At 36.3% G+C, this 71,930-nt stretch overlaps 4 protein-coding genes and 1 non-coding gene across 17 annotated transcripts; 3 read left to right on the top strand and 2 right to left on the bottom strand.

Annotated features, from left to right (window-relative positions):
* Nucleotides 1-12,544: 12,544 nt before the first annotated feature.
* Nucleotides 12,545-13,625, bottom strand: LOC112763618 (phosphomevalonate kinase, peroxisomal-like). 2 transcript variants are annotated; one of them, XM_072222172.1, is made up of 3 exons: nucleotides 13,519-13,625; nucleotides 12,983-13,228; nucleotides 12,545-12,865 (listed from the first exon to the last, which is right to left on the bottom strand). In XM_072222172.1, the coding sequence occupies exons 2-3, from the start codon at nucleotides 13,127-13,129 to the stop codon at nucleotides 12,599-12,601; spliced, it is 414 nt and encodes a 137-aa protein (XP_072078273.1). In that variant the 5' UTR covers nucleotides 13,130-13,228; nucleotides 13,519-13,625; the 3' UTR covers nucleotides 12,545-12,598. The 2 variants fall into 2 exon arrangements, with proteins under 2 accessions (XP_072078273.1, XP_025665029.2); XM_025809244.2 differs by having other exon boundaries at nucleotides 12,983-13,105; nucleotides 13,519-13,621.
* Nucleotides 13,626-20,738: 7,113 nt separating this feature from the next.
* Nucleotides 20,739-26,272, top strand: LOC140180998 (uncharacterized). Of its 12 annotated transcripts, none has more exons than XR_011875480.1 (11): nucleotides 20,739-21,087; nucleotides 21,309-21,352; nucleotides 22,965-23,018; nucleotides 23,419-23,702; nucleotides 24,185-24,282; nucleotides 24,354-24,428; nucleotides 24,520-24,630; nucleotides 24,952-25,039; nucleotides 25,150-25,252; nucleotides 25,333-25,808; nucleotides 25,890-26,272. XR_011875480.1 is itself a non-coding variant. In XM_072223121.1 (10 exons), exons 4-7 carry the CDS (start codon nucleotides 23,655-23,657, stop codon nucleotides 24,955-24,957), a joined length of 240 nt encoding a protein of 79 aa, XP_072079222.1. In that variant the 5' UTR covers nucleotides 20,739-21,087; nucleotides 21,309-21,352; nucleotides 22,965-23,018; nucleotides 23,419-23,654; the 3' UTR covers nucleotides 24,958-25,020; nucleotides 25,150-25,252; nucleotides 25,333-25,808; nucleotides 25,890-26,272. The 12 variants fall into 12 exon arrangements, 7 of the variants coding, with proteins under 7 accessions (XP_072079222.1, XP_072079221.1, XP_072079220.1 ...); XR_011875477.1 differs by having other exon boundaries at nucleotides 22,910-23,018; nucleotides 24,952-25,020; XR_011875476.1 differs by having other exon boundaries at nucleotides 22,910-23,018.
* A 2,926-nt stretch (nucleotides 26,273-29,198) lies between these two features.
* On the top strand, nucleotides 29,199-33,682 carry LOC112764783 (probable nucleoredoxin 2). The gene is made up of 3 exons (XM_072223114.1): nucleotides 29,199-31,207; nucleotides 31,670-32,167; nucleotides 32,767-33,682. Exons 1-3 carry the CDS (start codon nucleotides 30,962-30,964, stop codon nucleotides 33,403-33,405), a joined length of 1,383 nt encoding a protein of 460 aa, XP_072079215.1. The 5' UTR covers nucleotides 29,199-30,961; the 3' UTR covers nucleotides 33,406-33,682.
* Nucleotides 33,683-50,057: 16,375 nt separating this feature from the next.
* Nucleotides 50,058-52,954, bottom strand: LOC140180672 (uncharacterized). The gene is made up of 4 exons (XM_072221941.1): nucleotides 52,652-52,954; nucleotides 50,624-51,068; nucleotides 50,287-50,497; nucleotides 50,058-50,172 (listed from the first exon to the last, which is right to left on the bottom strand). The coding sequence occupies exons 1-4, from the start codon at nucleotides 52,952-52,954 to the stop codon at nucleotides 50,058-50,060; spliced, it is 1,074 nt and encodes a 357-aa protein (XP_072078042.1).
* Nucleotides 52,955-66,060: 13,106 nt separating this feature from the next.
* Nucleotides 66,061-66,168, top strand: LOC112768391 (small nucleolar RNA R71). The gene has a single exon (XR_003185827.1). It is a non-coding gene; the product is annotated as a small nucleolar RNA R71 (small nucleolar RNA).
* Nucleotides 66,169-71,930: the final 5,762 nt, after the last annotated feature.

The raw sequence follows: 71,930 nt of genomic DNA, 5'->3' as shown, positions 1-71,930 counted from the left end.
TTTTGACACCAAATTTTGAATGATCATAACTTCCTCTACAAAAATCCAAATTTTACAAAATTTATATAAATTTGAAGACTTTTCAATGAACTTTATTTCTAAACAAGTTTCAACCAATTCTAAAAACTGAGGCACAAGTTATGACCCATCAAAGTTCACCAAAAACCAGTTTTTACCAAAATCCACAAATTTCTCAATTCCTTGCAATACATAACCAAAACCAAATCAAACCATTCCAAACTCCAATTTACATCATAACTCACCCTTTATATCACTTTCCACCATTCATACCAAACTTTCCTTCACATTTCAATATTCTCAACCATCAAACATCAATTTATAACATTTTAATCAAACCTCCACCAACACATTAATCAATCATGATTCTAGTAATACCAAGCATAATAATCAATCTCATTTTATCTCAAATTATATGTTTCATACCATCTTTATCATTTCAACATCATAATTCATCAACATCCTCAAAAATCATCAACTCATCACAATTCATCACAATTCATCATTCAACAATTCAACAATTATTCCAATTCAAACCTACCCTATGGGTCACTAGCCTAAGTGTCCAGAAATATTATATACTACATAGAGGAAACCAAAACCATACCTTGGCCGATTCCCAATATGTTCCAAAACTCAAATTGAGTGCAAAACGAGCTTCCAATCACAATCCAAGTCACCAAGAATCTCCAACAAGCATCAACACTCACCAACAAGTTCCAATATTCAAGCTAATACCACACATTTTATATATATCAAAACCTAATACTCACAATTAATCATTTTACTAGGGTTCTTGAGAATCTTATCTCATCCACTAAAATTTGGGCTAGAACCCAACATTTCCTCACTAAGGAGTAGCACCTAAGCAACCAAAACACAAGGTTTTCTTAAAATCATCACTCATCAAACTCGAATTTCTTAGGGCAGAAAGAAGGAAGAGAAATTTCGAGAAACTTACTACAAAGCTTAGATAGAAGTAACGGGCTTGGCGAGAGCTTCGCGTAGCTATTGACGGCACGCGAATCGGAGTACCGTAGCTCAAGATATCACAGATTGAAGTGAGAAGTAAATAGTGTTTTCCCTTCTTCTTTCTCTCTTCTCATGCAGCTGGTGTGTTTGTGTTTGAGTGGGTTAATGGCTGAATGGGTTCACTTAAAGGACTTATATATGTTGGGCTTGGGCCCAACTTGAGCCCGGTCTAACCCGTTAGCGTTGTTAGCCCGTATGGCCCAACTTTAGGCCAAACCTTTAAAATTAACGCCCAGTTTTTCATTTCTAATATTTTATAAGGTTTTTGACTATTTTTACTTTTTCTCGCGCAGTATCAGACAGACTTAAACTGGTTCGACTGGTTCAACTACCGATTCGCGGTTTTTCTCAATTTTTCGTAGAAAATACATTTTCTGACTTAGAAAAACCCACTGAGTCCAAAAATCATACTTAAATCTTCAAATTCTCATTCTAAATTCTCGGATCCTATTTTGGACAATTTAATTATCTAATTAGGTAGTTAATTAGTCGCGATTCTTACAGTGAGACTTATGATTATGGTTAATTTCCTCCTAAACAAGTTAATTACATGGGTAATTTCTCTAGACCCCCAAATAATGATCTTTTTTCTAAGACTTGTAATTCAGAGTGGAGGAATCATCCTAATTTTGGTTGGAAAAATCAAGCACAGAGGCAACAAAATTTTGGCAATAATTCTCAGGGCAATTTCAATCAGAACAACTTCAACAACCGTCAGTTCCAGCCCTCTCAACCATAACAAGCACCTTTTTCAGTCTCAGAAATCATATGACTTGGAGTCTATTGTTGCAGAACTCTCTAAGAGTACTCTTAGTTTCATGCAAGAAACTAGAGCTTCGCTTAGGAACTTGAAGGTTCAGATGGATCAAATCGCCACAAAGGTTGCTGAGATTGATCAGAGGTCTACCAATACCCTTCCTAGTAACACAATTTCTAATCTAAGAGAGGAGTGCAAGGTTATCACATTAGTGAGTAGACTAGTGACAGGTGAGGAAACACAAGTTACTGAGGAACCGGTTGAAAAAAAAAGCTCCAGAAAATACTGTGGATGCTGTAACACACACCCCTCCAAGGCATCCAGGTAATCCCTTTTCAGTTGATCTTGAGAAATATTCAGCATTGCCGAAAGCACCTGAGTACAAGTCTAAAATGCCATATCCTCATAGGCTTCAAAAGGAACCCAAGGATAAGCAGTTTTCAAAGTTCTTGGAAGTCTTCAAAAAGTTGCAAATCAATATTCCTTTTCCTAAGGTTTTAGAGCAAATGCCTTTCTATGTCAAGTTTATGAAGGATTTACTTTCCAAGAAGAAGATTTTAAAGGGAGATCAGAAGTGGTCCTGACCAAGGAATGTAGTGCCATAATTCAGAGTAATTTGTCAAGGAAGATGCCATATCCAGGGAGCTTTCAGATTCCATGTATCATTGGGAGCACAACCTTTGACAAAGCGTTATATGATCTAGGTGAAAGTATCAATTTAATGCCCTTGTCTATGATGAAGAAGCTAGCTACAAATCAAAGAGGCACAACTAACAAGGATAGCATTACAAATGGCAGACAAGTCTCTGAAACATGCACATGGAATAGTGGAGAATTTCTTGGTCAAAGTGGAGAAGTTATTCCTCCCAGTAGATTTTGTAATCTTTGACATGGGGGAGGATGAAAATGCCTCCATAATCTTAGGAAGACCATTCTTAGCCATAGGGATAACTCTGATTGATGTGGAAGAAGGTGAATTGGTGTTGAGGGTTCATAAGGATCGATTGATCTTTAAGGTTTCTAAACCCATAGATCATTTAGATGAAGAAGGAAATTGCATGAAGACTGAGTTCACTAATCCAAATCTCCAAGAACCCCCTGATAATTCAAAACAGAGTTTGCAGCTCAAGCCTCCTTTAGTGAGAATCAATACAGTTCCTCTTGACATCAAATCTAAGTTTGGTGTTGGGGTGTGTCATCAACCAAGAAGGAGGTTTCCAAGAAGAAAGTGCCCAGGGGATGGAGAAACAAGAAGATCCCCACTGAAGATTTCTCACCAGGGTTGAAAGTAGTGTTGACTTGAAATCTAGTGTTGCCTTATACAGTGAACAAAATCCTCTCTCTTGAGCACATTAAGATAATCCATGAGGACACAGGGATACAATTCACATTGAGAGGTGAGAAGTTGAAGCACTACGATCAATCCCCACCTTAACAAGAAATCAACCGTCAAGCTAGTGACGTTAAAGAAGCGCTTGCTGGGAGGCAACCCAATCTTTAATATCCTTTAATTTTATATTCATTTTGGTTGCATTTAGGTTATTATGGTCTTTTATAGTTTTTCTTTGTTTTACATGTGTTTTGGTCATGCAAAGTGTTTATAATAGGAACAGGTGCAATTAGAAGAGTATTCAGAACACTCTGGAGGGAATTCAATTCGGGTGCCTCGGCGCTAAATGCCATGAGCTAGCGTTTGGCGATATGAAGCATGTATTTCGAGGATAGTTCACTGTGGAGGTGGCGTTAAATGCCGATCCTGGTGTTTAGCACCAAGGTACATTCATTTCAAGAATTTGCCACTATGATGGTGGCTCTAAACGCGAATACATGGCGTTTAATGCCAAGGGATTTATTACCCATTGTGCATACACACGGATCTATGTGCGTACGTATAAGCGTAAGAAAAAATTCTTTCCCTTATATCACTCCTATATTCTCTTGCATTATTTTTGTTTTTACTCATCCGTACGCTTTTATGTCCCCCCCCCAACCGTTTTTAGTTTTTCTTTGCTCGGGGACAAGCAAACATTTAAGTGTGGTGTTGTCGAGTGAGCTCTTTGTTTATCTTATTATCAATGGCACCAAAGGGAGGTGAATCATCTTCATGGAGGAGACGACCACCACCACGACTGAGGTGGTTGAGTTCTTTTTATGCTATTTCCTTACTTCTGCTCTTATTTTATTATTTCCTGTTTTCTATTATTTGTTTTCAATCCTTTGCATGATTTTTAGCATTTTTAGCTTTTCCAGTTTTAGTTAATTATTTTAGGGTTTTAATTTTAGTTTGAAAAAGATACCTCATGTACCGCTCACTGAGCTTGAAATTAAAAAGAGAAAAAGAAAAGAGATGATGTATTGCATGACAAATTGGGTTTATATTCTAAATTTTCTTATTTATTTTGATGTGGTGGTATTTATCTGTGGTTTTGAATGCATGAAATGAATAGTAGTATTTGATTTTGGAGCTAAGGTTGTTTATTCATGAGATACAGGAATTTAGAGAAGTATTATGGGTTCTCTAAATTAAATACGAAATTAATCCTTGAAGTAAGAGAAACAGAAAAAAAAAAAGAAAAAGAAAAAATAAGATCCAAGTCTCTGAGCATCAATGGCTAGGAAGGTTAAATATGATCAAAAGAGCTCAAAAGAGTTGTTTTTCTAACCATATGTTTGTGGTGTGAATGTATCTAGGAATTCTTGAGACAGAACACTTAGAGTCGAGACCAAGTGCTAATAAAGAGTATGCTAAAGGATCTAAGCACCACTGACTGGATAAAAATTTAAAAGATAAATCAGAGCTCAAAGAGTTTTCCAGTTAAGTGCTTGTGGTATTTTTGTGTCAAGTAAATCTTGAGACAACATTTAGAGTCACGGTTAGACTCAAGGTGCAAAGCACCAAAGAAAAGAACAAAAGAAAAAATAGTGCTCAAGGATTAATCAGAGGTTAAAAAGAAGGAAAATTCATAATATTATCCGGATTCTAGTTCCAAAGGATAGTGAAATGCCAAAACTATTCAGGATCATAGTGTCGCAAACCCCACTCAGAGAATAAGTAAGAGCTTAATTGAAAACTCAATTCTTGGGCAATTCCACTTCTCAATTTTATATTGTTTTTAGTTGCTTGAGGATAAGTAACAATTCAAGTTTGGTGTTGTGATGCGTGAGTATCTTTTCTTTATTTTCTTTTTATTTTATATATGAATTTATTGAGTTTTATTTAGATTTTAGTGTTTGAAGCCTCTTTAGATGTTACTTTGAGGTGCATTGTGGTTTTAATTATTTTAGGAAAAATCCGGGTAAGTTTGACAGAGTTCGTGCTGAAGAAAAAGGAGGAAAATCAAAGCTGCCAAGCTGGTGCCAAACACTGAGTCAGGCGTTTGGCGCCAGGCATCTCGTGCTGCGTGCAAGGCATCTGACTGGTTTGTGCTAAACGCCCTGACTAGGCGTTTAGCACCAGAAGCTTTGCAATTTGTGCAACAATCACACGCTAGTGGCGCTAAACGCCGATCCTGGCGTTTAGCGCCAAGAAGACAATAATGCCCACAAGCTCTTCTGCCTTATCGACGCTAAATGCCGAGCCTGGCATTTAGTGCCAGCACCGTGATAAATCCCGATTTTGTGGTTTATCTTGTGCTTAATTTGGGGGATTTTATCAACTTTTCTCACATTTATTCAATGAAATAGCATGGTTTTGCAATTCTCCCTTGATTTGTGCTTAAATGTGAAAACATGCTTTTTAGGCCCTAAAATTAGTAATTTTAATTCACTTTAATTCCATTCGATGCCTTGATGTATTTTTTGAGTGATTTAAGGTTCATAGGGCAAGTATTGGATGGAAGAAGTGGGGAGAAAAGCATGCAAAGTGGGAGAACTCACGAAGAAATGAAAGAACCGTAAAGCTGTCAAGCCTGACCTCTTCGTACTCAATCGATCATAACTTGAGCTACAGAGGTCCAAATGAGGCGGTTCTAGTTGCGTTGGAAAGATAACATCCGGGGCTTCGAAATTATATAAAATTTGCCATATGTTGCTTCACGTTAAGGGGCGCGCACGTGCCATGTACGCGTGCGCGCCGATTGAGCACGTGGCCCACTAATGTGAAATCGCTCCCAGCGATTTCTGAAGCACTTTGGGCCCAACCCAACTCATTTCTAATGCTATTTCATGAAGAATTCAAGCTTGGGTAAAGGGGGAGCAATTCGTTTAGCCAACATGAGCCTTTAGTTAGTTTTCTAGAGAGAGAAGCTCCATCTTCTCTCTAGAATTAGGTTAGGTTAATCTCTCTTAGATTTAGGTTCAATTACATGTTTTTATCTTATTTTCTTTATGAATTCTTGCTTCTATTCTTTTACTCTCATGGGATGTAGTGTTAATTTTCTTTTTATGCTCTCTTTTATGTTCATGCACTCATGATGGATTTGGTTTACATTTAATGCAAATTTGATGTTGATGTTCTTTTAATTGTTGATTTAAGTTGTGAATTTACTTTTCTTGCAATTGGTAGTTGTTAGATTTTATCATTCTTGCATATTTACCATGCTTTCCTTTAGTACCCACCAAGTGTTTGACAAAATGCTTGGTTGGATCTTAGAGTAGATTTTGAGCATTCTTGGCTTGGAGAGAGTAATTAGGCAATCTTGAGTCATGAAAACCCAACTCATGTTGGTGATCTAGAGTTGTTAGCTAATATTGTTTCCATTGACGCTAATCTTTTGCTAATTTAATTAGTAAGTTGATTAGGACTTTTGGATTGAGATTAGCTAGTCTTATCAGACTTTCTCTTATGAAAGATAATATGATACCTTCTTCCAATGTTAGAGATGACGTAATAAGATAAATTCTTGTTTATATTTGTGACATGATTAATTAGTCTTGTTTGACTTTCTCCCTATGTGAAGATGACATGATACCTTCTTCCATTTGTTGGAGTTGACTAAATAAGATGAATTAATCAATGTATGACTAGGATAGAAAGCCTATGATCTCAATCCTTGCCATGAATGTCTCTCTTTATTACTTGCTTTCTTTAGTTATTTTGCTTGATTTACTTCCCTTGTCATTTACTTTCTTGTCCCTATATAAAATCAAAACCCCCTTGTCCCCTCATAGCCAATAAGCATTCATTTCATTGCAATTCCTCGTGAGACGACCCGGAGTCCAAATACTCCGGTTATTTCTTAATTGGGGATTGTTCTTTGTGACAACCTAAAATTTAATTTGATGCGAGAGTTGTTTGTTGGTTTGGAGCTATACTTACAACATAAATATTTTGTGAAATTCCTCACCGACAACGATTTTTGCCGTCACACCGCATTTTTGAACTTCAAGGAAAGGGCTTCGGTAGTGTTTTAGGATTTATATTTATTTTATTTTGATATCTTTTGATTATTATTACGAGAAGATACAATCTTCTAGGGTTTTAGATATTATTTTATTTTATTAGTTTATTTTATTTTCAAATCAATTTGGTTAGATATAAAAGGAAAACAGATTTAACCCTTCGGCCTCTCTTCTCTCTGCTATCTCATTCCGCACCTTACACACTTTTGAAACCCTAGCTTTTCTCTAAGTCATGAGCAACTAAACCTCTCTTGTTAAGGTTAGGAGCTCTGTTTATTCTATAGATTAATGCTATTGTCACTCTATTTTAATTAATGTACTGATTTATATTTAAGGATTACTTTCGTTCTTCATCTTATGAATTTGAGTTTATTAGAAGATAGCTCGTTTTCTACATGAATTCTTGTTGATTCTTGGAAAAGTTAACTCACTTGAATAATAGCTTTAAAGCAATTCCTCCTAAATTACTAATTACCTGGACTTAACGGGATGTGTGATATGTAATCCTCTTATATTTGGATAATTAGGGTTTTGTGGCTAATAAACTAGAATTGGACTTAACCCTTTAATCTACATTAAGTGACCAAGGAATTGGCAGTTGATTAGGTTGGAGGAGACTAAATTACTAAGGAATTAGGGCTTAGTCAATTAGGGTTTGCCATGAATTGGATCTTGCATGATTAAAATAGTTAGTAAGAAATATTAATTCGGAAAAATAAATACCTCTGAAACCTTAACTATTTTCTCACACCAAATTTACCACTTGTTTTCTAAATTCCTGATTCATTGTTTAATGCAATTTGAACCCCAAAATACTATTTTCTACTTGCCTGACTAAGTAAATCATTCACTTATTGTTGCTTGATCCATCAATTCTCATGAGATCGACCCTCACTCACCTGAGGTATTACTTGGTACAACCCGGTGCACTTGTTATTTAGTTTGTGGTATTCTAGATCCGCACCAGTCCCCTTTCTAGACTTAGTGTTCCTCGTAAGATGGATAATTTTCTGTGCAACAATGATGTTCTCCGTAGTTCCTCTTTCTAGGATAAAACCACCCTGGAGTGGGCCGATGATCTCCAAAAGAAATGGTTTGACCCTGTTCTCCAGTACTTTTGTATTAATTTTGTAAAGAACATTACATAAACTAATGGGATGAAAATCTCTTAACGAAGAAGGAGCTTCCACTTTAAGAATTAGAACAATGAAGGTATAAAAAATAATGGGATTTAAAATCTCGTCCTCAAAAGCTCTCTTGACTAACTCGCACACATCATAACTAAGAGAGTCCCAAAATTTTTTATAAAACAGAGCTTGAAAACCATCTGGTCCCAGAGCTTTGGAAGAATTCGTGGTCATTACAGCTTTTTTCACCCCTTCTAACGCTACCGGTTCAACAAATTTTTGCCAGACCTCATTGTTAAGAGAGGGACAGGAAAAATCTGCTATAGCATTCAGCTCAATATTCTCCCTTGTAAAAAACAATTTTAAAAGAAAGAATTTGTTTCCTGCTCAAGCACCTATGTCTTAGTGGCCCAGGTTCCATCATCTAACAACAATCTATGAATCTTATTCCTATTTCTCTTAATAACCGATTGTAGGTAAAAAAACTTAGTATTTTTATCACCACATCGAACCCACTACTCTCTAGATTTTTGGTACCACAGAAGCTCTTCCTGAAGAAGGATAGAATTTAGCTCCTCCTGAATACCTTGCTCTTTTATCCTCAACTCCAAATCTTCTCCACTCTCAAGAGAAATCTGAACATCATTCAGCTGCCTTTCCAACTCCCACTTTTTAACAAAAACATTTCCAAAAGTGTCTTTATTAAAAGTAAGCGCATCCCTCTAAACCTCTAGCAAACTCCTGACAACGTTGAGGGCTCGTTTATTCCAAAATGTATGAACAACAATTCCAAAAAGCGGATGAGTCATCCAAGCAGCTTGAAATCTAAAGGGACGGGGATCCTTCTTATTTAACCCAACCTTTGTACATCTGATGAGCAAGGGATAGTGATCAAAATGAATACGCGCCAAAACCTCATTATAAAGCCTCAGGAAATAGCAAACACCACTCCTAATCAATGACAGCTCTGTCTAATTTTTTTTGCAACCTGTAACCCCGCTCTAACCTTCTTATACCAAGTAAAATTTCTCCCAATAGCTCCCATATCAAATAGTCGACAATTTACTAGAGTATCTGCAAAAAGCTCAGCTCTAACATTACTGAACGTTCCTCTTTTAACCTCATTCTGCAATAAAATCTCATTAAAATCTCCTAACACAATCCACGGACTTTGTATTATATTATATATCCTGATTAAATCATTCCATAGATCCATTTGCCAATGTACATAGGGATTAGCATACACTACACTACAAAAACTAGAAACATTTTTTACAGAGATTTTAAAACTGATACATTGATCAGACACATCAACCATTCTCACAGTTATCATAGAATTCGAACAAAGAACCCAGATACTCAACATCTTGATAACCAAGCTTATTCCAAAAGGATCTCATTCTCTCAAAAGGAATATGAGTTTCAATAAGAATAAAAATTGTTGAATAAAATTTACTAATTAATTCTTTACAATGAATCTGGGTTATTTTCTTAGAAGCTCCTTTAGTATTCCAAGATAAAATACTTATATCTGCACAATCCATAAAAACAAAATGGACATAAACAAAAATCAACCTCAGCAAAGGTCCCTTAATGAAGCAACGACGGACCTCCAACATTCCCACCACTTTCTTGCATTTTCCTAACTCGTGGTTACTCGGAAACGCTCCCCACCACAACGGTAGCCACCACCAACGGGTTTTGATTTTGCTGGTTTGGCGTATCATCATTGGCTTTAAACACTGGTGAGTTTTGCAACAAGGCAAGGCACAGCTTCTTGTGGCCATTTTTAAGAGTAAGGGTAATCAATGGCGCAACCGAGCGGCGCTCTTGATCTTCACTCCATCCTTCGTTGATGCTTGACGCACTTGAGAGGAGTCAGACTCACTATCCGACCCAGCATGTCTTGAAGGTCCCTTAACTTCCTTCTTTGGGCCATTCCCATTCTGGCCCATCTGTTGCCCAAAAATGAGAGGTTTCTTACCTTTAGTAGCAGATTGGGCCTTCCCTGTTTAGCCCACTTTTCCTCTTCTCTTGCCACAAACCTTAGTCCAGCCCTCTTCTTCTCCCAACATAACTATCCCTTCCTTCCTCCCATGCAGCATGCTTACCTTCATCTTCTCCACGGAATCTACAACTAGGGTGAAATTAATGGGTATAGATCCAAATTTAAAAACTTGTTGAACCTGGTCTGACAGATGTTTCTCATGATCCATTGCCGTGTCAACTGCCCCAACCTAGTCATCCACAGATGCCGAGGTAACCACGGTCACGCTATATTCACCTGCGGCATGCCTAAAGCAATTGCACCTCTCACATATCAATTGTAAACATTCATATGCTATGCCATATTCATAGTCATCCACAACTACTCTCCGAACAACCGGTAGCCCCAAATTTCCTTGAACACAAGCCCAAGCAAATTTGCCTCTCTCTATCGACTTGGTTGCAAGGTCTACCTTGACTGGTTTACCTACAGCGGAGACAATATGCATCATGGCTTTCTCATGGTAATACCATATACTAAATCCCGCAGTTCTTCTCCAAACCATGGTGTCCCCAACGGAGGCTTCACATGGTTTAAAATCCGAAGACCATGGCTTAACCGCGATGTAATGACCTAACATCATCGATGGACCCCTAATAAAACCTTCTCCCTATGTTCCCTGAGATCAAATTTAACGAGGAAGTAATTAAACCCAACATCCAAAATTTCATAGCCACCTTTAATTAAGCCTCCATACCTCTTTCAGTTTATGCACCAAGGCCATATAACTAAAGTATTTTCCAAGAATTTTAATCACTATGGCCTCCTTGTAAGGTTATGATAGAGTGTTTCGAGCTTCTTCAGTAAAGCTAACCTTCGAAAGTATTAGATTACTTTGTTTCCATGTGACTACTGCCATCGTATCACCATCCAAGACATCAACCCTGCCAAACCCTAAAGTTTCAGAAGACCTGATTACTTTATCACGGAATGAAACCTTATGAGTCACCCTAACTCTAACCTTACGTAATCCCTCCTTGTTACCTGAAGTAACCTTTCTCGCACTCTCTCCCATAATCTCCTTAATTAGTAAAGTTTCATCCTATTCTTTCCTCATACACTTCACTCAACTCTCATAAGTCACTCTTCTGTTACTTATGTTGTACTTTTTTTCTAAATCTATGTGAAGAAAGTACGTACTCCTAAAACCTGGTTATTGTCTATTTGGTTTCCACGCATACATACTCCTAAAACCTAAAAGCTGGTTATTGTCTATTTGGTTTCTAGGCAAACATAATTTTAAGTATCTTGACTTAATTTATACAATAATGGCCTTTCTTTGGCGCTTATTTTCTTTTTCATTTAAAAATATTTTCAAGGCATCTAAAAAAATTGTAGAGAAGAAAAAGTGACGGGTTGGTTTTTCATTTGTTTTTTAACCTGTCCAATCAAGTAGTAATGTGTGAATTGTATACACAAACAAACAAACCCTCTAAATACATTTCCTTAACAATTATTTGTCACTTCATGTCCAAAAAAAAATTATTTGTCACTTCATGTCCAAAAAAAAATTATTTGTCACTATAAGTCACTTCAATTATGATTTTTGGGGCTCAATTAAAATATAATGTAAAGTAGTATTTAATTATTTGAAATAATTCAGACACAACTAGAAAATGGATAAATACAGACAGATTTACAGATAGATTTAGTCTTTATTACAGACGGATTTTTGGTTACCGACGAAATTACCGACGGATTTTGTCCCTCTGTAAAAGCCCCGTCGAAAATTATTTACCGACGGATTTTTTCCGTCGGAAAATTACCGACGGATTTTTACTATTTACCGATGGATTTTCCCTCTGTAAATTCTCCCTCCATTTCCTGAAGGCGACAAACTTACAGACGGATTTTCCGTTTGTAATTACAGACGAATTTTCAGACGAATTTTTCGTCTGTAATTACAGGCAGATTTTCAGACGGATTTTCCGTCTGTAATTACAAACAGATTTTCAGATGGATTTTCTGTCTGTAATTACAGACAGATTTTCAGGCGGATTTTCCGTCTGTAATTACAGACGGATTTTCTGACAGATTTTCCGTCTGTAATTTAAACTTTGGAAAATCATGATTACAGACAGAAAATCCGTCTGTAAATCCGTCTGTAAGGTAAAATAGAATTTTTTTTACTTTTTCTAATTACAAAATAAACTTGTTTTCATACAAAATAAATATAAATTTAATACAAATTCTTATCTAATTTATATTCGAATATTTACAATATTTCAAAAAATAAACAAATTCATCGTATTAAAAATAAACAATATTTACAATAAATTATTCAATATGAATTGAAGATACAGCTGAAGTGATTTCATTTGTTCTAGGGTCAGCACTTTCTAAAGAAACGCCACAAGGATCTTCTTTAACCAGAAGGGCAAGAACATTGAGTGAGCTCCTTGTTTTTGTCACATTGCTGCTTGAATCTCCCAAAGTAATAGCAAAGACAGCATCAAATCCTCCTGCTCCTAGAACTCCAGCCAACAACACTCCTTCCAAGTTTAGTGTAGCATCTAAAAGTTTTGTTTGTGATTCTGGTTCAATCTGCATGAATTGCAAGGAAAGAGTAGTGATATTCTACCAGCAGATATAATTTATAATCAACATCATTCAAACAAAAGAAGCCTAATAATAAGTGCCAAATCAATGAAAGGAACTTACAGGAACACCTGCAGCCTCACCCATTAGGCGCATATGATATCTAATCCCAAGCATAACTTCTTTTGCACCTAGCAATGCTTTAATAACTGCTTCCTTGTTGGGTTCAGAAGCTTGCTCTATCCACTGTGAGAATTGCATTTTCAACATCAACACAAGAAGAAAAGCAAGAACATGAGAGCCTGAAGTGTAGTCTCAAGAACATGATATCACATATGTGCATTAGAAATTCAGTCACACCACTTGAAACTGAAAACCAGGCAAACAGTAAAGTTGGATATATAATCTCTTTCAAACCCATCAAAAGTCAACTTAATTGTATAAGTCTAATAGTAAAGATGTCCTATCTCATTAAAATAACTAATAAACAAGAATGTAGAAATTTAATCTAATGCAAGGCATACCATAAGGCCAAAATGTTCTAGTTATTTAACAGTGAGCATTATCAATCAGTTTACTCTACATCCACAGGAGTAAAAATTCTAATTTTGATGTTACTTCCATTAATTAAACAACCATATATGATTTGAAAGAAATACCTTTTCTGATCTGAGCTTGCTGCAGCTATCAATCACAGATTTATATGCATCCCATTGTTCCTTTGCTAATTTACTCAAAAAGTTCAGTTGAATTTCTAACTGCGAATTCACCTCTGACTGTCCTCTTCAAACTTTCTTCGCGTTGTCTTGCTTCAGTTAAAGCAGATTTAGTCATGGCTGAATCATGTTTATGCATTAACTCAGAAGACTCAGCCAAGGTCTTAACTTGCTCTTACTTGGAAGCCAATTCCCTTCTCTCCATTATGAGAAGGCCCATGTGATGCTGGTGATCATATATCTACATCAAAGTTGCAGGTTAGATAAAAAGTAAAAGTAAGAAATGAATAATGAGTTTTCTAGGAAATTGTATAAGGCCTCAAACCATACATTTCTCACTGAAATGAAATACACCATACACCATTCAGAGTTTTCACTTGAAAATGCAATTCAATAGATAATTAAGTGAGGGGCAGAAGTTGATTTGGTGTAAGCAGTAACAAAACTATTCAACTCAGAGCTCTGTGATCTAACTTCCTAGAACTCTTAGGCTAAGAAGCTAAATATTCAAATTTGAACCGCTTTAGTTACATGGTCCCTATATCAAAATCCAAACTTCAAAGCATTCTATAAAAAGACATATGGCCATTAATCCTCAGGTTCCAAAATCCCACTAATAATCCAAAAAACTACATTCTTTTAAACAACCATAACATCAACATTTCTAGTTATTTAGCTATTTACCAATATAGAACATGGCATTATTAATTAAGAAATTCTATATTGGTAAAGAAACCATATAAAGGCAAAGAAGGGAAAAAGGTTGACTTACCAACCAGTGATCCAAGAAGCAAAGGGTGCCCATGATGGACCAGCAACCTGAGGAAGCTCAATTGACGAACAGGAACGAGTGGCGAAAGCAATTGATTCTCCGCTTGCATTTGAAAAGCATTATTATTTGACGCTCCTATCAGTCATCAGTTCCAGCCAAACAGGAAAGAAACAAACATTTAGAATAGAGACATACCACTTGCAAAATATCATAAAAAATTGCACCAGAAAACAAAATAGATTCAATTACTCCTCTATGCAAATTGCACCATAAAACAAAATACCGTAATGTTTTCAAGAATGGCATTGATGAAGTCGTGTCAGTGAGGGAGCGAGTGTGTAAGAGAGAAGTTCATGCTATATAATGAAGAGTAAACTGTAGTTCAACACTTACAGGCAAGGCTTTTATATATTCCAATATAAGCTTAAAACTTTTCAAATCCTGTTTCGTTTCAGCATTTACTTCGACAGGCTTCTGAAACAATAATGAATATAAAATGAGCAATGGTTGAAAATATTGCCTACTTTGAAACAACAAAAATTAACATGGGGAAAAGACAGACCCAGAATAAAATAGAATTAAAAAAGAAAGGAGGGAAAGGTAGAAGCAATGGTACTCTAACCTGGCACATAAATAAATATAGTAAACAAAAGCTATAACTTTACCTATTATGACTTAGAATTAAAACAGGTTAATAAAAAAATGTAGAATCAATGGACCATAACTTCATTAGAAGGCAATGATTGTTACCCTACAAAATCTCACTTTTGTACTAATTCTTGCAAAATATAACTTCCTAGTACACTTTCATAACAGGCAAGTTCATTGTCAATTCTTTGAGGACTCAAATCAGTTTATTTGTGAATTTGGTTAAGAATATAAGGACTTGCTAACCAGGCATTTGAGATAGATGCATTAAGAATTCCATTTGGAGCTGTTCCTAACATAGTTTCTTCCAATTCTTCCACGGAAGGCCGTTAGAAATAGGCACTTAACATGCACTAATGACATTGCGTTTAGATTCTCTTTTTAAGATAGTAAACACATTAATTCGTTTATTTCATTTACATAAACAAAATTCTTGACAAAGTTATGCTTAACCCCAAAAAAAAAAGAAAAAAGAAAGAAAGGAGCATGATAAGGCCCTCAGAGACATTGCATTGAACACATGATAGACGTGAATATATTATAACATTATCTCCAACATAAACATGAAAGTTAACACCATCAAAATAAGTAGAAGCCATGCAGGTGCACACATTACAACTAACAAGTATTTATTTGAAGGAATGATATATCGATCACAAACAGTAAACAGGAAAAGATGGAGATTTTGAAGCACAATGAAGCAGAACCACCACAAAAGTACAAATTTCATCATCTACCGTTTATACACCACAATGAAATCTAACCAAAGAAGATTCTAATCGCTGCACTTTCTGAAGACAAAAATCATTCAAAATTAAATTGAAACAGGGAGTGAATAAATAAATAAATACATAAGTCGTCTTGAAAGAAAAGCTAGGGTTCGAAGAGACAGACAACTTTACAAAGTGAGAGTAAGATTGATAATGTTGTTGCTAGGGTTTGTTGGTTTGTTAGTGTGTAATGGTTTCGATTCCTGAAGCCATACCTGAACAGCACAGGAACTATGATTTCAAATGAGAAGAATTCGAAAATTGAAAGCCATGCAAAACCATACCTGAACCGGTGGATGAGGATGACCAGCGAATGGCAGTTGCTGTCAGTGATGAGATCGTGGACGGAGTGATGGAGAGAGCGGCAGCGGTGAAAGAAGCTCCTGTGATGGAGAGAACGTGGACGGAGAGAGGAAGAAGCTCTGAGAGGATAGGATCTGAGAGGATGGGTTCTGAGAGGATAGGAAGAAGCTCCTATGAAGGAGAGTGTGGAGTGTGAATGCATCGCGAGAGGATAGGATGTGAGTTAGGTTAACTTAATATTTTCAAGGGAAAATTTTAAATTACAGACGGATTTTCCGTCTGTAATAATTTAATAAAACGCGCGTTTTGTCTACTTAGTTACAGACGGACCATTCCACGGAAAAAAAAATTAATTTTTCTGACGGAATTATAGACGGATTCTCTTTTCTGTCTGTAATTTATGCTAATCTATTTTTTTTGTTTTTCGACAAAAAAATTCCTCTGAAATTCCGTCTGTATTTTAGTGGGATAAAATCCGTCGAAAATATCTGTCTGTAATAACTAATTTTCTAGTAGTGAGATCAAAATTTAATATTGTAAAATATATTTGTATTAAAATCGTTTATTTTAACTTAAAAATACATAAAAGTTTAATTTCTTAAATATAGAGAAATAATTTTTAGTTAACTAATATTAATTAATTTCAGAGTTTAAATTTATAATTAGAATTTAAGATTAAAAATTTATGATTTAAAATTTAAATTTAAATTAATTTTAAAAAAATTAATTGATATAGAAAAAAATTTGATTATTTGATATTATTTAAAATTATATTTTTAAAAAATTGAAGATCCACTTTGCTGGCGCACTTTTTTGTACGGAGCAGAAAAGCCATTAAAGTATCTTGTAGAATAATAATGTTGACCGCATACCTGCATACGAGTATCATGCGTTATCAAACTAGGTATGGATTGTTCAGCGAAAAGGGTTAGTTGGTCATAATAATTCATATAAACCGAATCATATCAATACACTAATACTCTTATTTTTTCTTCTTCCTTCTTTCTACAAATTAACTATTTCCTTTTTTTTTAGCATGCAAACATTCCGATGGAATCATTTACTTTTGGTCATAATTCATATAAACCGAATCATATAATACATTTACTTTTTGTCCTCGAGTAAAGAGTTTTAAATAAAAATAATGTCTGAAAATTTATTTATAATAATCCAAAATATCCAGAAAAACTATGCTTTTAACTTTATTACACTTAATGAAATACAAAGAATAATCGTCGTGTGATCTTTTGAATAGAAGGTATTGAGACTAACCATTTTTTCTTAATGAAATATTTAGGAAAGAGAAATGATGAGAGTCTTATGATTGTGGCTAAAATAAGAATAAATAACTTTTAAAAAGATTTAATTGTGAATAAAATAATTCTGAAAAAATAAATGATATTATAATCATCTAAAGATTAATTTTATTAGATAAAATGCACCATATTTTTTTTATAAACGACAAATAATTTGTACATTTGATTTTTTTTTTTAAATATTAGATAATTATTCAAAATTAAAATTAGTACAAATTCAATATTTAGATCTCATTTTCATTTTTTTAATTTTTTGGCATTACATACAAAAACATCGCAATAAAACACTGCTTGTCGTACAAATATCAAATTAAGCTCATAGAACTTTTCATTTTTTAAAATATATATTGTAAAGAATGTATCAAAATATAATCTCATATTTAATATATTTTGTCAAACAAAATTAAGGGTAACTTATATGCATAAAATGAATGTTTTAAAATTACACAGATGCCATAAACACAATTTAATTATGGTAAAAAGTCAAATACAGTCAACTTTACGTGAATTTGATAGATGAAAGTTGTTAAATAATTTGAATGATTTGACTAAATTTTCATCTAACGGTTCTCAGTTATCAACTTCACGTGTGCACCTGAGTTTTCACCTTTAATTACACGTTAGTTCTATTTATATCTCTATATAAATCAAATCAATTCAACTCAATTTACTACTAGTACACAAAATATATGTAAATCGAGTCAAGTTGATTTGATGATTCGATTTACCACTTATGTAGGATATACATACGTGTAAAATTTGATTTACTACTTGTACAGCATATACATGTAAATTGAATCTAGCTAGTTGATTTGATTTACTATTTATACATATTATTGACATTTCTTACATTTAAGTTAATCGTAAGAAATATCAATAATCTGTATAAGTAGTAATGTATATACTGCATAAGTAGTAAATCAAATCAATTTGATTCGATTTACATGTATTTAGCATAAATCGAATTAAGTAGATTTAATTTATATAGAAAAGTAAATAGGAGAGGCGTGTAATTAAATTGTGTTCAACATATCTATGTAATTTTGAATTTCATCCATTTTATGCATGTAAATTACCCAAATATTATTATTCATAATCATATGAAAAGTAAATTAAAATTTTAGAATGATAGCTTCTAAGTTATTAGCTAAATGCTAAGTTATCGACTTGTTAACAGTTCAATAAGCTAATCTCATGAGTTCGTGAGTCAAATTTAAATCTGAATTTGAACTCATATATTAAATGATGAGTCAAATTTAAATTTGGGTAAGCTCGATTTATTAGTTTGTGAGTTGATTTTATTATATATGTTATTTATTATAATTATTTATATTAATATATATTACATATTTTATACTTTAAATGTAATATTCTTTTAGTTTTAATTTGTAATAATAATTTTACACAAACATATAATTTTATGTATAACTACAATTAGGATATAAATTATAATTTATTTATTTATTTATATAGAAGTATGGAATATGTTTATATAATTTGTATAAATTTGTGAATTTTTGGTGAGTAGAATTTAAATTTACAAATAAGTTCAAGTACATATTAATAAGTTGAACTATGAATTGAGTTTAATTTTTGAAATTTTAGTTTAATCTTGGTCAACTGAATTTGACTCACTTCTAACCATAACTAATAGCTACCGTAAAGAAAAAACACTCCTTCATCCCCTTCAATGATTTCTAACCCTAATAATAATAATAATAATAATAATAAAATTATTTTTAATATGAAAAAGTTTATTGTGTTATACAGATATTTGATTCATCGCGTGTTATGTAGGATTGTAAATTTACAAGTCAATACATAGACAACATGCTGACCAACATGCAGGTAGCGTGTTGTAGAAAAGAAGACAAGAAAAGAGATTCGTGGCACACTCTAGACAACACGCAAGTTGTATGTTGCATGCAGTGGAGTCGTCTTTTTCAGAAATTCTCATTATTTTCTTTTAGAAATTTTTACAGATTTTTTATTTTAATAAATAAAATAAATGTAATAATTACCAAAATAAATAATTTAAAAAATATTTATCGATTTAAATTATCCAGTCTTATCTCGTTTACACCACATCAGCATGACATGTAGTTATCTCGTTTACACTGTAAACGAGATAAGGCATGTCCGCACTTATAAGTAGAAGTCGTTTACAGCTTCATTCCGGGCCCCATTTGACTTTGTCAACCTCTTTCTCCCATCTTTTAACTCTTTCTTACCCTATTTTAGACTGATATGATGATGGCGCGCCAGACGGGGAACGACAAAGACATCAACAGGCTGAACGAGACGTCGCATTACGCTGGGGAGGCCGACTTCAAGGTTAGTTGTGTTCTGTTTGTTTAATCTAAGTATGTGACCATTGTTAGGGTAGTTCTGAAGAGGCATAATGTAGTTAAGTGGTTTAGGGATAGGTCTCTAGGAGGAATTTAGAACTATATTTACTTGTACGTAGTTGTTATGACATAATTATTAGTTTGAAACTCTGTTTTAGTTGTGCTAGGTTGTTAGTATTTATAACGTTCTAGTTAGGGTTTGCTTAGTATGGAATATGTAATTTAAAGACATGTGTAGGCTAGAAACATCGAAGTATATGCTTAAGTAGAAGTAGCTGTAAGTTAGACAGAAATATTTGCGTAACCTCTAATGTGTTGTGTATCATGTTAAGATGATCTAATTACTAAACCGAAAAAGTCAGTATCTAGCTGAATTTTTTTTAAGCTTGAATTTTTTTTTTTTATTCTTCAGAGGCCTCGCCTTCTACTGCCTCGACAAGTGAGTCATACCATTCCTCCATCCGACGCCATCGTCCCGTATCTGGCTGAGGCCGGATTCGGCGACACGGTGCCCCTCAGGGACTTCACTTTTGACAATTCTCTAATTTCGACACTCGTGGAGCGATGGCGTCCGGAGACGCACATGTTTCATCTCCCGTGGGTGAGGTCACTATCACTCTGCAGGACGTGGCGTACCACCTAGGCCTACGCACACACGGTAACTCCGTTGGGAGGTGCCTCCGTGACTTCGGTAGGTGGTATGGCACTGAGACGTGGGCATTGGTGGAACAGATGCTTGGTGCCAAGCCTCCAGTGGCAGTACAGTAGGCTGCGCAAAGAAAGGAGTCTTTGACCCTGAAGCTTGTGTCACTACAAAAAAAAGAGTTTAAAATGGCATTTATATTATGTCAGCTTTAAAGAACTGCCATTATATTTGGATATTATGGCATTTTATGATGTTGCCATAATTAATTTTTCAAACATAGCATTTTTTGGTGATTTTGGCAGTTTTCAACCGCCATTATTGAAACCAGTATTTAAAAAAAAAGGCCAAAAGCCCAAAACCAAGAAACCCTAAGTATCTTATCTGGTGAAAAAGTGAAACCCGAAAGTGAAACTCTCTCAGTGGCGTTCTCCGATCTCCTCCAAGGACGATCTTCTCCGGTGGCATCTCCTCCAGCGACAGCTTCTCCAGCGGCGATCTCCTTCTGCATTCGCCTCCTGTGACGATATCCTTCAATGACGATCTTCTCCGCGACGATCTTCTCCGGCAACACCTGGAGGCGATCTCCTTCAGCGACATCTCCTCCCGTCGCGATCTTTTTCGGTGATTCCTCTTCCAGCTTCCTCCTTGTCATTCTCTGTGTCTTCTCTGCCAAAATCCTCAGTGCCTCCCTTTCGTTCTAGATCGGCAGGTCAGCTTTCTATCTTTTTACATTCTAGGGTTCAAAAGTGCGATTCTCTGCATTTTGATACTGTGATGAGTCTCTTCTTTAATACGAATATAGTTAAATTGAACAAGAAGTACATTATTTAGATTTTCTTTATTTAATAAAAATAAATGTATTCTTGTTGCTGTGTGAATGAATGCTTATGTTGTATTTGATAAATGTGATGTAAATTTTGATAATGACAGTGTTTGATGATGGAAACCAAGCGCAGGAGAATAGCTTCATATATGTGAGTGCTATTTCTTCTTTTTCCAGCTTCAGTTTGTAAATTATAGGTTAAATCTTTCAAATCGCTGCATGCTTAGTTATACTCTGCTTCTGCTTTTGCTCAATAGGTAGGAATTTTGTTTTTTCTTCTATTTCAAAATTGATTCAGTATCATTTTAAAATCGATTACGTATTTTAAACAATAATTCAAAAGATAAGGTAAAATCACATGAGTATTGGGTGTTTAATCCTAATATATGGAATTTGGCTTGCTTTTCTATGGTTGATTCTGATTTTGGGTGATTTTTGCTCTTTGGTTATTATTATTATTATTACTACTAGAAGCTTGATTGCCACACTGCTAATCTGCTCCCATTGAAGCTGCAGTTTTAAATTTTTTTAGATATTATTATAATTAGACATTAAATTTCATGTTTTGAAAGTTTGATAGATAGGAGTAATTTTGTTGGAGATAAAAATGAGAGAGATAGTTACTATACTAAATGTATTTATGGACTTGAGAAAAGATTTAATACAATTAACAGAGACCAAAAGGTAGTTATTGAACCCAATTCTCTTTCTTATATGTAATATATTTATATGTATTGGATATATAATAAAGATTATTATTAATATGCATATTTGAGGCTGATGGTGATGTGTCTTTGGCTTGATTCCCCCACCCTCTCTTTTGGCTTGATTTTTTTAAAGTGAAGTTCAGTGTGATTTGTGTGTCTTTCAATTTTTTAGGTGTTAAAGTTAGGAAGCAAATTGTGTTAGATGGTCCGATTAGCTGTGGAAAGAGCATTGCACTTGCAATGCTTGTGCATTGCAACGTCAAATTGATTGTTTTCCTTTTTGTCCATGTATGCTCCATTTGTCGTGGAACTTCTTTGCTCCAATCTGAGGAAGAGAATAATATAATACAGCAAGCTAAAAGTTTGGAAAATCAAGAAAACCAAGATTAGTTGCTTTAGAAAGATAGATTTTATTATAGCAGCTATGATATATCTCGTTGGTTCGTTGCCTTAGTCTTTGGTGAGATTTTGTATATATAAGTTCCTCAAATTTTATTAATGGGTGTGACACATTTCGTTTAACTCAATTCATTAGTTTTCTTTTATAAGTTATTGTTCTTTTTTAATTTTGTTCAGGTTCTATTCTGCAGTTCTTTTTTACTACTCATCTTCAATTCTTTTTTTTTTCTTCTTTAATTTTACTATCACTATTATTTAAACATGATATCTAGATATAATTAAAAAATAGTTTGTAGATGGTCATTCTACATTTGAGGCAATTGCTTCTTCAATCAAGGATGCAAAATCAGAGGTTTGTTTAGTCTAGTACCAGAACATTTGAGGTCACTTAATACATAATTTTTTAATCACAAAAAGGAAAATAATAGTTAATTTTGAGTTCTGTTCAATGATTGAGAGATTTTCATGCAGATATTTATTTGTGGCTGGTGGTTGTGCCCAGAAGTGTATCTAAAGCACCCTTTTCATGCTCATGCTTTACAATAATAAACCTTCATACTTCACACTCATCAACTAAGCTATATATAATAAATTCATTATAGGAAATGCACCTATCACCTCCATCTTCCCTCAATCAAGTTGTCATTCCCGTTTCAGAAACTAATCAAACAAGACACCATCATAATAAAGGCAGCCTTGCATGTCCACCAGGTAAGTGAGTTTCTTGTGCTATTGCCAAACTTTTCTAAATCTGTTCTAGTTATATTTGGTAAAATTAAACAAAATCCAAATTAAACAAATCCAAAAATTTTATGGTACACCATTATTTTTTATAAAATGCAAAATGAAGAGTTTTATAAAATGCAAAATTCATCTTTTGATGAGCTAAAGATTAGTTATAAATATAATAAGGTTTAATTGTTTGTTAGTTTTCAAAATCCTAACTTGTGTGAAAAGCTTTTCTGAAAATCCTGACTTGTGTGGATCGCCGCTTCCAGCAGAATGTACACCTAGTCCCTCACCAAGGAAAGAAAAATATATTATTAAAAATAAATTAAATTATATATATTTTTATATATGAATATATAATAGCTGGTTTTGTAACATACAGGGGGCAATAATGCTTTTTGAGAGCACTAGTTGAGTTGATTGGAAGAGGGATGCATGGGAGCCTCTACAAGGTGTCGATGGTCAACAGTGTGTTCTTGGCTGTGAAGAGGATCAAGGATTGGGGAATCTCCGAAAGTGATTTCCAGAGGAAAATTGGAAAAGTTAGCCAAGTCAACCATCCATTTGTGTTGCAACCTCTTGCTTACTATTGTTCCCGCCAAGAGAAGCTTCTTGCATATGAGTACATGGACAATGGGAGTCTCTTCAACATGCTCTACAAAGTTGGTAAGTTGTTTTTCTTGATTATATATCTGTATTATTTCTGTAAAATATTATAGCATTTTTTGTTAATTACAAGTGTCTCCAATTTTAATAGAAGAATCATGATGAATAGTCTTATATGCCAAAATCAATTATTATACCCGAATAAAGAATAATCACATTTTTTCATGATCACTTCTCGTTAATAAGAATAAGAAACCAATTTTTAATTAGTCCATAGCTATTTTTTTAATTAAATTCTTTTAGTTCAAAAATATGTAATTAAATTTCTATATCAAATGAAAATTTATAATTAAATTTTTACTAGTATTGAAAATGATAAATCAAATAATATATATATTTATATATAAATCTATAATAATTGACTTTTAGTGTGCATATAATATTTTTAAAAGAACAATCATCTTAAAATATTTGTTTTTTTTAGAGTACTTCACAATTCATCCTTAGCTTTTTGAGCACTTGAAAAAATACCTTTGTACCAGGCATGAATTAGATGGAGGATTTAAATGGTCTTTCATTCATAGAACAGAAGACAACTCAGAGGCATTTAATAGAGGAATGATTAATATAATAATATCAGGTAGTAAAATGTACATATACTTTTAAGTCTGATTTGGTTTTATATTAACATCACTGACTTTTGTCTTCAAGGCCCTCTGGTACAAAATTCTTGAGCTTAGGTTCTTGCTTCAGAAGCCATTTTCAAGTTCAAATAGGTTACCTCAGGTCTTTTCCTATCCCAATTTTAAGATTTAATGCAATTTGATATTCACCATATTTGAGTTTCATGACTGATAGCACGGAATATTGTCTGCAGGATCCAGTCAAGTTTTCATTTTGTGAAGCAGATGAAAATGTTAGAGTAGCATACTCAGATTTGATTACTTCTTCCAAGGAGACTTTAGATTCTATATTGGAACTCCAAGAGGTGTGTTTCTTGACTTGGAACTTACATATGAAAGAAAAAATATCTATTTTGTGCTTAATATACAGTCATAGGAATGGGTGGCACGAATCATGTACAAATATTTTTGGGTGATTCCTCTCTTTTAGCCAAAATAATTTGTTCTGCTATGACTGAATCAAACAAAAACATATAGCTTAACAAGAAGAGTTCTTGGTGGCTGGTTACTCCTTTCCAGTTTAAAGATAATTCAATTTTTTTTGAGTCCTTAATATTTTAATTTTTAGGCGCTTTTTCATTTATTTTCTTGTTCTTTTTAAAGAGAGATTTCCCTTTCTCTTGAAGGTCTAGAGAGGTCATCAAAAGATTTGGAAGTCTCTACGAATTTGGTCACAGATTTCTCAGACACAAGCGGTATTATTGTAATTTTTAAGTGCGTACTAATTCTGTGCGCCATGAATTTTTTCAATTCGGTGCATTATTAAGATTCTTTGCTCTTTTTTTCATGTATAATTGACAAGTTTCATGTATTGTATCTTGTAGAATAGCATCATCCAGAGACAAGTCAATCAACAAATGGCAGAGGATAACACAAGTGACAACTGGTGCTGCTGCCATTAAAGGCAAATTGCATGCGTTTAATCAGGTCAGGTTCTGAAAGTGGACTGAGGATTTTGCAATGTGAGAGGCATGTTATTTTACTCATAATGTGTTGTTTCATAACAGGATATAACTAATCAAGTCGCTGCTTATATGAGGGACCCCAGTAGAATGATCAAACAGATGCGGTTGAGAAAATCTACTGTTAGTGTATTTGAATCTCTAAGTTGGTCGCTTAATCTTAGTTGTTATAGAAGCGTTTTGTGGATTCCAGAGTATGCTAAGCTTTACTTTTAACCATCATCTCTACTCACTGGCATATATCTCCACTAAACCCTAAACCCAAATAGGAACGAGCAATACCATTTTTTCAGGCATTACTTACAATCTTAGAGACCAAACGAGGTTTGTTACCATGGTGAAGTGGATTAACTGATTAAGTCATCATAATTAGTAAAACTATATTACATGGATTAAGCATGAACATATATGTTGATTTATTAATACAAGTTGCTAGGGAGGATCTAGAGACTTTATATGCAGAGGCAAATGCATATGCTCTGGCATCACACATTTTCTGGGCATTGTGGGCTCTAATTCAGGTACAATTACTATATATTAATCTTCATCATGTTATGATGATTGTGAACGAAATAATGACTGTGAATGTGGAATTTGAATAGGCAAAGGTGTCTCCAATCGATTTTGATTATCTTGGTTACTTTTTTCTTCGATACAAAGAGTACAAAAGGTAGAAAGACATGTACTTGTTGCTGGCAAGATCCTATATTGCTGGATGCAAAATTAATGGCAACATTCATTCGGATCAAACTCGTCTAAAGTGAAGACAGTGACAAAGCAAAGAGCTAATGTTTTGGTGGCTACGGTAACTATAATGGAGAATGTTGTGTCCTGCAGGAGTAGTTTTAAAATGTTGTGGTCATGAAGGTGTACCAAACTTCTCAATCTATTTTTTTTTTAAATTGCTAAACTGAAACCATAAAATTCCTTGTAATGACTGAGACATTGAATCTTATGGGTTATGATTTCTTACTAAACTTCTCAATCTGATTAGTACTTTATTTATAAATTACATAATATTTTGTTTATAGGTTATGATTTCTTGTTATTGTGAAATTTTAAACAAAAAATTATTTGTTTAACACGGTAAAAACGACGGTTAAACCTACATATCTAAACGATAAAAAATATCACTTTCATCCGGTAAAAATGGCGGCTTATAACTGCCATTTTAAACAACATGAAATGTAATTTTAATATGGTAAAAATGGCGGTTTTAAATGCCGTTTTAACCAATAAAAATACCATTGTCAGGGTAAAAACGGCGGTTCAAAATGCCATTTTAACCAACAAAAAATGCCATTTTAACTTGGTAAAAACGGCGGTTTCAAACGCCATTTTAACCAACCAAAAATGCCACTCTGCTAAGGTAAAAATGGCGGTTCATAAACGCCGTTTTAACCAACAAAAAATGCCGTTTTTACCGTGGAAATAACGGCGGTTTGAACTGCCATTTTAACTAACTAAAAACCGCCGTTTTATTTGGAAATAATGGCGGTTTAAACCGCCATTTTAACCTATCCAAAAACCGCCGTTTTAACCCAGGGAATTGTGGCGGTTTTCTGAAAACCGCCGTAATAACCAGAATGGCGCCCAGAATTACGTCACTTTCTAAAACCGCCATTCTTGGTAATAATGACGGTTCAAACCGCCGTAAATACCCAAAAAAATCGCCGTTTTAACCATAATTTTTTGTAGTGTGTGGTTGCGGGATCGTGTTCGCCAGATGCCTCCGACAAACGACCCGGAGACCCTTCGACAATATGTCAGGTGCTATATTATGTTACTGATTGGAGGGTATTTGATGACTGACAAGTCCAACAACTTGGTGCACATACATTGAAGTCGGAATAGCCGAAATCGGAAGACTCCGTTCCCCATGGGTGCCAGCAACCTATACCTCACCTTTCCGATCTCCCTCACTTCTGTACCACCGAACTTGCTCAACATCAAACTCCTCAAATCCGACAACGTATTCACACGCTGAGTGCGAACAATATCGGATCCTCACACTCAAATGTCACCCCGTTGTCGCCATTTCTCATGCGACAATTGGGATAAACAAGCACATCTATGTAAGGAAGGTTACCGGCCATTGATTTCTTGTTTTTGTCAGAAAAACGAGACACAGAAAAAATATAAAATGTGTGTGAAAAATACCAAGAGTTACACATTTTTTATAGCAATTGAAAATTTATCTTCTGCTATTTCGTTTACATTGTAAACGAAATAACCACATATCATGTTGATGTGTCTTATCTCATTTACACATAAACAAAATAAGATTAGAGAATTTAAATCAATAAATATTTTTTAAAATTATTTATTTTTGTAATTATTATATTTATTTTATTTATTAAAATAAAAAATTCCGCAAATTATATATTGACCAACACACAAGGTACGTGTTAATCCTTTCTACATGCACAGGACAACGAGCTTAGAAAACGAACAATGAAGCATGTTTCGGAGTTCTTAAAAAGGTTTGGAGAGAAACATTGCTATCATAGTAAGCATTCATCTAGGAGAGAGAAAAAAAGTTTAAAAAGAAAATATTATGTTATTCGTGTGTTAAAAAAAAAAATAGAGTAGTTAGTGTATTTTGAGGGAATATTATATTATGCGTAAAAAAAATTATAAATGTGTATTTAACAAAAGTGGTATGTAATTATACGTGAACGACAACATATATTATCAATTATTTGAGACATATTAATTATATAAATTTATTATTTTCACTTATTTAAAGTTTATTATTTAATTAATATTATTTTTAATGTTACTATTTGTAATTAGATTGTTATTGTTTATTTGGTTAATATCACTTGTAGTGTTACCATTTATAATTACTTTTAGTGTTATCACATATAATTTGTGTGTAAATTATAATATTTGAGGTTAATTTATATATTTTAGTAGATAATAATTATTCTATATTTTTTAATAGAGACTGTATTGTATTGTAGTTCTGTAAATATTATAGTGCATAAAATTACAAATAAAAGTAGATTTTCACATACAAATTTTATACTTTTATGTATATTTTATATAATTTCGTCATTATAATACACTAATATTTTTAAAATATTTTTCATTACACAACTAACACACTAAAATAACCTTTCTTTCGATGAAATAAAATAATAACGAATTTTGTATTATTTATAAACAAAATTTTTAGATAAATAAAAAAAATTCAATATATAAAACATATGTTAAATAACATCAAACTAATATAAAATACGTGTCCAACACACAATTTACATATTAAAAAATGTCTCCGACATAGCTCAACGCACCATCTACATGTTAGATCTCCCCTTGCGACTTCTACCTCTTTGTAATTACACTGAATTGATCCATTTCTAGCAAAAACACACGAAACTTTTTCATATCTAACAAAATGAGGGAAAAAAAAAAAAGGCTAGATGATAAAAAGAAGTGTAGAAAGGGAATTAAAGGAGTGACAGGTGTCATAAGATGGGTTTATTTGCCGTATCCAAGCATCATCAATTTAACTCAAAATTCAAGAGTCTTTTATAGCAGCACGGACCTCATAATATCATAGCTGCCACGGCACACTAAAGAGTGCGACAGCACGTTCCATTGGAAGAAGCAGGGCCCTACACGTGGCGTGTAGCTTGGCACCCCTTGACGGCTTGACCTAAACACACCAAGCGAAAGGCTCAAAGCGTGCACATATAATGAGATGGCTGCAATCAAGTGGTGCTGCAGCATCATCCCCCATGTGCGTGCGGTGTAGGGAAGAAATCCCCATCGCGGGTGCGGATGAATGCTACGTGTGAAGGTGTTGATGTGTGATTTGTGGATGTGCATAGGATGCAATGATGTGGAAAGAATACGGTTCCACTTATATGGAATATAAATGTCGGAAGAGGAGAGTATGGGAAGTTCTTCTTCCACTCTCCTTTTACAGTGCCTTCAATTTCAACCATACACTGATATCAACAATATATAATATCAAAGCTAATTTAAGAAAGAGAAAGAGAAAGAGAAAGAGAGAAAGAGTGATGAGGACGGTGATAATGAAGGAAGGAACTCATGAAGGTGTGGTGAAGGATAATGGTAACTCGGATGAAGTTTCAAGCTATAATAGATTCTCACAACTGCTTTCTTCCAAAGATCGTGATTTTCTGCTCTCTCCAACGGGGACTTAGGTTTTTTCTTTCCCCATCTTTCTCTACCTAGTTTCGTCCATCGGGTAATAGCCGAAAACGAAAACCAAACTATGCTCCTAAGCTACTACTACTACTTCTTCTTCTTCTTTAGTTCCAAGTGTTATTTTGGGACGGTGGTCACTGCTGGTCAGTTCCCTCCACCCTCTTTTTCATCATCTATTTTATTTATTTATTTTTTCTGATCTTTATATATCTATTATTGTGATATATATGATTGTGTGAAGCTCCTTCATACATCTTCGCCGTTGGCTTCATTTGCTTCTCCATAACCGTTTAGCTTTTATTTATACTTGGCCGGAAATTATTAACATGAGCTCCCTCAGAAATTAATTGGATGATAATAATACTCAAGAAATTTATGCATAGTAAATATTAATAGTATGATTATTTACAAATCACTGTGTGCAATTCTTGTCTAAGCTGCTTTTGTATTTGTCTTAATTTGCTGAGACTTCTATCTGATGTAGTTTTTTGTATAATTATTTTAATAACATCTTAAAAGATATAGAAAAGAGAAAATTTGTTTGCTTGGTAGGCTTTGCCGCGGTGGCCGATGGTGGGTGACCTTATTATGTTGAATCGCCGCGTGAAGTAAATAAGAGAAAAATATTTAAATTTCTATCCTTCATATTCAAATAATCCTTACAATATTAAATTATATTGGTCATCGAGATATTATATTACCAAGAGCCGGAACTTTGTCTGTCATCTTTTCCCTGGCAGATTTTGGCACAAGCTTCCCGATTTATGTATTCACATACTATAATTCTTGAAATTATTTATGAAATGGATGGATAGAAGCTAGCTCTAGAAGAGTCTATATGATGAATCTATATTCCAATTAAGTTCTAGATTATTAGGTTTTTAAAATTTATTAGTATTTTGACAAAATGTTCTCAATTTCAAAAAGTGGCTGGTTATAGCTTGCTTGATGATCCTGGTCAGCTGAAGACGTAAATAATTATTATAGTATCTACTGTATATAAATTATGAATCACAGAGGTAAAAGTCTTCTCTAGATAGAATACTTTGATTAAAAATAATTCTTCTTTATATTTTATGTACTGAATATATACCCCGCCAAGTAAGAAGGCGTACCCGTTTTAGTCCTTTTCACCGCCCAAACAAACGGGGTAGCTAGCTGGCTATTTGGATATAAATAAACTATTGAGAGAAGCAGGTTTCATCTTTTGCTGTGCTGCATAAGGGACCATTTGTCCTTTATCTACTTATCTTGACATACAACAGTGAATTGCCATCATTTTTTTCCTTTTCATTCTTTGTTATTTTAGGAAACCATCCTAAACAAAATTAATTAAACCATAGATTGCATTCACTTTCTTAACACAAAGGTTGTGTTTACTTGTTTCGTTTAGAGCTAAACTAGCTTCGGTTGCTTCCATTTCTTAATTAGTTGTTAGATCTTAATAAGATGCGAGGAAGAGGCAAACGCACTCACGAGCTACACATGGCCAATGTTTGATAGTTCTTTTCATTATGTGATGGTGAGTTCCTTCGATGTTGCTTTCGTGGAGGACCGAGCATCCCAGGCGAAGGACAAGTGTCACCTAAACCGTTCATCTAGCATTTACTCTTTGCTTTGTACACGTGGCCTATTATTGCCTACAAACAGTGGGCCATTTCGGTGCCATGTCCCTTTCGTGAATCTGGAAGGGACTCGATTCTATCCGCTTCTCTTCTCTTCCCTTCTTAGTACCTCGGTACCTCCTACTTTTATATCATGATAAATGTATATACAAGATATGTACTACCTCATTTTTTCGTTATATTTCAGGCCGTTAGTTCAAACTCTCCTAAACTCAAAGTAGTAGCAAGGATTATTATATTTGGCAATTTTGTGATTATAATTGACACCAGGCCACTACCTCTCATGAATAAGCATTCATAATATGTTCATGTGTGCGTATTAGGGATATTTAATGTTTTTAACGTGTTACATGTGCACCGCTACAGGAGCATATGAATATCAATATTTAGTTTCTTGGTTAGCACCTAGCTAGCATCTAGCATTACTTATTTTGCAACGTAATTCTGAGTTGTACTTGAACAAAATTTAAGGATTCATTGTAAGTAAGTAATCACTAGTAATAACAGTTAACAATTGTGGTAAGAATTGGAGCGTAAAAAGCTAATAATTGCTATTATATATGTGGTGGGTACAGGTGAAAGTTTCTGATCTTGAAGGAAAAGTAGTGGGCCTATTTTTCGGTGCCAACTGGTACCCACCATGCCGTGGATTCACCCAAATGCTAGTTGGAATCTACGAGGAGCTGAAAAGCAGTGTCCCTCAACAATTTGAGATTGTGTATGTGTCCTCTGACGAGGATTTGGACGCCTTTAATGGCTTCTATGGAACCATGCCGTGGCTTGCAATTCCATTCTCAGATTTGGAAACGAAGAAAGCCTTGAACAGAAAGTATGACGTGGAAGGCATTCCATGCTTGATTATGTTGCAACCCGATGGAAGCAAAGACGATGCGACAATTCGCGATGGGGTTGAACTTATATATCGCTATGGAATCCAAGCTTATCCTTTTAGTAAGGAGAGGTTGGAGCAGTTGCACGAGCAAGAGAGAGAGAAGCGTGAGAACCAGACTCTCACTAATTTACTTGCTAACCAGCATAGAGACTATGTTTTGGGCCAATCCGGACTCATTCAGGTAAACCGCTCTAATTATTTCTTCATATCCTTTTGCACTTGTTCAGTTGCTTGCATGCTACTGTTCCAAGTTCCAACTAAGCTTGTTTATAGCGACTAGTATATATATATATAACAATTTCCTTGTATTCTTTTAGTTATTATACTCACTTCGTGAAAATATAATTGTAACATTACATTTTATTGTACGGATTATTTTAATGTGACAATTAATGACGTAGGGAATATCAAAAAAATATAATTAGGTAGAAATTAGAAATATGTTTTCAATTTGTGATCTTATTACCAAATATTTTTATATGATGCTATTTGTATACTAAAATCAATAACTCAATAATATAAAATACATGTTAGAATATAAATATATATTAAAATAAATTAAATTACACGTATTTATATATAAATTGATTTTAGTATATAAATAATATCTGAGATTCTTACTCTAGCTAGCTAGTTGCTTCAGTAGATTGGCCATATTTATTCCCAACCTAGCTTATAGAACCCATTTATACGTAGGTTGACCTGGAAATAAATAAACTCTTGGTAGTTTGGATTCTATCATTTGTTTGTTTAACAGAAGGGTTGTTAATCAAAAAACAGGTACCTATTGCATCTTTAGTGGGTAAAACTGTTGGACTCTACTTTTCAGCGGAATGGTGCGTGCCATGCGCGAAGTTCACTCCGAAACTAATTTCCATTTATCACAAGATCAAGCAGGAGCTAAGTGAAAAGGGTTCAGAGGAAGACTTTGAAATAGTGCTGGTTTCCCACGACCGTGACAAAGCATCATTTGACTCTTACTACGGTACCATGCCATGGCTAGCTTTGCCTTTTGGGGACCCAGAGATCAAGAACCTCGCTAGGCACTTCGATGTGCAAGGGATTCCTTGCTTGGTAATCATAGGTCCCACTGGTAAAACCATAACGGGGCACGGGAGGAACTTAATAAACTTGTACCAAGAGAATGCATACCCTTTCACCGGTGAGAAAGTGCTACAGCTGGAGAAACAACTAACTGAAGAGGCGAAGGGGCTTCCGAGATTGGTGCGCCATGAAGGGCATAGACATGAGCTGAATTTGGTGTCTGATGGGAATGGAGGTGGGCCATTCATATGCTGTGTGTGTGATGAACAAGGATCTAATTGGGCCTACCAGTGTCTCGAATGTGGCTATGAAGTGCATCCAAGGTGCGTTACTAATGCTCCAGAACGTGACAATAATGTCGTCGTGGGAAGATGACACCCCTAGCTAGGCCTAGTGGTGCTATGCATGCTGATGATAATGCTGATGATGATGGTGATGATTATGATGATGATCATGGTTGATTACATTTAGTTTCCTGTGTCAGTGGCCAACAAAGAGGGTATAGTGAACCCTTGAGTTATATTTGTCCTAATCTATTTCACGGATTGAGATTCTCTTTTAGAATTGATTATATAGGATTTACATTTTATGTGTGGCTTTTCTTCTTGTTGCTATTATATGGAAAAGGAAAGTGACTTTGCTTCTACCAAAAGAATTGGAGACAAAGAGAGGATGAGAGTGACAACAGAAAGGAGATTAAGAAACTACATGTGCCTTGTGACATCGAATAATGACTAGAATTGTGGTTAATATGCTGCGAATTTTTAATTGAAGTGATATGAAAATTGACCTTAGAGAGGCCTTTATGTTTTTGACTAAACAATAGAAGACAATTAATCTTTTTACTGCCTTAAAAACTTGATTAAGATGAACGTTAATAAAGTTAAAATTTTATATACTATTTGAGTAAAATATAAATTTTACTGTTTTTTTAGTAATAAAATCTAATTAAATTAGTCTAAAATCAATAAAAATCAGCTGTCTACACATTTCAACTCTCCACTAACTTGAATATTTGTATCCCCGTTCTTCTTTTATTTTTCAGCGTGTTTCCTTCTCATCGTCATTTTTTTATTGATGTTGTTATTCTTTGCATTTTTTTTCTTTTTCTACTCCTTTTACTGGAGCATTATGAAAATGTGAAACAAGAAGAAAAAGAAATTTTCTTCCTTCTCTTTCTAGTATTTTGCAACATTATGAGAATGTGAAATAAGAAAAAGATGATGATGGTGATGACAATGACGAAGAAAAAGAAGAGGAAGAAGATGAGAAAGAAGAAGAGTTTTGAATTATGTAAAATTTCTTAATTTTTAACTATGACATAGGAACTTTTTTATTTTGACACCGGAATTTTTTAATCATTACATAGAAATTTTTTAACCGTATCATTTCCAACTAAATGAGGTACTTTTCTTATCATTAAAATAGTTGGATGATATTGATTTCATATATAAGAGGTTTGGCCATTTTGATGTTATTTACAATAAATTAATATATATTTTAGTTTCAAAATATATTTGAATGTATCTTGTTGGTTGAGTAGTTAAGATTTTAGATTTGTAATTCTTTAAAAAAAATTTGTGTCATTTACCAAAAATTTTGTGTAGCTAAATGGTGTATGTTTTGTTATCACTGAATTAATTGTGTGGTATTAAACTGAAAAAGAAGAAGAGGAGGAATACAATTTTAAGTTATGCAGAATTTATAAAAAAAATACTAAAACTTTTTAATTGAGACACAAGAAATTTTTAATTTTAACACTGAAATTTGGTAACTATAATATAGGTTTTTATTAAGAAGGTGAAACAAAAATTATGAGAATGTAAAAAAAGAAGATGACAACGACGATGATGATGGAGAGAAGAGGAGGAGAAGAAGTTGTTGTTTTGAATTGTGTAGAATTTATCAAAAAAATAGCATTGCAATTTTTTAAACGTGACACAGAAAATTTTTTGTTTTGACACCAAAAATTTTTAACAGTGACGTTGAAATATTAAATATTTCTAAAAAACTTTACACATTCAATGAATTGAATGTTTTCTCTTATATAAAAACACATCTAATACTAAACTATTAATAGAGAGTTGTCAGATAGTGAAAATCCAACGTGTTTTAAAGTAGAGAGCTTTAGAGTTGGATTAACTATAGTGTTCTCTCTGCAGAAGTTCATCTGTAGTATATCATTCCCTTATTTATTCTGTATCACTGTTCTTTCATTCTCTGAGTTATTCAAGTTTTACCCTCTTTCATTCTCTCAATTAATTTTCTTCTTCTGTACCTATTTTCTGCAGTCTCTCATTTACTTTTATTTCAGTCTTTACTTCAACATTTATTTTCTTCAACTAACAAGTATTGGAAAGGTAAAATTTAAAATTTAAAATTTGAATCACAGCAAAAAAGGTATATTTTTCTCATCTTCTTCAATTGCCCTCTCAATTTTCTAATTCTATTTTTTCTAATTTTTCAACCCTCATTTTTTTTACTTGAATGTGGAGATTGTAGAGTATTTTTTTTTTTGCACCAAGATGGTTGATGTCACTGCCTGATGGCTCTAACCTTTGTAGAAGTCATCGCGGTGGAAGGGATAACAGGGGTGGTGGATAAGGTGACAACGGCAGCAACTATGGTGGTGGAGGAGTCTAAAACAACGATGGTCCCAGTAAGCGGTAGTTATGGTCGACATGTACGTGATGAACAAAGTGGATTGGATGCGATGTTGGTCGTGCATGCTAGAACTATGGGAATTTTTGGGCATTTTGTAACCGACTGACTAACAAGTTCTGTGAGATAAGTATTACTGTTGACAGATGCGCAATTCATTTTGTTGGATTTGGTATTTGAATATTAATTGTTTAGAATCTTTTTGTTTTGCAATTTGGATGACTTATTGATTCAATATTCTTGTTTTTTTTTTCTTTTTTTTATAGATTTACAGAATTGCGGTTGAGATATTTTATTGTTTATCTGAATTCTTAATGGTTTAACAAAATTCATTCATTTGCTTCCTAACTTTTAATTTTTATCTCGTTTATGACTGTTCTACTATTTTTTCTTTGTTGCGATAATCATTTTTCTGCAGATCTTTGCTTTAGCGGTTTAGCCTTCACGATTTTCTATTTTTTGCTACCTACTTAGTTCAATTCATCGAATTTTTTTCTTTGGATTCAGTATTTTTATCCCTTTTTGCTTATTATTGTCTTTCAGTTGCTGATGTAACTCTTATTTTTCTATATTTTATATGTTATAGTGAGATTAGGTAAAGAACCTAAGCTGCCATCTCTTAATGATTTCGTCCTCTTTATTCAGTTTTATACATTGTGTATCTAGCTTTCTAGACAAATAACCATTTATGTTTCTAAAATGAAGTAGGATTAAGAAGTTCTTGAAAGTTATGTTCATGTGATTAATAAATTTGATATGATAGAGTCCTTGAGCAATTAAATGGATAAGAAAATTCTATATATCTGCCTTTTTTTTCTTATATGTTTTTTTGAAAGAGTTGTGTGCTAATTTTAATTTGCCTATACATTGTGTTTTGATTTTTTTTCATTTAAGGGATATAATTTTGGATTTAAAGCTTTTGGATTATCATATTATTTAATTGATTTCGATGCTTATTACATAAATATTTACACCGTAATTTTTCATAATTCTGGATTAAAAAAATGCATAAGCTATCTCTCCCATATCCTTTGTTTACTTTCTCACTTATTGATTTATTTTATGGTTTAAATTATAACTGTTAATTTCTCACCACTTATGATGGGATCTATGCACTCTTTTCTCATAATCATGCGAATTGTCATGGAAATATAAAATATGCAGCAGACTTTGTAATCGACACTCCTCAAATTAAAATGGAAGTTTCAAATTGTTATCCTTTATCGTAAAGAGGAACAAGCAGGGTTTGCTTCTTAGGTCCTCCAATACAGCCACTACGTATGCTCTTGGCACTCTTCTTCAGATTTTTAGAGTTCTAATTTTATTTGCCTATTTTTATTTTGTTGTCATTTATTTTATCCTGATTCGAATGATGTTTTAATTAGGGCTAGGCAAAAAAATTCAAATTTTGGATTTTAAACCAAATCCAAACCAAACCATTTAAAAAAAATCAGTTTTAAATAAAAAAATCCAAACCAAATTAGATCTCTTTTATAGTTTGGTTTTCTAATCCAAACCATTTAAACAGTTTAAATCCAAGTCCAAATCCGTATCCAAATTAAAATCCAAAATTGAAAAAAATCCTAATCTAAGACTGAATTGGTGAAAAAAATATACCAACACTACTACAACAACTATAACAACTTCTAAAATAATAAGAATAACAATCTGGGTAAAAGTGATGATGGTCATGCTGTGTTTATGTTTAAGTTCGAGGAAGACGAGGATTTTGGGGAGACTTATTGGAACAATTTTTAGATCAGCATATATAAAATGTATTTTTTTCTTTTGCGCAAATTAGTAAAATTTTATGTGAAAGGAATTGCTGATGAGGGAAATTATGCTTGTTATTATTTTTCTTAATGTTTGGCAGTGTGCGTTCTAAGTATTCAATGAAATGAGTGAATGAGAGCGTGTTAGTTAGGATCGGAGTTTAATTGTTTTCATTTGGTAGCCAACTAAGCTTGTTTGCATGAGGATAAATCGTTACTAATTACAGTAAGATTGGTTGAATAGTCCAACCAATACTCAATTGTTAAGTCCAATTCATTCAATTGTTAACATTAGTTAACATTACAAGATATTGATGCTATCATTTTCAACAAAAATAGAAAAAAAAAATAGAAAATTTATTTGCTAATTTTCAAATTGTGATTTTGATGATCAACACCCACTTGGTCAATTAGTAAGCAAGTTTGTCTTTAGAATTATAAAAAATCGAAAAAATAAAAATAAAAATTCATCTTAAAATAGACAATAAGTGAATTTATCAAATTCTTGATGAAGAAGAAAAAGTTCTAGTGACATGCGGAAGGTTGATGTTTTAGGGTTATTGTTATAGATGATTGTATTCAGAAAATTATATTTACTTTCAATCTAATTGCCAAGTGCTTTAGTTTTTTTATTATTTAACTCTCTTCTTAATCGATAACATTGAATATTTAAAAATTTTAATTTATTTTTAAAAAATTTATAGATTTAATTCATCCTCCTAATAATCTTTTTCAGTTTTTAGTAAATTTTAAAATATTTTCTAATAATTCAATCTCATGTTTAATTCTTCCTACATTGCAACAATATTGCAGTTTTTTTTACAGATTGAACTAAATCAAACAAATTGAATACATATTTTAGTATTCTAATAATTATGGTTGCAATCTTTAACAAATTGTCTACAACTTTAATAGAAACACAATATGATTTTCTATATTTTGTATTTTATCTTTTTTAGTATTTAAAAAATAATACATGTTTAACATTTAATTCTTTTAACTGTTATAAAGATAATTAATTTTATAAATCATTACGCATTATGTGTTTAATACTGCATGTTATCAATATTTCATCGAAGTAATAATTTTTTTATTGTAGCTAATTAATTTGTTTTATTATTAGAGCAATAATTTTTTCAATAACTTATTTCATGTTTCATTCCATTTTCTATCCTTCATTGCTTTATTTTTATTTGTATCTTCACAGCAAAAAAAAGTCTAATTTTTTCAAGTTACATTTACGCATGGTAACTATCATTTATGATGCACTTCATAATCATTGCCTACATACTTTACCAACCTCTGTTAATAAGCATCACATAATCATTGCCTACAAACTATATTACTATACCAGCCTTTGTTACTTGCAACTTACCTTTTTTATTCCAAACCAATCATGTACTCTGTAACATGCTTGATATCAATTAATATCCCCTTTATGCTTTATATCCATTATGCATATATTCATACTGTACACCTTTCTCCTCTTCGATAATATCAATTTTTTTATCCCCCGTGCGATATCATTTTCCAAGTATTGGGCATTGTCTCATACAAAGGCCACTACTACACTTTTTTATTAAATGCAATCAGATGTTATTAATACAACAAGTTGTTGTTATCATGGTTTCATCCTTTAAAATACCCACTATCTTCCAGAAGAGTATTACATTTTATAAGTGTTTTTCTTTATCCAAAAGTTCATTCATTCTCTCTGTCTTTCTTATGATGTATGGAAACTATTTTGAGGCTCCTTCTTTCTTTCTTGAGATCAATCCTGATACGGAAATATACCATTCCTTAATATATATGTTTAAATCTATAAATTTATCAATTATTTTTTACTATTGAATAGTGTTTAACTCTTTTTAAAAATATTTCTGTCATCATCCTGAAGTTATATATAGATATATATATATATATTAAGAAAATTGGAGAAATCCCTGCACTTTTTTGTAGGAGCTTCCAAGATGTTATCTCCAACTCTTTGATTTTTATTGATGCTAATGGTGATAGTATAGACATAACTATTTAATAGGGCAATTGTACTGCCATGATCGTTCGAGGATATAAACAACTTTTGGAGAGATATCATCTTGATCATGGTGGTTGGCTAAAAGTGAAATATGTTAGTTGTGACAAATTTCTTATTGATCAAGCATTCGACCACAACATGCATGTAGTTTGTAACACCCTAATTAGCCTATACTTTACCTCGCGTCGTAAAGTAAAGGTTAATCAGAGATTAAGACAGTTCTAAACTCATACATATATATATATATATATATATATATATATATATATATATAGAAAGATTAGTATAATCTAGAAGCCCGATGAAAGATATAGTTCAAATTTTTGGATTTGAAAAGCACAAAACGTACTAGCAAAACTACTAGCTTAAGGCACAAGAAACAGATAAGATATAACAAAAGATAAGTATATAATATCAAAGGAAACTAGCCACGGCTCGTGGAGTTTAAGCCGGCTAGCCATATACAGGTATACAGAACCATACAGTAAAATCAGCTTATACAAGTTTTGTTCTCTCAAATGTAAGCCTCTAGGCAAAACAAAAATACAAAAGGAGATATGTATAAACAAATTAAACCAAAAAGACTCCAAAAGAATCCAAGATCCTCCGCTTCTGTCACCATCCAAAGCAACTCACTGAGGTGGGTTGCGACCTGCATCTGAAAAACACAACAGAAATATGGTATGAGAACCGGAGGTTCTCAGTATAGTAACAATGCCCAGTGATGTAGAATATAAGACCCCGGGATGCCAATGGCAATCCTAAGCTCCATATCCATCACAAGAGTTCAAACTTAAAGCATACTAAAACAAATAAGTATAAAATATAAACCTTAACATAACTAAACCGGGTAGTTCTATCTTAGAAGATTTCTATTCTAACCAAACACCGCTGTCCCACAGCCTTCACCAACCTATCCTCCATGCGATCCCATCACCACTGCCTTTCGAACCTCCTCAATCCCAGTAGAAAACACAATTACTTACAATGCAAGTAAATCACAAGTAAAAACATATAAGGCAAATAATTCAAATAGCAAATAGGCATGTTATACAAATAGACAAGCCATTTCAAGTAGTCAAAGCATACAAACAGATAGAAAATGCATATGATGAATGCCTGTCCTACTGGTTGGGGATATCACATTGTTGGTTCAACTGCCATCCCGACACATCTCCATGGAGACGTCACCCTTTGGAATCCTCATATGGGAACCCCCGAGATATAGTGCTCGGATCACTGTCCAGGTACCGGCGCCTGCACGCTCTAATGATCCGAAGGAATGCGAGCAGGATACTCTTGCCACCGACCTCGCATCTAAGCGCAAGCGGGACGAACCACCGCCCTTACGCCGCTGCCGCTACCTCGACAGGCGGGATCCAACCACAGCCCCTGCCGGGCGCATAGCGTCTCATAGTCTCAATATCAAAATGATACATTAGTGGTTTTCAGAAAACATTTTCAGTATAAGATGGATCCATCACTTCATCCAGAGACCTTGACTCTTTTTACCCACTGTTCATTCACATATCAGTTTCCAAACTCAACAATTCCTTAATTCTCATCTCCTTCATCATCCATTCATCACATACGTTGAACCACCTTCAGTACGCCAGAAACATAGGCCCTCCGTTTTCTACTTTCACAATTAATATCATCTAAAGCCCTTAAATTCTTTACCATGTTTTTAAATACCCAAAACTAGGCCCAAGAGTCTCAAAATGGTGTTATAGAAGCTTACAACCTTGTTAGGAAGGTGGAATAATTGAAAACAAAGTAAATTTTGAGAAACAGGGCGTGTGCGGCCGCACAGGGGTGTGTGCGTGTGCAGGCCCAGGAGATTTTAAAAGTGTGCATGCGCACAGGGGGTGTGTGCTTACGCACAGATACTAAAATCCATAAGGTCTGTTCACTCGCACAGGGTGTGCTAGCGCCCCCAACAGACTCCCCTTCCCGACTTGTGCGTGTGCACAGAGGTGTGTGCATCCGCACAGGTCGTAATTCTCCATTGATGTGTGCGCACATCAGCTGTGTTAGCGCTGCAACCAGTAGGCACTTTCCTAGCTGTGCGTGCGCACAGGTGTGTGCGTCCGCACAGAATAAGGTTTTCGCAGGGTTGTGCGCGCGCACAAGGCTATGCGTGTGCACACATCAGAAATCATAAAATTCTGCAACTTAGCATAATTTCAGATTTTTAACACCAACTTTGAATGATCATAAATTCTTCTACAAAACTCTAAATTTTACAAATGTTATATCAATTTAAATGGTTTTCAAAGATCTTTAATTCTAACCAAATTTCATCAAATTTTGAAAACCGAGGAAAAAGTTATGATCAGACAAAGTGCACCAAAAATCCCTTTTTACCCAACTTTCACATATACCCAAATCTACCAAATCCACAAGTCACATCCAACTAGATCAATACCTAAAGTCTATTTACAGCACAATTTACCCTCTTGGGTTACTATTCACCATTTTCAATCACCAAACCCCAAGTATATAACTCTAAAATCAATCCTTCATCAACACATTCACCAATCATCACTTTATCTCTATAAATTCTCATTTTCATCCTCATTCATACATTATATTAATATCCATCAATATGCAATCATTCAAAATCATAAATCATCATATCTCAACATAGCAACATCAATCCAATATACAACATCAACCAACTATCATCAACAACCATATAAATCCAACCTATCCTATAGGTCACTAGCCTAAGTGTCCATGAATATTATATACTACATAGAAGAAACCAAAACCATATCTAGGCCGATTTCCAATATGCCTTTAAACCAAAGTTAGGCACAAGCTAGGCTTTTCTAACAAAATCCAAGCCACCAACAATCACCAATAAGCTCCAACAAGCTCCAAACTCACCATAATCAAGCTATATATACATAATTCATCATAAATCAACCTAGGGTTTATCAAACTTAAAATTTCACAAGGGTTTAATGGCTCTTACCTTTTCCAATAGATTTGATAGAAAAAATCCAAGGCTAAGTGATAAACCCATATTTTATGATGTATTTTGTACTTAATTTGAGTGATTTATTCAATCCTTCACCCACTTATTCATATTAATTGCATGGTTTTACTTTTCCTTCCTTATTATGTGATGTATGTGAAAAACATGTTTTCTATGCTTTAAAATTAATTATTTTAATTACCTTTATTTCCATTCGATGCCGTGATTAGTATGTTGAGTAGTTCAGATCTTCTAAGGCAGGAATGGCTCATAGGATGGAAAGGAAACATACAAAAAATGGAAGGAAAGCACAAAACGGAGTTTCTAAAGAAATTGGCATCCACGTGATCGCATGGGCGACGCGGACGCATGCCAAGCGCGAATCAACAGCGACGCGGCCGCATGACTGACGCGACCGCGCGCCTTAAGCAAAACACATATGACGCGGCCGCATGACTGACGCGATCATGTGACAAGAAAAGCTCCGAATGACGCGACCGTGTGACCCACGCGGACGTGTGACAGAGGCCACGCACCAGAAATTGCAGAAAACGCTCCCAGCAATTTCTGAAGCCCTTTTTGGCCCAAATCCAAGTCCAGAAGGCATAGACCAGAGGTTATAAAGTGTGGGAATGCATCCTTTCAGAGGGAGCTCGCCAATTTAGTTACTTCTCATGATTTAGATTAGTTTTGAGAGAGGTTCTCTCCTCTCTCTCTTAGGATTTAGGATTTTTCTTAGTTTTAGGAGTGACTCTCAATCCCAGGTTTAATGTTCCTTTATTTTAAGCTTCCCTTTCACTTTTATGAATTCTTCTATGTTCCAGATTATTTGAATTAATGTTATTTGAGGTATTTTAGTTTAATATTGCTTTCTTTTATTTATACTATTATTGATTTTACTCTGAAGATATCGTTATTCCAATAGATTTACTTTTCCCCTTTTGGTCTTGGTTAAGAAATCAGTAACTCAGGAGTTATCTTAGCTCAATATAATTGATAACTGTTATCTTTGCTAATTGAACTGAACTTCAATAATCCCAACCTTTTCTTAGGAAATAAATAGGATTCGAAGATCAAGCTAATTAGTCCCTTGACTTTCCTTTGCTTTAGTGAAGGTCAACTAAGTGGAATTAAGATTCAATCTTCTTTATTATTGAGAAGGGTAACTAATCTGGACTTCCAATTTCTCATCCCTTGCCAAAATTTTGCTTTACAGTATTTATTTATTTTTAATTGCCATTTAAATTATTTGTCATATTTGTCCCTCATTCTTGAAACCCCAAATTTACAATCTCCATAACCAATAATAAGAACATACTTTCCTGTAGTTCCTTGAGAAGACGACCCGAGGTTTAAATACTCGGTTATCAAATTTAAAGGGTTTGTTACTTGTGACAACCAAAACGTTTGTATGAAAGGACTTTTGAAGGTTTAGAAACTATACTTGCAACGAGGATTTATCTGCAAATTTCTAGACCACGCAAAAGTTCCTCCTCCCCCTTCTTTCTTCTTCTTTCTCCTTCTCCCCCCCTCTCCGCCACTGCCCCCTTCACAACCACCACCCACCGCCGCCGCCCGTCCTAGCCGCGCCACCCCCATCCGCCACACACACACCTACCCCCTCCATCCCTCCTTTCCCCTGCCCCAAACAGCCGTGCCCACCACCGCCAGCCGCTGCGCCAGACGGCATCGCCACCACCCCCAGCCTCCTTTCTGCCCACTCTCCTTATTCGGCCTACCAGGTTCCGACAAATGCCACCCTTCTATCCGTAGTCGTTATTTTATTTTCTGTTTATGTTCATGTTTAGGCTAGTTAGATATGCATGTTGTAGTGGATTTTAGGTTGTTAGGTAGCCTAGGATGTGGTTAGTGGATTTAGGCCTGTTTACTTACACTGTTCATGTTTCTGTTTTCTCAAATTTGCAATTCTGCTGTTGCTGTGATGTTTGTTCATATGCTGTGATTTCTTATTTCATGCTGCTCTTTACACTGCATTTTCCTGTTTATATTCCTTATATGTAACTGCAAGCTTTAATTTTAATTAATATGAACTATTTGACTGCTGTTTATTTTCTGGGACAATCCAATTTTAGCCGGAATGCTGCCCAAATTTCTATAAAATGTTTTCATTCAAGTTTTGGTTTTGGCATTTTGAAATCTGCTTTCCTCTACTTTACCTAAACCCATTCATGAATGCCAGGCACGCATTCTTATTCTCTTTGATTTCCTGGTTCATATATTGCATTTTTGATGTTTGATTCCAATTTTTGCTATTTCTATATCTATTTGAATCATCATCAACCTGTTTTTCCTTGTTTGGTTATGAGTTACCTATCGCTTCTAATTATGAATGCTTGTTACTTAGAAACTTATCCTTATGCCACTTACCGTAACCCATTTTTTATTAACTCACTAATTCTAATTTCCTGAACTCTTTTTTTTTTAATTCTAACCAAACTAACCTTTTAAATTCTTTTTTCTGGTTTTTCACTTTCTTTTAACCCTCTAACCATGGCATACTGATAATTTTTCCTACTTAACATGCCTTCTATTACATTTTGGATTGTAAATTTTTCCTTTCGAATTTTTAACTCCTATACAATCCTTAATGCACTTCTCCTTAACTCATTTACCTCATTTTAATTCTCCTTTGCCACTGTGTGTTTCTTTTGCCTATTTGCCTATTTGTTTTCCTATTTTTTTATATATATCCTGGTTTTATATTTTTCAGGATGTCAGATACCCATAGAAAGGGAAAAGGAAAGGCTGCCACTGGCAAACGTAAAAGAGGAGCATCATCTATGTCTATCATAGATCTCATGCATGATGCCTCCTGGCGGGAGAAAAACTTCACCCCGTAGGAGAAGGCCGACCAGCTGCTCCCTGCTAATGACCCAGTAAAGTTTACAAATCGATACTGTGAGTTGAAGTATCCGGTATTCGCAAACTCCAGGAACCTATACCTAGAAAGGACCTTGAAGATCCCAGGAGAACTCCAGCAATACACCTTTGATCATATCAAACAAAGAGGCTGGTTCTTCCTGGAGAGACCCCTGACTGAGGTCAATGCATCTTGGGTTAGAGAATTCTACTGCAATTACTTCAAGACCTCCCTAGATGCCGTGAACCTTAGAGGAAAGCAGATTCTGGTTACTGAAGAGACAATAGAAGAGGTTTTGAAGCTTCTGCCTAAATCTGATTAGCCAGATGGTTATTAGAAAGCTGAGGAAGACATGTGCTTTCTAAAGTTTGATTGGGATGCAGTCAAGGCCCGGATAGCCCTTGACCCAACCGTTCTTTGGATTATGGGTCAGAACACCACCATGCCCAAGGAAATCAAGCGGGCATACTTGAATGATGAGGCTCGGCTGTGGCATCAGATACTTAGCAACTTCATTATGCCGAGTACTCACGAGACCGATATACCTGCCGCTATGATCACCCTCCTATGGTGTGTGATGGAGGGTAAGGACCTGTACCTGCCACGCTTTATCCGGTTCTACATGGCCAGGATCCACGTCCGAGGCACTCTTCCCTTTCCATACTTGATCACACAGCTAGGCCGTCGAGCTGATGTGCCTTGGGAGGATGCTGATGAGAGGCCACCTGCTGCAGAATGCAAGAAGATCATCCCGTACAGCAGGAACTTTCTGACCTTGGGCTACAGACCTATCGTCCTCACTGCTCCTGGTGACACTGCCACACCATCTGCCGGCCCCTCTTCCTCTACAGCTACACCTTCCACCACCACTGTGTCTCCACCTGCCCCAGAGCCCATTTATCATCTAGTGCACCGCCTGTTTCGACAGCTTGACCAGATGGAGCGTCGCAACAAGCGACGCTATGAGCACCTGAAGCTAATGATACGATCTGGCGACATCTCCTCCGAGCCCGACACACCATCCGAGGCATCTGAGGAGGAGGCGAATGCGCCCGAGGCAGAGACCCACCCACAGCAGGAGGCAGAGCAGGCAGGCACCCAGCAGGCAGCACACCATCAGGAGGCTCCGCCTCATATTCAGGCTATAGACCCTGAGATCCCTCTTCAGTCAGCACCCCCTCCACAACAGTCAGACCCTCAGATCACCACCTCAGAGACCCCAGCTACCCATCCTTCCAGTGATGACACCCCTTCACACCCTGCTTGACTGAGCATCAGGGACGATGCTACATTTTAAGTGTGGGGAGGTCGCCATCTCTGTCATATTATTTTGGTGAACCACTACAGACTCTTTTTCTTTTATTTTGGATATTTTTCTGTATTTTTCTCTTTATTTTTATTTTTATTTTTATTTTCTGAGTACTTATACATTGTTGTTTATGTATTTTTACTCCATTTCTGCATTTTGCATTTTTAGTTCATATTTTAGCCACTTAGTTTAGTTGCAATTCTAACTTATTAGTTATAGAAATTGTGGATTGATTAGTATAGTTTACCCTTTTTAGCATAAGATAACTCAGAATAGATTGAAAAGAAAAAGGAAGTAAACTAGAGACTTTAACAGAATCAAAACAACCCACACCTTGTATATATAGCATTACATGTTAGTTAACAACACTTCATCAAGGAGAAACACTAGAACTTTAAAGCCATTCAATATAAGTTTTACATTGAGAATAATGGGAATTTTTAACTAAACCTACATGACATACATAAGTGATAAATGATTTTTGAGCTAGAGAACACATACAGCACAATTTACCCTCTTGGGTTACCATTCACCATTTTCAATCACCAAACCCCAAGTATATAACTCTAAAATCAATCCTTCATCAACACATTCCCCAATCATCACTTTATCTCTATAAATTCTCATTTTCATCCTCATTCATACATTATATTAATATCCATCAATATGCAATCATTCAAAATCATAAATCATCATATCTCAACATAGCAACATCAATCCAATATACAACATCAACCAACTATCATCAACAACCATATAAATGCAACCTATCCTATAGGTCACTAGCCTAAGTGTCCATGAATATTATATACTACATAGAAGAAACCAAAACCATATCTAGGCCGATTCCCAATATGCCTTTAAACCAAAGTTGGGCACAAGCTAGGCTTTTCCAACAAAATCCAAGCCACCAACAATCACCAATAAGCTCCAACAAGCTCCAAACTCACCATAATCAAGCTAGATATACATAATTCATCATAAATCAACCTAGGGTTTATCAAACTTGAAATTTCACAAGGGTTTAATGGCTCTTACCTTTTCCAACAGATTTGATAGAAAAAATCCAAGGCTAAGTGATAAACCCATATTTTATGATGTATTTTGTGCTTAATTTGAGTGATTTATTCAATCCTTCACCCACTTATTCATATTAATTGCATGGTTTTACTTTCCCTTCCTTATTATGTGATGTATGTGAAAAACATGTTTTCTATGCTTTAAAATTAATTATTTTAATTACCTTTATTTCCATTCGATGCCGTGATTAGTGTGTTGAGTAGTTCAGATCTTCTAAGGCAGGAATGACTCATAGGATGGAAAGGAAACATACAAAAAATGGAAGAAAAGCACAAAACGGAGTTTCTAAAGAAACTGGCATCCACGCGATCGCATGGGCGACGCGGACGCATGCCAAGCGCGAATCAACAGCGACGCGGCCGCATGACTGACGCGGCCGCGCGCCTTAAGCAAAACACATATGATGCGGCCGCATGACTGACGCGATCGCGTGATAAGAAAAGCTCCGAATGACGCGACCACGTGACCCACGCGGACGCGTGACAGAGGCCACGCACCAGAAATTGCAGAAAACACTCCCAGCAATTTCTGAAGCCCTTTTTGGCCCAAATCCAAGTCCAGAAGGCATAGACCAGAGGTTATAAAGTGTGGGAATGCATCCATTCAGAGGGAGCTCCCCAATTTAGTTACTTCTCATGATTTAGATTAGTTTTGAGAGAGGTTCTCTCCTCTCTCTCTTAGGATTTAGGATTTCTCTTAGTTTTAGGAGTGACTCTCAATCCCAGGTTTAATGTTCCTTTATTTTAAGCTTCCCTTTCACTTTTATGAATTCTTCTATGTTCCAGATTATTTGAATTAATGTTATTTGAGGTATTTCAGTTTAATATTGCTTTCTTTTATTTATGCTATTATTGCTTTTACTCTGAAGACATCTTTATTCCAATAGATTTACTTTTCCCCTTTTGGTCTTGGTTAAGAAATCAGTAACTCAAGAGTTATCTTAGCTCAATATAATTGATAACTGTTATCTTTGCTAATTGAACTGAACTTCAATAATCCCAACCTTTTCTTAGGAAATAAATAGGATTCGAAGATCAAGCTAATTAGTCCCTTGACTTTCTTTTGCTTTAGTGAAGGTCAACTAAGTGGAATTAAGATTCAATCTTCTTTATTATTGAGAAGGGTAACTAATCTGGACTTCCTATTTCTCATCCCTTGCCAAAAGTTCGCTTTACAGTATTTATTTATTTTTAATTGCCATTTAAATTATTTGTCATATTTGTCCCTCATTCTTGAAATCCCAAATTTACAATCTCCATAACCAATAATAAGAACATACTTCCCTGCAGTTCCTTGAGAAGATGACCCGAGGTTTAAATACTCAGTTATCAAATTTAAAGGGGTTTGTTACTTGTGACAACCAAAACGTTTGTATGAAAAGACTTTTGAAGGTTTAGAAACTATACTTGTAACGAGAATTTATCTGCAAATTTCTAGGCCACGCAAAAGTTCTCTCATCACTAAGCAAGGATTAGAGCAAACCTAAACATCCAAAATCATAAAAACTCACTTAATCACAAACCCTAAGAACCGAAATTTTGGAGAGAAGAATAAAAAGGATTTCGTGGTTACCTCTCTATTTTCTTGTATGAGTTTTGTAGAGCTCTTCACATGGAACACGTAGCCACAAACGGTGCGGTGATTGGAGTTCTATAGTTCAAGATATGAGCTTTGGAAGATGATGATGAATAGTGTTAATGGAGTCTCTCTTCTCCCTCTCTTCTCAGCTGGTGGTGTGTGTTAGTGAGTGTGTTGTGGCTGATGGATTCACTTAATGAACCCTTTTATATGTTGGGCTTGGGGCCAACTTGGGCCCGGTCCAATCCGTTAGCGTTTTTGCCCGTTTGGCCTAACTTTGGGCCAAACCTTTAAAATTAACGTCCGGTTTTCCATTTCTAATATTTTTCTAAGGTTTTTGACGGTTTTCACTTTTTCTCGTGCGGTACCGGGCAGACTTGAATCAGTTCAACCGGTTCAACTGCCGGTTTGCGGTTTTTTACAGTTTTTCGTAGAAAGCACATTTTCTGACTCAGAAAAACCCATTGAGTCCAAAAATCACCTTTAAATCCTCAAATTCTCACTCTAACTTTTCGGAACATAATTTAGGCAATTAATTACTTAATTAACCGGTTGATTTATTGCGGTTCTTACATTCTCCCCACCAAATAAGAAATTTTGCCCTCAAAATTTGAATTACCTGAGAAAAGCTCGGGATAATCCTTTTGCATCTCAGACTCCAATTCCCACGTTTGCTCCTCAACTCCTGCTCGCTTCCAAGCAACTTTGACCAACGAGACTTCTTTTCCTCACAGCCTTTTTATGCTAGTGTCATCGATCCTCACTGGGGTTACTTGAAAGGTTAAGTTCTCCCTCAACTCAACCGACTCAGGCTCCAACACATAAGCCACATCCGACGTGTACCTGTGGAGTTATGACACGTGGAATACGTCATGCAGGTTAGACAGATGAGGTGGCAAAGCAACTTGATACGCCATCGGCCCGAATCGCCTTAAAACCTCAAATGGTCCTATATACCTCGGATTCAACTTCTTGGTCTTGATTGCTCTTCCAATCCCAGTTGTTGGTGTAACCCTCAGGAGCACATGTTCTCCCACTTCAAATTCCAACAACTTCCTTCTCTGGTCCGCATAACTCTTCTGTCGACTCTGAGCAGTTAGAATCCTTGCAAGAATCTTCTTAATGTTTTCAGTAGTCTCCGCTATCAAATCAGGACCCAAAACGCTTGCTTCACCGGATTCATACCAACAAAGTGGAAATTGGCACTTCCGTCCATACAAGGCCTCATACGGAGCCATCCCAATGCTCGCATGAAAGCTATTGTTGTACGCAAACTCCACCAATGGCATGTAACGGTCCCAACTTCCGGGTTGATCCAGAACACATGCTCTCAGCATATCTTCTAACGTCTGATTATTCCTTTCCGACTGTCCATCCGTTTGCGGATGATATGCGGTACTGAGACATAGTTTCGTACCGAAAACTCTTTGGAAAGCTCCCCAAAACCTTGATGTGAATTGGGGATCGCGGTCCGATACTATGCTCGACGGCACACCATGCAACATTACTATCTCCTTTATGTACAACCTTGCTAACTCTTCCATGGAATAGTTTACTCGAATAGGAAGAAAATGAGCAGATTTGGTTAAGCGATCCATGATCAGCCAAACCGCATCAAATCCTGACCTAGTCCTCGGTAAACCGGTCACAAAATCCATTGCGATTCCTCCCCACTTCCACTGAGGAATTCCAAGAAACTGTAGCATCCCTGACGGTTTCTGATGCTCTACCTTCATCTTCTAACAGGTCAAACACTTGGACACCGTTGAAGCTACATTACCTTTCATCCCAGGCCACCAGAACATCTTCTTTAAGTCTTAAAAAACATCTTCGTGCTTCCTAGATGAAAAGAAAACCCACTGATGTGAGCCTCTGACAAAAGTCTTGCCCCAAATTCCAAACATCCGGTATGCAAAATCTCCCCTTGTATTTCCACAACCCTTCATCATTCTTGGTGTAATCTCCAAGCCTCTTTTCAGTAACTAGTTGGAATAATTGCTAAAACTTCTGCTCATCTTAATGAGCCCTTTGTATCTCTGATTTAAACGTGCTTGAGATTTGTAACTGGTTCAAACAAGCTCTTCCGGCAACTTCACCAATATCCAGCTTAAGATCCACAAACTTATCCACTAGCTCTTCTTCCTTGATTCTCATCCAAGCTATTGTCAAGAACTTCCGACTCAAAGCATCTGCTACCACATTCGTCTTTCCAGGATGATAGCTCAACTCGAAATCATAATCTTTAAGCAACTCCATCCACCTTCTCTGGCGCATATTAAGCTCTTTCTGATCAAAGATGTACTTGAGACTCTTATGATCAGAAAAGACGCTAAACTTTACTCCGTACAAGTGGTGCCTCCAAATCTTCAATGCAAATACAATCGCTGCTAATTCCATGTCATGAGTTGGGTAATTCACCTCATGCGGTCTCAGCTGACGCAATGCGTAAGCCACCACATTCCGGTGTTGCATCAACACGCAACCCAGACCCTTCAAAGAAGCATCACAGTATACTTCAAAGGGTTCATGCGGTTCCGGAAAGATTAAAATAGGTGCTGCACGTTAAATTCTGCTTCAAAGTCTGAAAACTCTCTCGCCTTCCACTGTGTCACTCTGATTATCGTCGTTAAGAATCCAAAGATTTTTCCTTAAACCAAATACCGATTTGTAATATTTTTCAAAACCTTCAAAACAAGTTCAATCTAAATGAGTCCATTGTTAAAACCTTATTAAAAGAGTCAAAAATATTTTATTTGTAAATCAATAATCTTAAAGCATGATTTTCCTAAATTCATTGAAACCCTTAAATCAAAACCTTTCCATTTGAATCCCTTTTGGATAAATTAAATTTTGCAAACCAAAATCACAAGTTAACAAAATCTTAGGACTCACCTTCCCTTTTAAATTGTATCATTTGATCGAAAGTTCCAATCCTAGTTTCAAAACCAAATTATTTAAAACAAAGCTCCAAACCAAATTTGAAAATCATTTTAAACCTTAAAACTGCAAAAATTATAGTTTAAAAACCACAAAGGCGTCAGTCGGTATTTCTGTTACCATTAGTGCTGAACCGCACCCATCACCCATACAGGGTACCGACAAGACTTCTAGTCATGCCTGGTAACCATTCTGGCATGTCCACTCTGATCGTTCGTCATCACAAGTCCGAAATCCTCGGCTACTGCCACTAGGATCCTTTTTTTTTCCCATGGTTTACTCTCAACACAACTCTAAGCCCTTGTAATCCTAACAGTGACTTTACAGAGATAGAACTAGGTTATCCTCAAATCCAAGCAATATAATACTCAAGGCATACTCTTACCTTTCGTCGGAAGGTTCGACCTCGGCGTATCACATGCATCCACGGTACACACACAGCCTGACTGTTGATTCTGACCTTCATCTCGGTTCCTCCTGCGGTGACAATACTTAGATATATATTCAGGTTTCCCACATGCATAGCATCAACCATTTCCTTTCGCCTGACGAAACTGGGCTTTGTTGTCCCCTCTGCAGTTTCCTTGACCTTGCAGATACTGAGGAGTATGTCCATCTTTCTTGAAGTTCTGTCCCCTTGGTCCGAGGTAATCATCGTATTTTCTACTAGTGTTTCTGATGGATCCATATTTGATGATGATTTTTGGTTAGAATTGGATGGATTTTCATCATATAAACTTGCACTTATTCCCTTGAATAGCATGCTTTTGAACTTTCCTCCCAAATTGCGCTTGATTATGAAAATGTGCTCTTTTGTGCCTAATTTAATCTATTTTATTCCAACTGCCTTCCATTTGATGCCTTGATATTGTTTGTGAATGATTCCAGGTGTATAAGGTAGGAATGGGTTGGAGAAAATGGAAAAAGAGCATGCAAAGTGGAGGAAACATGAAGAATCAAAGGAGATGAGTTCGGAGACCTGTGCATGCGCACGGCTGCTTGTGCGTACGCACAGCCGTCCAATCAGAGCACGTGGATTGTGTCGAGCGCGTCGCGTGTCCATTCAAGCATTGCCTAGTGTGTGTGCGCACGGCTGCTTGTGCGTACGCACAGGACTAGATTTTTCGCACAGGTGTCTGCACATGACTTCGTTAAAATGACACGTGACTCGCGATTTGGGGGCTTTGGAGGCCCATTTCTGAAGTCTTCTAGCTCATATTGGAGGGAAAATGAGTGACATAACATAGCATATCATTAGTATAGTTTTAGGAGTAGTAGTAGGAAGCTTTAGTTAGTTTTTCTCTAAGTTTTTCATCATCTCTATTAGGGTTTATATTAGGGTTTTACATTCAAGTGCCATTTCCATTTTTTATCTTGGATTTTGCTAGTTTTCATTGTAAGTATTCTCTTGTTATTACTCTTTATAGTTACATTGTCATTACTCTTTCTTCTAATTCAAGTTATAGTTCAATTTTGCTTCTCTCTTACAATTTTAACTTCTTATTGATGAATTTGATGTTTGATATTTGTTTCATGCTTTCTTGTGTTATTCTTGTTGATTGAGATTAATTTTTGCTTTTAGTTTCAAGCCTTTTCTCATTTTCTCCATGTTTAAGGTTTTTGCCCACCCAGTGTTTGACAAAATGTCAAACATGGTTTTAGGCTAAATTTTTTGTTCTTGGCTTGGGTAAAGTGGGCAATTGGGTTTCTAGAGTCGGAATGTCCAATATTTAGTTTTAATTCTTAGATTGTTAATTGTTCTTGTTCCCACTAACGCTAAGTTGTTGCTAAGCCAATTAGCAAGCAATTTAGGATTTGTAGGTTGGGAACACTTATGCTTATTTAACTTACCTTCCGATGTGAGGGTTGATCAAGTGAGATTAATCCATCATAATTGTCATAGTTGTGGTTCCAACAAGGAAAGGACCCTTAGCTCACTCCAAGCCAAGACTCTTTTTGATGCTTTCAATCTTTCATACATTTCCATGTTAATCTCTTTTATACTTTACTTGTTTATATTACATAGTCGGTTCTTTAATTTATTCATTAGTTCAATCATTACAATTTTGCATGTTCTTTTATTGCTTTATATGTTCATTTCTTCATTGACAACCACTTGATCACTACAACCGGATTTGCACACTCATTGTTCTAAAGTACTCCTTGGGAGACGACTCGGGAGTCAAATACTCTCGGTTTTGAATTAGTTTTGAATTGTGACACATCTTGTGAATTTCCAACTTGATCGGTGGCAAACTTGTTGGGTTAAGACTATACTTACAATGCTAACTCCAATTTTTGGATAATCGAGTTCCTAACCTATATGCATATTGGCCGCTCGCATATCAAATTATAGCGCCGTTGCCGGGGAGTTCAATTTAAGTGCAATGAGTGCTACAATTTTAGTTGTTGTAAATATGTGAATAGTATAAATATTTGATTTTTGATTTGCTACTTAGCACTAATTGGTAGGAGGCGCCTCCATCTTAGTATTGATAGCAACTAACACTTTTTGTTTGTTTAGCCCTAGACGAGTGGATATAATTAGAACATATATGCCCATTTGTTCATTGCTTTTGTTGATATTATTGCCTTCTATTTTTCCTATTCATCATGAACTATCACCCTTTTGGCTTGGAGTCTAGTTGTTATCATGTTGTAGGAGGTAGCAATTCCAACGTTGGTTCACCTCAAGGTATGGGATGTCAATTCGAGGAAGGGTCACAAGCAATCAACTCTTGGCAACAAGGACCGTTGCGAGGGCCCTACGATCCTAATGTCTATCAACCTCTCACACCTAGTGGAACACGTCCTTACTACAATTTTGCCCATCCTTATGCTCATGCTCCATACCCTCGACATGAGATGCAACCATCATGCCCTCAAGCTCCTTTACCTTTTCCACCACCAATTCCCTCCCCACCTATCTACCTACCGTCTCACTTGGGATAACCTAGCTTCCACCACCATCCTATCCCCACTAACTTCCCTTATAGAGAGCCTAGCTTTCAAGCCCTCATCCAAGAACAAAGGGAATTTCAAAGGAAGCAAGAGAATTGCATGGCAACTCTTGCCGAGGCTTTGTCACGTCTAGCACCCTTTCACTCCACCCCTAGTAACCTTGCCCCTCCACCCTTGCTACACCCATCAACCCCGAAATCTAGCATTGATGCTATAACTCCGGAAGGAAGTGAGTCGCTTATTAAGATAAAACCTCAACCCGCTCTTCCGAAGGAGGAATCTATTGATGGGGGCAAGAATCTCATTGAAGATGGGAGAGAGGACGAACTTGAGGTAGATAGCCACCATGAGCTTCAAAAAGGTTTAAGTGATGAAGAGAGCTCACAAGCGGGAGACCTTGAGGAAGAAGAAAATGAAAGTGACCCACGAAGTCTCCACAACCAAGAGGATAAGTTACCCCACCGAGAAGCAAGGGAAGATTTGAAACCACTACCACCTCATGTTAAATATGCGTTCCTTGATGAGGAACATAAATTTCCGGTGATAGTGGCAACCGATCTCTCCAATCAAGAAGAGCAACAACTCCTTGAAGTTATCCGGAAGTATAAGAAGGCGATTGGATGGAGCCTAAGTGACATTGTGGGAATAAGTCCTCAAGTGTGCCTCCATAGGATTTTCTTAGAAGAAGGCACTAAGCCAGTCCGACAACTGCAAAGACGGCTAAATCCTACAATCCTTGATGTGGTCAAGAAGGAAGTAACTCGCCTCTTAGAAGCAGACATCATTTATCCCCTTTCTGACAGTGAATGGGTAATTAGTCCGGTCCAAGCAGTGCCAAAGAAGTCCGGGGTAACAATGGTGAAGACTGAGAGTAGAGAGCTTGTGGCCACCCAAGTCCAGAACACTTGGCGAGTGTGCATTTATTACTGCCAGCTGAATCAAGCAACGAGGAAGGACCACTATCCGTTGCCGTTTGTTGACCAAATGTTGGATCGCTTGGCAGGTAAATCCCATTACTGCTTTTTAGATGGATACACAGGGTACTTTCAAATTCACATAGCTCCTGAAGATCAGGAGAAAACTACTTTTACTTACCCCTTTGAAACGTTTGCGTATAAGAGAATGCCATTTGGCTTATGCAATGCACCGGCAACGTTTCAAAGATGCATGACAAGTGTTTTCTTGGATCTTTTGGAAGATTGTATGGAAGTCTTCATGGACGATTTTAGTGTGTATGGTAGCTCCTTTGATGCTTGTTTAGGGAACTTAGCTAGAGTACTAGAGCGATGCACCAATACTAACCTTGTTTTGAATTTTGAAAAGTGCCACTTCATGGTGAAGCAAGGTATAGTATTGGGTCATATTGTCTCTAAAGACGGAATCTCTGTCGACCCAGCTAAGATCGATGTCATTTTGAGTTTACCTTACCCCTCCTCAATGAGGGAGATCCGTTCCTTCCTTGGTCATGCAGGCTTCTATCGTCGGTTCATCAAGGACTTTAGCAAAGTCGCCTTACCTCTCTCCCGCCTGCTACAAAAGGATGTGGAATTTCATTTCAGTGAAGATTGCAAAGAGGCTTTTGACAAGTTGAAGGAAGCGTTAATCACAGCTCCTATTGTGCAAGGCCCAAATTAGAATAAACCCTTTGAGATCATGTGTGATGCCTCGAATCACACCGTAGGTGCTGCGCTAGCACAACGCGATGGTAACGCTCCCTACATTATAGCATATGCATCAAAAACTTTGGATTCAGCTCAGTTGAATTACACCACCACCGAAAAAGAGCTTTTAGCCATTGTTTTTTCTCTAGACAAGTTTCTCCCTTATTTGCTAGGCTCTAAAGTGGTGGTGTATTCGGACCATGCCGCATTGAAATATTTGCTAAAGAAGAAGGAGTCAAAGCCTAGGCTCATTAGGTGGATATTACTTTTGCAAGAATTTGACTTGGAGATCAAAGATAGAAGTGGATCCCAAAATCTAGTGGCGGACCATTTGAGTCAGCTAGAACATTTAACTCCAGATCCCACTCCTATCAATGACTCATTTCTCTTAGATACCTTGCAAGCAATATCCCAAAGCACCCTTTGGTTTGCCCCGATAGCTAATTACTTGGTTGCTCGCGTCTTTCCCCCACAATTTTTAAAGCATCAAAAAGATAAATTGAGAAGTGATGCTAAGTTTTATTTTTGGGATGATCCACATCTGTGGAGGCATGGAGCGGATCAAGTAATTAGAAAATATGTGCCGAAATCTGAGTTCCAGTCTATCCTTCAATTTTGCCACTCATCTGAGAGTGGGGGTCATTTTGGCCCGCAACAAACAGCGAGGAAGGTTTTAGACTGTGGATTCTGGTGGCCTACTTTATTTAGGGATGCCAACCAATTTTGCAAATCTTGTCATCAATGCCAGAAGTCTAGAAATACCTCACAAAGGGGTGAGATGCCCCAAAAACCGATGATTTTTTGCAAGATTTTTGATGTTTGGGGCATGGACTTCATGGGGCCATTTCCAAATTCCAATGGGTTTGTGTACATATTGTTAGTAGTGGATTACGTCTCTAAATGGGTGGAAGCAATTCCTACCCATTGCGATGACGCTAACACCGTTGCTTCATTCTTGAAGAATAACATTATTTGTAGATTTGGGTCATCACGAGCAATCATGAGCGACCAAGGAACCCATTTTTGTAACAGAAAAATTGAGGCGTTGATGAAAAAGTATGGGGTCATTCACAAAGTTTCTACAGCCTATCACCCCCAAACCAATGGGCAAGCGAAAGTATTCAACAGGGAGATCAAAAAAAATCTTAGAGAAAGTGGTTAATCCCCAGAGGAAGGATTGGAGCTCTAGATTGGGAGATGCATTATGGGCCTATAGAACCACTTACAAGACCCCAATCGGCATGAGCCCCTTCCGTATTATTTTTGGGAAGCCTTGTCATCTTCTGGTTAAAATCCACCATAGAGCCTATTGGGCGGTGAAGAATTGCAATCCGAACTTAAAGGGGGCGGGAATGGAACGTAAGCTTCAATTGGAGGAATTAGAATGCCTTAGGTTAGAAGCATATGAGAATGCTTAGTTCTACAAGAAAAAAGCTAAGGCATTCCATGACCAGAATATCAGGAGGAAGAACTTCAAGATAGGTGATGAAGTGCTTGTGTATAATTCAAGATTACGGTTGATGCCCGGAAAATTGAGATCAATATGGGACGGGCCGTTTAAGGTGGTAGATGTCAAGCCTTATGGGGTGGTGGAGGTGATTCACCCTACCAATGGAGTTAAGTTCAGAGTTAATGGTCATAGGGTGAGGCTTTATCACACTCAACCCAAAAATGCCAAGGAGTTGGAGATTTTCCTCCTTGGTGAAGTTTCCAAGTGACAAATGAAGCCATGCAAGTCCAACTTAGGACTCTAAACCAAAGTGCTCGGTGGGAGACACCCCACCATGGTAACTTTGTTCCAATTTTATCTCTTGTTTATAGTCTTTTTGAATTATTTGCTTTCTTGTGATATAATGAGTAGTTTAGGTTTGGTTTGATAATTTTGAGTTGAATAAGTTAAATTACTTGTGGACCATGAAATTGCGCGTGTTTGAATGATTTGGGGCTGGTATGTTGATATGCTAAGGGTAGGAAACTTAGTTTTGAAGAGAAAAGAATTTTCTGAAACAGGGTACCTGTGCGTACGCACCAACCTGTTCGTGCACACAAAACTGTGTTTTGTGCCATCTGTGCATCCGCACACGACTTAATATACCCTCTGGTCGCAGCGCCAGCACAGTTTGTGCGTGCGCGCTGCCCTGTTTTCTCTGATCTGTGCGTGTGCACAGATGCGTGCGTACGCACACATCCCCTCTCATACTTCATTTGTGCGGCTGTACAGACGTGTGCGCCCACACACACATTGATAGCCCCTCTGGTGGGAGCGAGGGAACAGCTTGTTCGTGTGCTCAACCTCCCCCATTTTTTCCCCTGTGCGTGCGCACGGACATGTGTTCGCACGCACACATGCTTTTGTCCTCAAGTTAAAAAAAAACCCTCTGTGGGCCGCACGTTTTTGTGCGTCCGCACGTCTTTACTCAACCTCTCTGGTCGCAGCGATCGCACACTGTATGTGGTGCGCAGAAATTGTAATTACACTTTGATTATGTAAAATTCATCGCTCTTTCTTTCCCTGAAAATGGCGCCAAAAACATGATGCCAATACCATGGTTCACAACTTCGCACAACTAACCAGCAAGTGCACTGGGTCGTCCAAGTAATACCTTACGTGAGTAAGGGTCGAATCCCACGGAGATTGTTGGTATGAAGCAAGCTATGGTCACCTTGTAAATCTCAGTCAGGCGGATATAAAATAGTAATGGGGTTTTCGAAAATAATTAATAAAACAGGGATAGAAATACTTATGTAAATCATTGGTGAGAATTTCAGATAAGCGAATAGAGATGCTTTCGTTCCTTTGAACCTCTGCTTTCCTGCTATCTTCATCCAATCAGTCTTACTCCTTTCCATGGCTGGCTTTATGTGATACATCACCATTGTCAATGGCTACTTTCGGTCTTCTCTCGGGAAAATGATCCAAATGCCCTATCACGGCACGGCTAATCGTCTGGAGGCATCACCCTTGTCAATGGTTTCATCTTATCCTCTCAGTAAAAATGGTCAACGCACCCTGTCACGGCACGGCTATTCATTTTTCGGTTCTCGATCATGCTGGAATAGGATTTACTATCCTTTTACATCTATCACTACGCCCAGCAATCGCGAGTTTGAAGCTCGTCACAGTCATTCAATCATTGATTCCTACTCGGAATATCACAGACAAGGTTTAGACTTTCCGGATTCTCTTGAATGCCGCCATCATTCTAGCTTACACCACGAAGATTCCGATTAAGAGATCTAAGAGATACTCATTCAATCTAATGTAGAACGGAGGTGGTTGTCAGGCACGCGTTCATAGGGAATGATGATGATTGTCACGTTCATCACATTCAGGTTGAAATGCGAATGAATATCTTGGAAGCAAAATAAGATGAATTGAATAAAAAATAGTAGTACTTTGCATTAATCTTTGAGGAACAGCAGAGCTCCACACCTTAATCTATGGAGTGTAGAAACTCTACCGTTAAAAATACATAAGTGAAAGGTCCAGGCATGGCCGAATGGCCAGCCCCTCTAATCTAAGAACCAGGCGTCCAAAGATGTTCAAAGATACAATCCAAGATCAAAAGATATCTAATACAATAGTAAAAGGTCCTATTTATAATAGACTAGCTACTAGGGTTTACATAAGTAAGTAATTGATGCATAAATCAACTTCCGGAGTCCACTTGGTGTGTGCTTGGGCTGAGCTTTAACTCTCCACGTGCAGAGGCCATTTGTGGAGTTGAACGCCAGGTTTTGATCCATTTCTGGCGTTCAACTCTGGTTCTTGATCCATTTCTGGCACTGAACTCCAGAATTGGGCAGAGAGCTGGCGTTGAACGCCAGTTTACATCATCTATCCTCGAGCAAAGTATGGACTATTATATAATGTTGGAAAGCCCTGGATGTCTAGTTTCCAACACAATTGGAAGCGCGCCATTATGAGTTCTGTAGCTCCAGAAAATCCATTTTGAGTTCAGGGAGGTCAGAATCCAACAGCATCAGCAGTCCTTCTTCAACCTCTGAATCTGATTTTTGCTCAAGTCCCTCAATTTCAGCCAGAAAATACCTGAAATCACAGAAAAACACACAAACTCATAGTAAAGTCCAGAAATGTGAATTTAACATAAAAACTAATGAAAACATCCCTAAAAGTAACTAGATCCTACTAAAAACATACTAAAAATAATGCCAAAAAGCGTATAAATTATCCGCTCATCACAACACCAAACTTAAATTGTTGCTTGTCCCTAAGCAACTGAAAATCAAATAGGATAAAAAGAAGAGAATATACTATAAATTCCAAACTATCAATGAAACATAGCTTCAATCATATGAGCGGGACTTATATCTTTTTGCCTCTTGAATAGTTTTGGCATCTCACTTTATTCATTGAAGTTCAGAATGATTGGCTTCTATAGGAACTCAGAGTTCAGATAGTGTTATTGACTCTCCTAGTTCAGTATGATGATTCTTGAACACAGCTTCTTTATGAGTCTTGGCCGTGGCCCTAAGCACTTTGTTTTCCAGTATTACCACCGGATACATAAATGCCACAGACACATAATTGGGTGAACCTTTTCAGATTGTGACTCAGCTTTGCTAAAGTCCCCAATTAGAGGTGTCCAGGGTTCTTAAGCACAATCTTTTTTTGCTTTGGACCTTGACTTTAACCGCTCAGTCTCAAGTTTTCACTTGACACCTACACGCCACAAGCACATGGTTAGAGACAGCTTGGTTTAGCCGCTTAGACCAGGATTTTATTCCTTTGGGCCCTCCTATCCACTGATGCTCAAAGCCTTGGGATCCTTTTTATTTGCCCTTGCCTTTTGGTTTTAAGGATAATTGGCTTTTTGCTCTTGCCTCTTGGTTTTAAGAGCTTTGGCTTTTTCTGCTTGCTTTTTCTTTTCTTTCTATTTTTTTTCGCCTATATTTTTTTTCTGCAAGCTTTGTTCTTTGCTGCTTTTTCTTGCTTCGAGAATCATTTTTATGATTTTTTAGATTATCAAATAACATGTCTCCTTGTCATCATTCTTTCAAGAGACAACATATTTAACATTCTTAAACAACAACTTCAAAAGACATATGCACTGTTCAAGCATTCATTCAGAAAACAAGAAGCATTGTCACCACATCAATATAATTAAACTAAGTTCAAGGATAAGTTAGAAACTCATGTACTTCTTGTTCTTTTGAATTAAAATATTTTTCATTTAAGAGAGGTGATGGATTCATAGGACATTTATAACTTTTAAGACAAAGTCACTAACTACTAATGATCATGTAATGAAGACACAAACACAGATAAGCACATAACATAGAAAACGAAAAATAGAAAAAATAAGAACAAGGAATGATTCCACCTTAGTGATGGTGGCGTTTCCTTCTTGAGGAACCAATGATGTCCTTGAGCTCTTCTATGTCTCTTCCTTGTCTTTGTTGCTCCTCCCTCATTGCTTTTTGATCTTCTCTTATTTCATGGAGCATGATGGAGTGCTCTTGATGTTCCACCCTTAATTGTCCCATGTTGGCACTTAATTCTCCTAGGGAGGTGTTGATTTGCTCCCAATAGTTTTGTGGAGGAAAATGCATTTGAGGCATCTCCGGGATCTCATGGTGATGAACTTTCTACGCCTCTTGAGCTCCATGAATGGGCTCTCTTGCTTGCTCCATCTTTTTCTTAGTGATGGGCTTCTCTTCCTTAATAGGAATGTCTCCTTCTATGAAAGCTCCAGCTGAGTAACATAGATGGCAGATAAGATGAGGAAAAGCTAGCCTTGCAATGGGGGATGACTTTTCGGCTATTTTGTAGAGTTCATTAGAGATGACCTCATGAACTTCTATTTCCTCTCCAATCATGATGCTATGAATCATGATGGCCCGATCCACAGTAACTTCAGATCGGTTGCTAGTGGGAATGATTGAGCATTGAATGAACTCCAACCATCCTCTAGCCACAGGCTTGAGGTCCAATCTTCTTAGTTGAACTGGCTTGCCTTTGGAGTCAATCTTCCATTGAGCTCCTTCCACACATATGTCCATAAGGACTTGGTCCAACCTTTGATTAAAGTTGACCCTTCTAGTGTAGGGGCATTCATCTCCTTGCATCATGGGCAAGTTGAACGCCAACCTCACATTTTCCGGACTAAAATCTAAGTATTTCCCCCGAACCATTGTAACGTAGTTCTTTGGATCCGGGTTCTTACTTTGATCATGGTTCTTGGTGATCCATGCATTGGCATAGAACTCTTGAACCATTAGGATGCCGACTTGTTGGATGGGATTTGTTAGAACTTCCCAACCTCTTCTTTAAATTTCATGTCGGATCTCCGGATACTCATTTCTTTTGAGTTTGAAAGGGACCTCGGGGATCACCTTCTTCTTGGCCACAACATCATAGAAGTGGTCTTGATGGGCTTTGGAGATGAACCTTTCCATCTCCCATGACTCGGAGGTGGAAGCTTTTGTCTTCCCTTTCCCCTTTCTAGAGGATTCTCCGGTCTTAGGTGCCATCAATGGTAATGGAAAAATAAAAAAGCCTATACTTTTACCACACCAAACTTAGAATATTGCTCGCCCTCGAGCAATAAAAGAAAGAATAGAGGAAGAAGAAGAAGAAAATATGGAGAAGAGGGGTGAAGTGTGTTTCGACCAAGTAGAGAGGAGAGGCTTGTGGTGTGTGAAAATGAGGAAGAATGGAGGGCTATATATAGGGGAGGGAGGGGAGTTAAGGTTCAGCCATTTAGGGTGGGTTTGGGTGGGAAATTGGTTTTGAATTTTGAAGGTAGGTGGAGTTTATGAGGTAGGTTTATGGGGAAGAGTGGATGGATGTGAGTGGTGAAGAGGTGATGGGGAAGAGAGATTGAGGTGATTGGTGAAGGGTTTTTGGGGAAGGGTGTTTATGGGATTGTGTGAAAGAGAGGTGAGAAGAAGTGAGTGGAGGTAGGTGGGGATCCTGTAGGGTCCACAGATCCTGAGATGATCCTGTGGGGTCCACAGATCCTCAGATGATTCTGTGGGGTCCACAGATCCTGAGATGATCCTGTGGGGTTCACAGATCCTGAGGTGTTCAAGGATTTACACCCTTGCACCAAATTAGGCATGCAAAATGCCCTTGCACGCAACTCTGGGCGTTCAGCGCCAGGTTGGTGCCCATTTTGGGCGTTCAACGCCCATTTACTGGCCATTTCTGGCGTTGAACGCCAGAACCATGCTTGTTCTGGGGGTTTAGCGCCCAGATACTGCCCATTTTAGGCGTTCAGCGCCAGAACCATGCTCTGTTCTGGCGTTGAACGCCAGACAGATGCTTCCTCCAGGGTGTGATTTTTCTTCTGCTGTTTTTGATTCCGTTTTTAATTTTTTTGTTTATTTTGTGACTCCACATGATCATGAACCTATAAAGACATATAACTAAGAAAAATATAGTTAGATAAATAAAAATTGGGTTGCCTCCCAACAAGCGCTTCTTTAATGGCAATAGCTTGACAGTGGGCTCTCATGGAGCCTCACAGATGTTCAGAGCATTGTTGAAACTCTCCAACACCAAACTTAGAGTTTGGATATGGGAGTTCAACACCAAACCTAGAGTTTGGTTGTGGCTTCCCAACACCAAACTTAGAGTTTGACTGCGGGGGCTTTGTTTGACTCTGCTTTGAGAGAAGCTTTTTATGCTTCCTCTCCAAGGATGCAGAGAGAGATCCTTGAGTTGTAAACACAAGGTTGTCCTCATTCAATTGAAGGATTAATTCTCCTCTGTCCACATTAATCACAGCTCTTGCTGTGGCTAGGAAAGGTCTTCCTAGGATGATGGATTCATCCTCTTCCTTTCCAGTATCCAGGACTATGAAATCAGCAGGGATGTAAAGGCCTTCAACCTTTACTAACACGTCCTCTACTTGTCCATAAGCCTGTTTTCTTGAATTGTCTGCCATCTCTAAGGAGATTTTAGCAGCTTGCACCCCATAGATTCCAGTTTCTCTATTACAGAGAGTGGCATGAGGTTTATTCCTGAACCAAGGTCACACAGAGCCTTAAAGATCATGGTGCCTATGGTACAAGGTATTATGAACTTTCCAGGATCCTGTTTCTTCTGAGGCAATGTCAGTTGATCCAGATCACTTAGTTCATTGGTGAACAAGGGAGGTTCATCTTCCCAAGTCTCAATACCAAATAATTTGGCATTCAGCTTCATGATTGCACCAAGAAACTTGGCAGTTTTCTCTTCAGTAACATCCTCATTCTCTTCAGAAGAGGAATACTCATCAGAGCTCATGAAGGGCATAAGGAGGTTCAATGGAATCTCTATGGTCTCTAGATGAGCCTCAGAGTCCTTTGGTTCCTCAGAGGGAAGCTCCTTATTGATCACTGGACGTCCCAGGAGGTCTTCCTCCTTGGGATTCACGTCCTCCTCTCCCTCTTTGGGTTCGGCCATTTTGGTTATGTCAATGGCCTTGCACTCTCCTTTTGGATTTTCTTCTGTATTGCTTGGGAGAGTACTAGGAGGGATTTCAGTGATCCTTTCACTCAGCTGGCCCACTTGTGCTTCCAAATTTCTAATGGAGGATCTTGTTTCATTCATGAAACTCACAGTGGCCTTAGATAGATCAGAGACTAGATTTGCTAAGCTAGATGGATTCTGCTCAGAATTCTCTGTCTGTTGCTGAGTGGATGATGGAAAAGGCTTGCTATTGCTAAACCTGTTTCTTCCACCATTATTAAAGCCTTGTTGAGGCTTTTGATCCTTCCATGAGAAATTTGGATGATTTCTCCATGATGGATTATAGGTGTTTCCATAAGGTTCACCCATGTAATTTACCTCTGCTATTGCAGGGTTCTCAGGATCATAAGCTTCTTCTTCAGGAGAAGCCTCTTGAGTACTGTTGGATGCAGCTTGCATTCCATTCAGACTCTGAGAAATCATATTGACTTGCTGAGTCAATATTTTATTCTGAGCTAATATGGCATTCAGAGTATCAATTTCAAGAACTCCCTTCTTCATAGGTATCCCATTACTCACAGGATTCCTCTCAGAAGTGTACATGAACTGGTTATTAGCAACCATGTCAATGAGTTCTTGAGCTTCTGCAGGTGTTTTCTTTAAGTGAATGGATCCACCTGCAGAAGTGTCCAGTGACATCTTTGATAGCTCAGATAAACCATCATAGAATATATCCAGGATGGTCCATTCTGAAAGCATGTCAGAAGGACACTTTTTGGTCAGCTGCTTGTATCTTTCCCAAGCTTCATAGAGGGCTTCACCTTCTTTCTGTCTGAAGGTTTGAACATCCACTCTAAGCTTACTCAGCTTTTGAGGAGGAAAGAACTTGGCTAAGAAAGCCATGACTAGCTTATCCCAAGAGTTCAAGTTGTCTTTGGGTTGAGAGTCCAACCATACTCTAGCTCTGTCTCTTACAGCAAAAGGGAAAAGTATGAGCCTGTAGACTTTAGGATCTACTCCATTAGTCTTAACAGTATCACAGATCTGCAAGAATTCAGTTAAGAACTGAAAAGGATCTTCAGATGGAAGTCCATGAAACTTGCAGTTCTGTTGCATCAGAGAAACTAGCTGAGGTTTCAGCTCAAAGTTGTTTGCTCCAATGGCAGGAATGGAGATGCTTCTTCCATGTAAATTGGAATTTGGTGCAGTAAAGTCACCAAGCATCCTCCTTGCATTATTATTATTTTCGGCTGCCATCTCCTCTTCTTGTTCGAAAGTTTCTGATAGGTGCTTGCTGGATAGTTGTAATTCAGGGTCTGCTTCAACAAGAATGTTCTTGTCCTTGCTCCTGCTCATATGAAAAAGAGGGACAGAAAAATAATAATAATAGGGATCCTTTTTACCACAGTATAGAGGTCCCTGTGTAAGTAGAAGAATAAATAAATAGAAGGAGATGAGAGAGGGAGAATTTCGAAAATAATTTTTGAAAAAGAGTTAGTGATTTTTCGAAAATGGCTTTTGAAAAGGGTTAGTAATTTTTTTTTCGAAAATTAAAATAAAAAGAACTAATTAGTTAATTAAAAAGAAATTTTGAAAAAGAGGGAAGAGATTTTCGAAAATTGGAGAGAGAGAGAGTTAGTTAGTTGGTTTTGAAAAAGATAAGAAACAAACAAAAAGTTAGTTGAAACAAATTTTGAAAATCAATTTTGAAAAGATAAGAAGTTAGGAAGTTAGAAGAGATATTTTGAAACCAATTTTTTTGAAAAAGGTGAGATAAGAAGATATTTTTGAAAAGATATGATAGAAATTAGTTTTTGAAAAAGATTTGAATTTTTAAAATCACAATTAATGACTTGATTCACAAGAAATCACAAGATATGATTCTAGAACTTAAAGTTTGAATCTTTCTTAACAAGTAAGTAACAAACTTGAAATTTTTGAATCAAAACATTAATTGTTATTGTATTTTCGAAAATTTTGATACAAAAATAAGAAAAAGATTTTTGAAAAATATTTTTAGAATTTTCGAAAATAACTAAGAAAACTGAAAAAGATTTAATTTTTGAAAAAGATTTTGAAAAAGATAAGATTTTTAAATTGAAAATTTGATTTGACTCATAAAAACAACTAGATTTTAAAAATTTTTGAACAAGTCAAATCTAATTTTCGAAATTTTAAGAGAGAAAAGAGGGAAAGATTTTTTTTTCATTTTTTTTGAATTTTTATTGATGAGAGAGAAAAACATGAAAATTATGCAATGCATGAGAATTTTAGATCAAAACATGTGATGCATGCAAGAATGCTATGAATGTCAAGATGAACACCAAGAACACTATGAAGATCATGATGAACATCAAGAACACAATTTTGAAAAATTTTTAATGCAAAGAAAATATGCAAGACACCAAACTTAGAATTATTTAATGCTTAGACACTAAGAATTCAAGAATGTATATGAAAAACAAGAAAAGACACAACATGCAAATGCAAAGATCAAACAAGAAGACTTACCAAGAACAACTTGAAGATCATGAAGAACACTATGAATGCATGAATTTTTTCGAAAAAATGCAAGATGCACATGCAATTGACACCAAACTTATAACATGACTCAAGACTCAAGCAAGAACACAAAAAATATTTTTGATTTTTATGATTTTCTAATTTTTTTGTATTTTTTTCAAAAATTATTTGAAAAACAAAAATAAGGATTTCAAAATCTTTAATATGAATTCCAGGAATCTTGTGCTCTTTAGTCTAAAGCTCCAATCAAAGGGTCAGACATGGCTTAATAGCCATTCAAGCTTTAGAATGGATTTACATCCATTGAGGTGATTAGTTGAAGACCAATCCCAAGGGAGTTTGGGTATGGCTTTTCAGCCAGATAGGATTCAACATGTTACCATGAAACTCTAGAATTCATTCTTGAAAGTTTTAAAGCCATAGAATAATTTATTTTTGAAAACATTTTTATTTAAAAAAAATTTTTTTTTCGAAAACAAAAGAAAAATTTTTGAAAGATTTTTGAAAAATTTTTGAAAACTTTTTGAAAAGAAAACGAAAAGAAAGTTACCCAATCTGAGCAACAAGATGAACCGTCAGTTGTCCAAACCCGAACAATCCCCGACAACGGCGCCAAAAACTTGGTGCGCAGAAATTGTAATTACACTTTGATTATGTAAAATTCATCGCTCTTTCTTTCCCTGGTAATGGCGCCAAAAACATGATACCATGAAACTCTAGAATTCATTCTTGAAAGTTTTAAAGCCATAGAATAATTTATTTTTGAAAACATTTTAAAATTCGAAAAGAAAAAAAAGAAAATTTTGAAAACTTTTGAAAAGAAAACGAAAAGAAAGTTACCCAATCTGAGCAACAGATGAACCGTCAGTTGTCCAAACCCGAACAATCCCCGACAACGGCGCCAAAAACTTGGTGCGCAGAAATTGTAATTACACTTTGATTATGTAAAATTCATCGCTCTTTCTTTCCCTGGTAATGGCGCCAAAAACATGATACCAATACCATGGTTCACAACTTCGCACAACTAACCAGCAAGTTCACTGGGTCGTCCAAGTAATACCTTACGTGAGTAAGGGTCGAATCCCACGGAGATTGTTGGTATGAAGCAAGCTATGGTCACCTTGTAAATCTCAGTCAGGCGGATATAAAATAGTAATGGAGTTTTTGAAAATAATTAATAAAACAGGGATAGAAATACTTATGTAAATCATTGGTGAGAATTTCAGATAAGCGAATAGAGATGCTTTCGTTCCTCTGAACCTCTGCTTTTCTCTTCTTTTTTTTTTTTTTTTTTTTTTTTTTTTTTTTTTTTTTTTTTTTTTTTTTTTTTTTTTTTTATCCTTTCTGTAATCTCATGCAATATAAAAAAAAAAAAAAAAAAAAAAAAAAAAAAAAATCTTTTTCTCTATCTTCATCCAATCGGTCTTACTCCTTTCCATGGCTGGCTTTATGCAAAGGCATCACCGTTGTCAGTGGCTACATCCCCTCCTCTCAGTGAATAATATGCTCACGCACCCTGTCACGGCACGACTATTCATCTGTCGGTTCTCGATCATGCTGGAATAGGATTCACCCTCCTTTTGCGTCTGTCACTAACGCCCAGCACTCGCGAGTTTGAAGCTCGTCACAGTCATTCAATCATTGAATCCTACTCAGAATACCATAGACAAGGTTTAGACCTTCCGGATTCTCTTGAATGCCGCCATCATTCTAGCTTACGCCACGAAGATTCTGGTTAGGAGATCTAAGAGATATTCATTCTAGCTTAATTCATGTAGAACAGAAGTGTTTGTCAGGCACGCGTTCATAGGGGAGAATGGTGATGAGCGTCACACATAATCATCACCTTCATCACGTTCTTGAGTGCGAATGGATATCTTAGAAGAGAAATAAGAAGAATTGAATAGAAAACAGTAGTACTTGCATTAATCTTTGAGGAACAGCAGAGCTCCACACCTTAATCTATGGAGTGTAGAAACTCTACCGTATGAAAATACATAAGTGAAGGTCCAGGCATGGCCGAGATGGCCAGCCCCTCTGATCTAAGAACCAGGCGTCCAAAGATTCCTAATACAATAGTAAAAGGTCCTATTTATAATAAACTAGTCACTAGGGTTTACATGAGTAAGTAATTGATGCATAAATCCACTTCCGGGGCCCACTTGGTGTGTGTTTGGGCTGAGCTTAAGTGTAGCACGTGCAGAGGCCATTTGTGGAGTTGAACGCCAGTTTCTGTGCCAGTTTGGGCGTTCAACTCTGGTTTTGGATCCTTTTCTGGCGCTGGACGCCAGATTTGGGCAGAAGGCTGGCGTTGAACGCCAGTTTACGTCGTCTATTCTTGGCCAAAGTATGGACTATTATATATTGCTGGAAAGCCCTGGATGTCTACTTTCCAACGCAATTGGAAGCGCGCCATTTCGAGTTCTGTAGCTCCAGAAAATCCACTTTGAGTGCAGGGAGGTCAGAATCCAACAGCATCAGCAGTCCTTTTTCAACCTCTGAATCTGATTTCTGCTCAAGTCCCTCAATTTCAGCCAGAAAATACCTGAAATCACAGAAAAACACACAAACTCATAGTAAAGTCCAGAAATGTGAATTTAACATAAAAACTAATGAAAACATCCCTAAAAGTAGCTAGATCCTACTAAAAACATACTAAAAACAATGCCAAAAAGCGTATAAATTATCCGCTCATCACAACATCAAACTTAAATTGTTGCTTGTCCCCAAGCAACTGAAAATCAAATAGGATAAAAAGAAGAGAATATACTATAAATTCCAAACTATCAATGAAACATAGCTTCAATCAAATGAGCGGGACTTATAGCTTTTTGCCTCTTGAATAGTTTTGGCATCTCACTTTATCCATTGAGGTTCAGAATGATTGGCATCTATAGGAACTCAGAGTTCAGATAGTGTTATTGACTCTCCTAGTTCAGTATGATGATTCTTGAACACAGCTTCTTTATGAGTCTTGGCCGTGGCCCTAAGCACTTTGTTTTCCAGTAATACCACCGGATACATAAATGCCACAGACACATAATTGGGTGAACCTTTCCAGATTGTGACTCAGCTTTGCTAAAGTCCCCAATTAGAGGTGTCCAGGGTTCTTAAGCACACTCTTTGTTTTTGCTTTGGACCTTGACTTTAACCGCTCAGTCTCAAGTTTTCACTTGACACCTACACGCCACAAGCACATGGTTAGGGACAGCTTGGTTTAGCCGCTTAGACAAGGATTTTATTCCTTTAGGCCCTCCTATCCACTGATGCTCAAAGCCTTGGGATCCTTTTTTATTTGCCCTTGCCTTTTGGTTTTAAGGGTTATTGGCTTTTTCTGCTTGCTCTTTCTTTTTCTTTTTTTTTCTATTTTTTCTTTTTTTCGCCCTTTTTTTTTTTCTGCAAGCTTTGTTCTTTGCTGCTTTTTCTTGCTTCAAGAATCATTTTTATGATTTTTCAGATTATCGAATAACATGTCTCCTAGTCATCATTCTTTCAAGAGCCAACATATTTAACATTCTTAAACAACAACTTCAAAAGACATATGCACTGTTCAAGCATACATTCAGAAAACAAGAAGCATTGTCACCACATCAATATAATTAAACTAAGTTCAAGGATAAATTCGAAACTCATGTACTTCTTGTTCTTTTGAATTAAAACATTTTTCTTTTAAGAGAGGTGATGGATTCATAGGACATTCATATCTTTAAGACAAAGTTACTAACTACTAATGATCATGTAATAAAGGCACAAACATTGATAAGCACATAATATAGAAAACGAAAAACAGAGAAAACAAGAACAAGGAATGAATCCACCTTAGTGATGGTGGCGTTTCCTTCTTGAGGAACCAATGATGTCCTTGAGCTCTTCTATGTCTCTTCCTTGTCTTTGTTGCTCCTCCCTCATTGCCTTTTGATCTTCTCTTATTTCATGCAGCATGATGGAGTGCTCTTGATGTTCCACCCTTAGTTGTCCCATATTGGAACTCAATTCTCCTAGGGAGGTGTTAATTTGCTCCCAATAGTTTTGTGGAGGAAAGTGCATTTGAGGCATTTCCGGAATCTCATGGTGATGAGCTTCATACGCCTCTTGAGCTC

This window comes from Arachis hypogaea, chromosome 17, assembly GCF_003086295.3.
Source record: "Arachis hypogaea cultivar Tifrunner chromosome 17, arahy.Tifrunner.gnm2.J5K5, whole genome shotgun sequence".
NCBI classification, from domain to species: Eukaryota; Viridiplantae; Streptophyta; class Magnoliopsida; order Fabales; family Fabaceae; genus Arachis; species Arachis hypogaea.
Note: the sequence above shows the minus strand (reverse complement) of the source record. Positions and strands in the feature narration are given on the sequence as shown.

Excerpts from the sequence above, each read along its gene's own strand:
- LOC140180998 (XM_072223117.1), top strand. The coding sequence starts at position 23,655 with ATGAGTACATGGACAATGGGAGTCTCTTCAACATGCTCTACAAAGTTG. Across the intron at positions 23,703-24,353 it reads CAACATGCTCTACAAAGTTG|GCCCTCTGGTACAAAATTCT; the intron begins GTAAGTTGTTTT and ends TTTGTCTTCAAG. Across the intron at positions 24,631-25,149 it reads CTATATTGGAACTCCAAGAG|AATAGCATCATCCAGAGACA; the intron begins GTGTGTTTCTTG and ends TGTATCTTGTAG.
- LOC140180672 (XM_072221941.1), bottom strand. The coding sequence starts at position 52,954 with ATGGATCCATCAGAAACACTAGTAGAAAATACGATGATTACCTCGGAC. Across the intron at positions 51,069-52,651 it reads GTCGAACCTTCCGACGAAAG|AAGATGAAGGTAGAGCATCA; the intron begins GTAAGAGTATGC and ends TTGACCTGTTAG. Across the intron at positions 50,498-50,623 it reads TCAACCCGGAAGTTGGGACC|CAAGCGTTTTGGGTCCTGAT; the intron begins GTTACATGCCAT and ends AATCCGGTGAAG.
- LOC112764783 (XM_072223114.1), top strand. The coding sequence starts at position 30,962 with ATGTTTGATAGTTCTTTTCATTATGTGATGGTGAGTTCCTTCGATGTT. Across the intron at positions 31,208-31,669 it reads CTTCCCTTCTTAGTACCTCG|GTGAAAGTTTCTGATCTTGA; the intron begins GTACCTCCTACT and ends TGGTGGGTACAG. Across the intron at positions 32,168-32,766 it reads GCCAATCCGGACTCATTCAG|GTACCTATTGCATCTTTAGT; the intron begins GTAAACCGCTCT and ends ATCAAAAAACAG.
- LOC112763618 (XM_072222172.1), bottom strand. The coding sequence starts at position 13,129 with ATGTTGAAAATGCAATTCTCACAGTGGATAGAGCAAGCTTCTGAACCC. Across the intron at positions 12,866-12,982 it reads GTGAGGCTGCAGGTGTTCCT|ATTGAACCAGAATCACAAAC; the intron begins GTAAGTTCCTTT and ends CAATTCATGCAG.